At 45.9% G+C, this 70,420-nt stretch overlaps 4 protein-coding genes and 7 non-coding genes across 14 annotated transcripts in view; 5 read left to right on the top strand and 6 right to left on the bottom strand.

The window, feature by feature from the left end:
- The first annotated feature begins 20,338 nt into the window (after window positions 1-20,338).
- Window positions 20,339-34,240, top strand: dyrk1ab (dual-specificity tyrosine-(Y)-phosphorylation regulated kinase 1A, b). 4 transcript variants are annotated; one of them, XM_056283020.1, is made up of 12 exons: window positions 20,339-21,132; window positions 22,975-23,044; window positions 24,808-25,004; window positions 25,322-25,414; window positions 25,588-25,776; window positions 26,017-26,164; window positions 26,268-26,554; window positions 26,725-26,871; window positions 27,724-27,864; window positions 28,033-28,336; window positions 28,788-28,912; window positions 31,107-34,240. In XM_056283020.1, exons 2-12 carry the CDS (start codon window positions 23,035-23,037, stop codon window positions 31,692-31,694), a joined length of 2,229 nt encoding a protein of 742 aa, XP_056138995.1. In that variant the 5' UTR covers window positions 20,339-21,132; window positions 22,975-23,034; the 3' UTR covers window positions 31,695-34,240. The 4 variants fall into 4 exon arrangements, with proteins under 4 accessions (XP_056138995.1, XP_056138998.1, XP_056138997.1 ...); XM_056283023.1 differs by lacking the exon at window positions 31,107-34,240 and adding an exon at window positions 30,025-30,886; XM_056283021.1 differs by lacking the exon at window positions 20,339-21,132 and adding an exon at window positions 21,634-21,936.
- An 895-nt stretch (window positions 34,241-35,135) lies between these two features.
- Window positions 35,136-35,207, top strand: trnap-cgg (transfer RNA proline (anticodon CGG)). The gene has a single exon. It is a non-coding gene; the product is annotated as a tRNA-Pro (tRNA).
- Window positions 35,208-35,485: 278 nt separating this feature from the next.
- Window positions 35,486-35,557, bottom strand: trnap-agg (transfer RNA proline (anticodon AGG)). Its single transcript has one exon. It is a non-coding gene; the product is annotated as a tRNA-Pro (tRNA).
- A 143-nt stretch (window positions 35,558-35,700) lies between these two features.
- Window positions 35,701-35,772, bottom strand: trnap-agg (transfer RNA proline (anticodon AGG)). Its single transcript has one exon. It is a non-coding gene; the product is annotated as a tRNA-Pro (tRNA).
- A 144-nt stretch (window positions 35,773-35,916) lies between these two features.
- Window positions 35,917-35,988, bottom strand: trnap-agg (transfer RNA proline (anticodon AGG)). The gene has a single exon. It is a non-coding gene; the product is annotated as a tRNA-Pro (tRNA).
- Window positions 35,989-36,134: 146 nt separating this feature from the next.
- On the bottom strand, window positions 36,135-36,206 carry trnap-agg (transfer RNA proline (anticodon AGG)). The gene has a single exon. It is a non-coding gene; the product is annotated as a tRNA-Pro (tRNA).
- Window positions 36,207-36,345: 139 nt separating this feature from the next.
- Window positions 36,346-36,417, bottom strand: trnap-agg (transfer RNA proline (anticodon AGG)). Its single transcript has one exon. It is a non-coding gene; the product is annotated as a tRNA-Pro (tRNA).
- Window positions 36,418-36,861: 444 nt separating this feature from the next.
- On the bottom strand, window positions 36,862-36,933 carry trnap-ugg (transfer RNA proline (anticodon UGG)). Its single transcript has one exon. It is a non-coding gene; the product is annotated as a tRNA-Pro (tRNA).
- A 1,166-nt stretch (window positions 36,934-38,099) lies between these two features.
- LOC130115996 (52 kDa repressor of the inhibitor of the protein kinase-like) lies at window positions 38,100-42,794 on the top strand. The gene is made up of 5 exons (XM_056283897.1): window positions 38,100-38,452; window positions 39,674-39,794; window positions 39,921-40,028; window positions 40,164-40,200; window positions 40,299-42,794. The coding sequence occupies exons 1-5, from the start codon at window positions 38,364-38,366 to the stop codon at window positions 42,356-42,358; spliced, it is 2,415 nt and encodes an 804-aa protein (XP_056139872.1). The 5' UTR covers window positions 38,100-38,363; the 3' UTR covers window positions 42,359-42,794.
- A 632-nt stretch (window positions 42,795-43,426) lies between these two features.
- Window positions 43,427-46,263, top strand: LOC130115852 (52 kDa repressor of the inhibitor of the protein kinase-like). The gene is made up of 3 exons (XM_056283701.1): window positions 43,427-43,435; window positions 44,096-44,132; window positions 44,235-46,263. The coding sequence occupies exons 1-3, from the start codon at window positions 43,427-43,429 to the stop codon at window positions 46,232-46,234; spliced, it is 2,046 nt and encodes a 681-aa protein (XP_056139676.1). The 3' UTR covers window positions 46,235-46,263.
- A 10,717-nt stretch (window positions 46,264-56,980) lies between these two features.
- map6b (microtubule-associated protein 6b) overlaps window positions 56,981-70,420 on the top strand; it is a 14,318-nt gene continuing 878 nt past the window's right edge. The window contains exons 1-2 of the mRNA XM_056284076.1: window positions 56,981-57,831; window positions 65,873-66,083. Of these exons, the coding sequence (XP_056140051.1) occupies window positions 57,116-57,831; window positions 65,873-66,083 (927 nt within the window). The 5' untranslated portion in view covers window positions 56,981-57,115. The remainder of the gene's footprint in view (window positions 57,832-65,872; window positions 66,084-70,420) is intronic.

The raw sequence follows: 70,420 nt of genomic DNA, 5'->3' as shown, positions 1-70,420 counted from the left end.
TGTGAAGAAGTGGTTGAGTATGTGTTTTGGGCCTTTCTGGTAACTCGCTCCTTTCTGACCCTTCGCTTGTTTTCAGCAAGATGGTGGAGATCACAGTTTTAGCGTGCAGCACCCTCATGGACAGCCAGTCCTGCCCCAGAAAGTCCCCCCGCCCCCATGGGTGGCTCTGACAACAGCAAAAAAAAAAAAAAAAAAACAACTTTGTTGCCTCAGTTAGACTGTACACACAATTTCCCATTATCTATCACTTCTCAACTGTGCTGTTCAGGTATTAAAATTGGCCGTAGGCAGCGCTGTAGGCGTCAGGTATGGGGAAGCTACTCGAAACATTACAGTAAAAGTAAAAAAACAAAACATAGTTTTAAACCAAATAAGCTTACCTTGCTGAATGTAAAGACAAATTATTTATATCCCGTTTGAAATTCTCTGCGAACCAGTGGTGGCTGGCCAGTACAGGGCGCTGGGGCACCGCCCCCTTCAGATATCAAGAGATGAAAGTCTACTTAAACATGTTAAATATAATTTAGTTGTATCATGCAAATAATTATGAAATAAAAGTGTTTTTCAGTCTGTGAGCGCCTGTCAGCAGCATTAAGTATTGGTTCCAAATGGTATTTGGTTGATTTCTGTCTGAATACATATACTTCCTGGGTACTTCCTTCCTTTTGATCTAATGTGATTGGACAATTCTCGTGGCTGTCAATCATGTTCACACCCACCTCGGCGCCTCGCCTCGTCCACCATCTACGAACCCTGATAGAATCTATACAGTGGCACCGGCAGCCGTAATCCTGTACGCACCGTGCGCTATTAGCCAGTGACATTAACACCTGTCATCTGCCTTCAAATGTGTTTGCGTCAAACGGCATGAGAGCCAAAAAAAAAAAGAAAAGAAGAAAATCATAAAAAAGTGTGCGCACGGTCACAGGATTAGGGCTGCCGGCGCCACTGAATCTATAGGCTACATTGTCCTTCTTAATAACTCTGTGACTGTGTGGACATTAGAGCAGCTGTCAGGTGTGCAGCACCAAGGTAAATTGCGCACCCCCACCCCCAATTTTAGCACCATCCGCCACTGCTGCAAACCGACCTGTCACTGTTTGACTCTTTGGTGCTGAATCGAGACTCATTTAGGTGCCTCTTCACTGGGGACAGGGACTTCATTTATTTATTCTGCATTTATTCGGTAAAAACTGCTCTTATTGGGCAATGATAGAATGACGTGTCTTTGATAGACTTGTTATGGCATTGTGTTTGAGCACAAATCAAGTTGTTTTTGTTTGTTTGTTTTTGTCGTTGCATTGTTTTCCTCCTCAAAGTGCGTACCTCAAAGGACCAGTCCGATCACCAGTCTGTGCAGGTCCAAAAGTCTTGCATTATGGTCAATTTAAGTCAGTTTACAACCTCACCTCAATTGAAATTTTACTACTTTGACCCCAAATTAAATTTCTTTTTCTTTTTTGGTTGTGGCATCAATGTAAAAAAGTTAGTTAAGCTGAACTGGAATGCCAGGGAAGTTAAATAAATGTCCCGATTGCTAAAAAAAAGAAGTAAAAGTAGAGATAAAACATAAATAACTGACTGCATATACACCATCAGTGGCCCATTCACGTGTTGGATGATCCTTTTAATCACAAATAGATAGATCCCTTATCGCTTGACGTAAAAGCTGCGTTGTAAACAAGATGCGCGCGCAGAACGTGTGGCAAAACATGGCCAAGAAAGAACGTGCGTACCTATGAAACTCACACATGAATGTGTATAAAACTTAAAATCATACGGAGAATTTGAGTAAATGGAAATCTCAGAATATGCTGGAGGTCTAAGCAAGGAAGACAGAAACTATTAAAAGTCGAAACTTACGCTAAGCACTGGAGAAAAACTTCCCGATCCGTTTCTGCTTGCTGAAGCCCAGTGGACAAGTGATGTCCACTGGGCCACACCAGTCTCCAGCCCCTTTTCAAGGCCGATGCATGCTGGTTGGCCGCTTAGGTCGCACCAAAGGATTATATTTGGACTGCCAACTCAGCGGTCGATCCTGCAGGGCCCTGGTAGACAAGGGGTCTACCATTTCCTTGGTGTGGCCTGGCGCCCTCCCGGGCACCACCGCCTCCTTCTCCGTAGCATGGTCCCCAACCAACACCCGGTTGATGATAATAATAATAATAATAGACTTCTCCATAGCATGGTCCCCAACCAACACCCAGTTGATGATGATGATAATAATAATAGACTTTCTAGGGTTACAATGAGGTAGAAGTCCATCAAACAGACTTCTAACTCATACTAACCCTAGGCCCAAGGAATGGGCCCGGTTATTATGTTGTATTATGGCATGAAGTTGAAGGAAATTTGTTTTAATAATAAAAATACATTTTATTTGTGGGTGCCTTTCACAGCACTCAAGGACACCTTACAGAACACAGTAAAAAAACAAGCATCACTGTATCAGACAGCCTAAAATCAAAATAACGCAGGGTAGACAATAAAAAGTTAATACAACAGAACATCATCGGCACAAAACTCAATGAAGCGTGTATCAGACTGAATATGCCAGTTTGAAAAGGTACGTTTTGAGATGGGATTTGAAGGTTGAAAGAGAGTCAATGTTGAGAATTTCTTTTCTGATGAATTTCTGATGATGGTGACTGGGGAAAAGGCTGGGATGAGACTCACAGGAGGAAGTCACTGTGAGTCTGAGCCGGAGACCAGGAACTGACACATGAGTTCTGGCTCGCCAACATCCAGGACCCCATCAACCTGGACCCGCTGACCCACTGGGGAGCCCATGTTAACGTGTTGGAGGCAACCATCACTTTCGGCACGAAGACTGGCGCTCCGGTCTGGCCGGAATAGGAGAGGGCTCAGGAGCCAACGAGCAGCCGCCGCTCAGCAGGCTCAGAGCCCCAGTGTGGCATTGGAGTGCCGCTGCTGCCAGCGGCAGGAGGAGCGGGGCCAGATGACACCAACAGTGGCAGCTGTCCAGACTGCCAGCAATGAGGAGAGGTGGCTCTCATTGACCACGCAGCAACAGGAGGCAGACATGGCCCTTGTGCTGGTGAAGGACTGGCTGGAGACGGTGGCCCCCTGAGTGGATGGAGGTGTCAACGCTAGGACCTGTTATATGGACGAGGCTTGACAATGGTGTGTCATTGTGTAGCAAATCAGGGGGCAGCCAGGAAGCTTGGATCAAAGAGGGGCCCACAGCCAGTACTGCTTGTGCCAGTGCTTGTTTCTAACGAGCCAGGAGTAGCAGAGGCACTGATCATCGACAAGAATGTGATTGAGTATCTGGTGATGAATGGAATGGAGTAGCATCCAGAAGTTATAGCTGCTGTGGTAAGAGAAGCTTTCTCCATTGACTGTATAAAAAAGCAAATCTGTTGATCCGCATAGTGCAGAGTTGTAAACAGAATGACAAAGAGGGTGTGGGGACAGTTGGGAGACAAGACAGTGATTCCGGTAGGCCAAACCAGGGAGGTTAAGTGTAGTGTGAGGACATGTCCCCTTTCCACAAAACAGGAAGTCCTTTTTGAACTAGAGGAGATTCCAAAGTGGCCAGAGGGGGTGAACATTACTGAAACCATTGTCGTCACCCAGTGGATGTAAGACAAGCCAGTGCTAGTAAACACAGCCAAAACAGCCAGTGCTAGTGAAAACACAGCCAACACAGACAATGCTCCTGAAAAGCACAAAGGAAAATACAGACAGCTGGATACAGGCAAACATGATTCATGGGACCCTCCAGGTTCAGTTGATCACCTGATTCCAGATCAGCAGGAAAAGTTGAGACATGCTACGAGAAGAGTGTGGGATGCATTCCATCCCTGCAGTTAAAAATTAGGCTGAGTGACACAACCTCGGTAAAGTGCACCTACACCTCAGTACCCAAACCGCCCCACAAGGAGGTGAAGGAGTATTTGGAGGACCTATTGAATAGAGGATGGATTCAAAATCTCTGTCCCCATACTCATCACCAATAGTCTGCCTGCATACGAAGGATGGGCGTTTGCGTCTGTGCATGGATTACCATGAGCTCACTCAGAAATCCATTCCTGACCATTACCCCATCCCTTGGGTGCAGGACCTACTGAACAGTCTGAGTGGGAGTGCGTGGTTCTCGGTGCTGGACCAGGGCAAGGCGTATCACCAGGGTTTTTTTGAGGAGAGTAGGATACCACTTACAGCCTTTAGAACACCGTGGGGGTTATATGAATGGATAAAGACTCCCTTCGGCCTGTCCTCCGCTCCAGCAGAGTTCCAGCACAGTATGGAGGAATGCCTCGTGGGTTTGAGGGATAAAGTGATAAGCAGAGCAATACAAGTAGAAATAACTAAATAAAGACAACGGTGTGTCTGCTACAAGAAAATGCATTGGAACAGCTGTTTTTATAGCATGTGTGTGCAGGAGAGTGTACAGTACAATTCCGGACAGTCCGTCAGTCAGAGTTGAAGTACTCTATCAATGCAGCTCTCACATCAGCTCCTTCCTGCTGTTTACCTTCTTGCAACATGCAAACAGGAGGCTCCATGTTCACATGCCTCACTGGACCATGTTCAATGTACTGATCCCCATGCGCTTCACAAATATTTTGCAACACACAACAGGTCAGAACCATCTTCTTTGTAAGGTCCAGTTGGCAGTCATTCCTCTTTAGAAGACACCTCCATCTACCTTTGAGTTTCCCAAAGGTAGTCTCCACAATAGCCCTTGCACTGCTTAATCTGGCATTGTACCTCAGCTGCCGTGGGGTCAGTCTGCCTGTATCTGAAAAAAGGCTTCGTCAGACAAGTTTGTAATGGGTATGCAGGGTTTCCAATTAAGTAGTGTCCAACTTCATGACCACAGATATTGATAGTGTGTTGGCTAAAAAACTGTCCATCCATTGCCATTTCCCATAATGCATACTCCCGGGATAGCTGACACACACATCCCAGTACAGACCCTTTCTATCAACAACAGCCTGTAGTATGATGGAATGCCATCCTTTTCTATTGTGACGGTCACGTGGGTACAGTTCTGGTGCTATTATGGGTATGTGGCTGCCGTCTATTGCTCCAACACATTGAGGTGCTCTCCATCAACTTCCTAGCATCAGGGGTCTTGATGTGCTCAGGAAGCAGCATTTTTATTACAGCATCGCAGAAGTCCTGCACACAATTGCAAACAGTCGCAATACCAATGCCAAAAAGGTGACTCGCGCTCCGGTATTCACTGTTGGTGGCCAGTCTCCACAGGGCTATGGCAATCCGTTTATTCTGGTATGCACAGACGGTAGTTGGTGTTTTCCTTTTGCAGAATGGGGCCAAGACGTTGACGTAGGTAATTAAAGGACACTCGTGACACACGAAAGTTGCTCATGAACTGCTCGTTGTTGAAGCCAGGTACAGTGGTGTTCCGCCATAGCTGCGCAGGCTGATGTGTCCACACAACAGCCATCCATCTTCTCAGGACATTTACCAATGCCTGTACAGTTGAAATGTGCATTAACATCACATTTCACGTAACATGCTTTGTTATATATGGTACATATGACACATTAAAACCAATTTGCTGTCTGTAGTTTTCCTTATACTCGCGTGTAGACTGATGTTAACATTTCCTAGTTGGCCTGATACTGCAAATAAAAATAATTTACATACCATTCGTCTTGCACGTAAGACTTTTCTATGTCTTCTCATCATCAGTAGACGGTCCATGTTTTTTTTGTTTTTTTTGAAGGAAAATAAATATTTGAATCAACTGAACAAAAGTTCGCAAGTATTCAGTGCGCTCCATCTTGCTAGCTAGTGGGTTTCAGTGGGATGTAGCTAATGTTTACATCCGGTGTGCAATGCACAAAGTCCCCCGTTGATGACGTATAATGGTTCCACTAAAAACGGGTCGAAACGCGGGCCCGTTCGCCACACAACACCAAGGTTCTCAGAATCCTGAACGGAACCGGTGCCTGAACCAGAGTTGCTTTGGTGGAAAAGGGGCTAATGAGCCACCGTATCTTGGAATCAATCGATGTGCTCTGGGATCTACTGTGTTCTGGCATAAAAGCAGACTCGGTATGTAACGCTATTGGCCTCATGTCACCTGGTTATTTTTTTTTTTAATAAACCAGCAGTTTTGTGGTTACAAGCCTGTGCCTGTGTGATCATTGACTCACACACAAGTGAACAAATTTCCACATGGTGTCAGAAGTGGGATGTACTTGGCAAGGTAGTTAACTATTCCAAGGAAACGCTGTAGTGAAGCGACATCCGTGGGGACTGGCATGTTTGTAATTGCTGCAGTTTTAGAAGGGTCGGCTTTTAGGCCCTCGCTCATGAAGATGTGGCCTACATAGCCTCCTTGGTCCAGGCAAAACTTGCACTTGTCTGGATTTAGCCTGAGGTTGACCTCTCTCACCCATTCGAGCACTTTTTTTAGGTTGGTATGTTCGGCTTCTCCACGGCCTCTGATGACTGAGCAATGGATAGCCCGTGAACAGCTGTTCCATGGAGTGCTGAAACGCCTTGCTTGCGGACTTAATGCCGAAAGGCATCCGTAGAAATCTGTAGCGCCAGAATGGAGTGCTGAATGTCTTCAGCATTGAGGATTTCTTGTCAAGACATATCTGGTCGAAGGAGTTCTTGGCATCCAGGACAGAAAAACTGTTGCCCCTGACATCTGTGCTGCAACTTCCTCAGCGCTGCGCATGGGGTGATGAGGCCTTTTCAACGCTGTGTCGAGGTCTTTTGGATTGATGCACAGTCGGATTTCTTGCTTGTGCTTCTTGTGTGTTGCTACCAATGGAGGAGACCCAATCTCTGGGCTCAGTGACTGGTGTTATGACACCTATGCCATGCTTGTGTTCAAGTTCCTCTTTGTCTCTTGCTTCCATCGTGACAAGGATACGATGGGCTGGCTGGACCACAGGCTGTATGCTGGGATCTACCGTCATGGAGTATGTGACCGGGAGTTCTCCAAGCTCATCACTGAACAGGTCTTTGTATTGTGTGAGAATCTGTGTGCTCAAGTCTATGTTGCTGTCCATGGTGATTTGGTGGACGTTGGGACTCATTTTAACAATTCCCATGTCCACGCTTGCACAAAATCCTAGCAGTTGCAGTACCTCTCTGTCCACTATGACGAAAGGCAATAAGTGGCGCTGCTCCTTTAAACAGCATGACCGTATAACAATGCCACTGGTCTCGATTCTGGTGCCCCCATAAGCAACCAGGTTTACAGCTCTCTTCTGCTTTACAAGTTGCTTGCAATTTATGTGTACTCTGACAAATCCCTCGTTCTTCTCATTGGCGTCCAACTTCAGTGACATCGCAGCACCACTGAGATAACTGACCCACAAGGAGACTGTGTGGCGCTGGCTCCAGCAGCATCAGGATGCATTCGACCATCTCAAGTCATCCCTATCCAGTCCACCAGTGTCGGGGTACTACAACGTCAAGGAGCCAGTCACACTCACCTGTGACGCATCATGCTACGGACTTGGGGCTGCATGCATGGAAAACGACACACCAGTAGCATTTGCATCACATACCCTCACGGATACAGTGACACGGTCCGCTCAAATAGAAAAAGGTCTTCTAGCTGTCGTTTTTGCCTTCACAAAATTCAAGGAGTACATGTACGGAAAGCCCACAATTGTGGAAACTGAGCACTGGTTTTGCTCTTAGATGCTTGTTTAGATACACTTATGACCTCTGATGACTAGTAGTTCTCCTGATTTCCTACGTTAAATGCACTTATTGTAAGTCACTTTGGATAAAAGTGTCAGCTAAATGACTGTAATGTAAAGGAGACGAGTAAAGTGCCACGCTCTTACGTCATCCAGTCAAACAGGAAAACATACAGGAGGAATCGCCACCACATACTTCCTGTTGCAGAGCCGCTGCCACCACAACTCCACGCAGAGGACCTAGACGCCCAGAACGCCATCCCCTACATAATAAACAGTGCACTACCCACATTACATACACCTGATCCAAACATCATGCAGTCACAACATACATCCCCTCCCTGGCCGACACCCACAGCACCCTTCCCCACTGAGAACAGCAATGCACACTACACAATACGTTCAGGCCACATCTGCAGACCAAACCCAAATTATATGCAGTAAAGAAGGAAGGAAAAAAAAACCTTTCCTGTGCATAATACGGTTCAATTTATAGCCAGCAGTATATCAAAATGTAATTTGTACTTGATATGTGCATTAAGTTAATTGTAATGAATATTTGCACTAGGTTGTTTCACTTATGGTGATAGTTTTATGAATAGGCCTACCTCTTAAAGTGATATGTTTAGCCACCTTGATTTACTGTTTTTAGCCACCTTGATTTACTGTTTTATAGACGAGCTTAATCAAGAGTACCATCATTGGGTTGTTTACCTCATGGTTAGAAAGAAATGTTCTGTAATGTTGACATTTGTCCAGTGCTATTTTGTTTTATATAGGAGGTGTGAACTAAAGGAAAGGGATGTGGATCATTTGGCTATGATTGTGCTATTTGTTCGCTATGACCCACCGTATCTTGGGATCAATCGATGTGCTCTGGGATCTACTATGTTCTGGCATGCAAATAGACTCGGTAACGCTATCGGTCTCATGTCACCTGGTTATTTTTGCTTTTAATAAACCAGCAGTTTGTTGGTTACAAGCCTGTATGATCACTGACTCACACACAAGTGAACAAATTTCCACAAACAATACAGTACAATACAGTGCCTAACGACCAATTTCATATGCAAATATGAGTGTGACCATTAACTAGATTTTCAAAGGCCATGTGTACTATTCACAGAGGATTAGGGATTGTACACCCATCTACAAGCCAGTGGCCACTTCCATGGATGAGGATGTGGACATCCTTATAGGGAGCAGCGACGGTTTGAACGGGGAGTCAAAGAGGCCATCTATGTTAAGAGGGAACGATCGTCCCTGAACGGGAGGCGGGGGGGGGGGGGCTAAGAGTACATCTGTCCCCATCTTAACAATGCTGTGATTGCAACAATCCCTAATCCTCTGTGAATAGTACACATGGCCTTTGAAACTCTATATTTGCATATGAAACTGGTTTTTGGTTTCGATCATAAGGCACTGTATTGCACTGTATTGTGTTACGTATTGGCCATCTAGCTTTGTCCCTTCTGAGATACCGTCACGCTCCCCTGTGTCCCTTGTGTGTTATGGTTATACGGATTCCGGGGTTTCGACAAGAATACATCTGACCACATAAAATACTCATCCGTCTCCTGCCTCTGCATAAGAAGTTATACTCAAGTAGAAATAGGAATATACAGCAAAATTGGCGACGAGGTAATACGTTTCCACGTTGTGTTTTTTTATTTTCGGTAGAAAGTCCGACTTATACAAGTTTTTCTCGCGGAAGTACAGCGCGCGGTTGCAGCTAACTTAGCTACAAGCTAGCAAGCTAACTACCATATTGCAGAGAAGACGGCACTCGAACAGATGACAGCGCTACTGCGTGAGGAGGCGGTATCTGGTGGAAAGGAGACGGAAAGAAGAAGGAGAATAAGTCAAACGAAACAACAACAAGAGATAGACAAAGTGGACAGGCTAAAAACGAAAATTAGCATAAAGACGCATAAATTTAAGGCTAATTGCTGAAATCAGTAGAAAACAACCGATACTGTATGAAAATGGCGACACTAATAGGAATCATAGGACCATCTGAAGAAAACACAGAGCCGTGGAGCGCATACATTGAAAGGTTTGAGTGTTTTATACTTGCTAACAAGATTAATGGAGAGGTTGTAGTGCCAACCTTCTTGAGTGCTATGGGAAGAAAACCATTTAACCTACTGCGCCGTTTAGTGCAATGCCAGGGGACAAATCATATGATGAGATAGTCCAAATACTGGGGAATCACTACTCTCCTAAGCCACTGATCATCGCAGAGCGGTTCAGATTCCATAAAAGGAACCAGGAAGTGGGGGAATCTGTTTCACAGTTGGTAGCTGCACTGAAAAGGTTATCTGAACATTGTGAATTGGTGTGTGGCCTACGTTGTGAGTCCATCCAGAAACAACTACTTTATGAGGCTGATTTGACACTGAAAAAGCCCATAACGATAATCACGTCAATGGAGATGGCTGCTAGTGAAGCACAGCAACTAAGGGCATCAACACAAGTGCATCAGTTGTCTTATGAGTCCAAGAACAAGGCAACAGCTGTCAAGCCATGCTACCCCATTGTGGTAAAACGGCATCAGGAATCAGAGTGCTGGTATAGAGACTTACACTGCAGACACTGTGGTAAGAAAGGCCATATTGAACGCGCCTGTAAGACAAAAAAGACCCAAACAGCACATTGAAAAGAAGGGAAGTGGCTTCCACAGAAACAAAAAGAAATGCGTGAATAAGATGGAGCATGACCAGGATGAGCAGAGCAGCTGTGAGTCTGATGATGACACAGTGTGTGTTCTATCTGTGAGGGACAGTGATGATGGATACTGGGTCACACCACTGTTGGGAGAACCAAGCAGTGCGGATGCAAGTAGACACCGGTACACGTGTATCCATGGTATCAGAAGCTGTCTATAAGGAGAAGCTGCAGCACCTTGCTCAACGATGACATAGTTGAGATTAAGGACGTACATGGGTGAGGCTGTTCCGGTGTTAGGTGTTGTGGACGTGACAGGGGAACACAACAAACAGAAAAGGATTCTTCCACTCTACATCATTAAAGGAAACCGTCCAACTCTGCTAGTTTGCAGATGGCTGGAAAAGCTCAGACTGAACTGGCAGGATGTGTTCCTAGTTAATGACAGAGACTCAGGCCCCCTACAGGGGCTCTTGGAGAAACACTCCAATGTTTTTGATGGAGAATTCGGCAGCATGAAAGACATTACAGTTAAGCTGACAGTCAATCCAGGAAGTACACCAAAGTGGATAAAAGCTAGACCTGTCCTGTATGCCATCAGACCCAAGGTAGAGGCAGAATTAGACGAATTAGTGAAGAGTGGAGTATTGGAACCAGTGAGAACAAGTTAATGGGCTACACCAATTGTACCAGTCATGAAAAAGGACGGGTCTCAAAGATCTGCGGTGATTTTAAAGTCACTGTGAACTCTGTCTTGACTGCAGAACAGTATCATTTACGCCTCATCAATGACCTCTTTTCAGGTTTGTCTGGAGGACAGAAGTTTAGTAAGATAGACTTATGTCAGTCATATCTGAAGATGCATGTGGATCCAGAGTCACAGGAACTGTTGACCATAGTGACACACAAAGGGCTGTACAGGTACCATAGGCTCCCTTTTGTGATTACGTCTGCTCCTGCACTGTTCCAAAGAGCAATGGACCAAATTCTGAGTGGGCTACCAGGGGTCCAGCGCTATCTGGATGACCTCCTTATCACAGGTCCAGATGAGGATTCCCACTTAAGGAACCTGGATGCAACACTACAAAGACTGGGGGATTATGGTCTGAGAGTAAGGAAGAATAAATGTGAGTTTTTCAGATCTTCTGTTGAGTACCTGGGCCATGTAATTGACAGTAATGGACTCCACAAGACACAGTCAAAGGTGAAAACTATTGTGGATGCGCCGTTTCCGAAGAATGTGAGTCAACTGAGATCATTCCTTGGCCTGCTGACATACCATGCAAAGTTCGTGCTTAACCTAGCCAATAAGCTGAAGCCACTGCATGAGCTTTTAAACAAAAGCAAGATATGGAAGTGGACAGACAAATGTGAGGCAGCTTTCAGAGAAGTCAAGTTGGCCCTCTCTGAATCAGAGGCCCTCACTCATTTAGACCCCAAACTACCACTTCAGTTGGCATGTGACGCCTCGCCGTATGGTGCAGTAATGTCACACATCTTACCATCAGGGGAAGAGAGACCATTTGCTTTCGCATCGAGAACCTTGAGCCAGGCAGAAAGCAGGTATGCACAGATTGAGCGTGAAGCACTGTCTATAATATTTGGAGTCCAGAAATTCCATCAGTATCTTTTTGGCAGGACATTTACACTACTGACTGACCATCGACCACTCACCTCTATCTTTGGTCCCCACACTGGCATACCGACACTGGCAGGCAGTCGCATGCAGAGATGGGCTCTGTTATTGTCCGCTCACCAGTATGACAAAGTACAGGAAAGCAGACGGGCACGGGAACGCAGATGGACTCTCCAGGCTCCCTTTACCTGTCACACACGCTGCGCCAACACAAGCTGAGATCTCCTACTTCAAGGAAGTGCCTGCTGCTTCAGTGACCTCGACTCGTGTGAAGAAACACACGCGCTGATCCAGTCTTGTCTGAGGTTATGGACATCATCACCTGTGGAAGGAGAGAAGAGATGACACAGAGTTTGAAGCCTTACCTGGTGAGAAGGAACGAGCACTCTGGATACTTATTGTGGGACTATCGTGTCATCATTCCACTGCCACTAAGAGAGAAAGTGCTTGATGAGCTCCACTCTGGACACTGTGGCGTGGTGCGAATGAAGAGATCGCAAGCAGCTATTTCTGGTGGCCGGGCCTGGACGCAGCTATAGAGGAGAAAGCAAAGTCATGTTCTGCCTTCCAGAAATTGAGAAACCTCCCACAGCTGGCTCCATTACACCCATGGGACTGGCCTGAAGAACCGTGGCAAAGAGTCCATACAGACTTTGCTGGACCACTGGAGAACTACATGTTTTTAGTGGTGGTCGATGCTCATAGCAAATGGCCAGAGGTTGCTGTCATGAGTCATGAAGAGCACCTGCTCAGAGAGGACCATTGAAGAACTAAGGTCTATCTTCAGCCGTTTTGGTTTACCACAGCAGCTTGTTAGTGATAACAGCCCACAGCTAGTGTCTGAAGAGTTCAAGACATTCATAGAAGAGAATGAAATCCGACACATCAAGTGTGCGCTGTATCACCCAGCTACAAATGGGCTCGCAGAAAGATTCGTACAGACCATGAAGCAAGCGCTCAAGTCCTCTCAAGGTACGCAGTCCCTCAGCCGGCGTCTCAGTGCCTTCCTGTTGTCTTACCCAAACACACCTCATGCTACCACAAAGGTGTCTCCTGCCACAGCTCTGCTCAAGAGACAACTCTGCACTCGTCTGGACCTCCTGAGACCACAAAAGACAAGAGAGGTTGTGCACCGTCAACAGAGAGCTCAGGTAGAAAGACGAGGGAAAGCAAGGCTGCGGAGCTTCACAGCTGGTGACAGGGTTCTCGCCCAGAACTATGCCAAGGGGAAAAGTGGACACCAGCGATGGTTTTAGCAGAAACAGGTCTAGTGTCTTACACAGTAGAAACCAGTAGTCATCTAATCTGGAGAAGACACACTGATCAACTACTCCACGCTTCTTGTTCCTGTGTTGACTCACCTCAGCCATTATACTTGGATCCTGAGCTGGAGGCCTACCAGGAACGACTTCCATCACCAGAAGATCCCCAGACGCCAGTGTCTGGAATGGATACAGTTACAGACACCCCTACACCTGTTGAGGTGCCTACACCAGGCATCACTTTGCCCAGACCAGGACCCATACAGGCCCCTCCCAGAGATACAGTGACTGACTTAGCCACAGGTCGTACATACCCCAGAAGAGACAGATAACCTCCTGATAGACTGACACTGTAGTCTAGAGACTAACCCACAGCTTTGGGGCATAATAATCCCCAGGGTTCAGTCCGGGAAATGAGGTAGTCTACCCTCTTTCCCTAGTTCAGGCAAAAGTTCTATATTGTCAACACAAGTTTTGGTAATTAACACGTTAATTTGTTAAAAGTAATTATAAAGGGAAGAATACCAAACAATAGAGACTGTGACACAGTAATAGAGTGTATTTGAAACCGAGACTTTAAAGAAAGTATATATATATAGAGTGAAATGTTTTACTTTTGTTAAGGGAACATCAAAAGTAAAGTAAAGGGGGAGGGATATGTTATGTATTGGCCATCTAGGTTTGTCCCTTCTAAGATACCGTCACGCCTCCTTTGTGAACCTTGTGTGTTATGTTTATGCGGATTCCGGGGTTCCGACAAGAATACATCTGACCACATAAAATACTCCTCCGTCTCCTGCCTCTTTATTAGAAGTTATACTCAAGTAGAAATAGGAGTATACAACATATTGTTTATAAGGGGTGGGGATACCTGTAGTCAGTTTAGACTGAAGATGTCACTTAGTTGAGTGGTGAAATTTATCTGTCAACAAACGTTGCATCCAGATGAACTGATTCAACCTTCTTTGAATGGAATGTGAAATTGAGGGCGGGACTCCTGGCAGGCTGACCTGGCCAATCCTAGCGCTTGAGGGCGGCAACTTCCCCAAATTGATCCTAGGAAAAGTATATTCGCGTCCAGTACGGTAACACAAGCGATCCCGAAGAAGCTGGCGGGAGGCCTGGGGAGAGTTCTCTTTTCTTTGTGAAGGGCAGGGCGCCCTGGAATGGGATCAACCCAAGAGAGGGACCCAGGCCCTGGAAAGCGTGGTCCCGGCGGTGTCCGGTGAGCTCTGACCGGTCCTTGAAAATCCAGGGGAGACTGTAAATCTCGCGCCAGACCGTACACTTATCCGCAGCAGGTCTCCAAGGTGAGCAACCTCTGGCATGTTAGATCAAGGCAGGTAAGGGAAGTCGGCAAGTCAGATCCGTAACTACAGGTACCTACAAGGCACAAAAGCCTATTACATTACAGGGCCCGAGGCGGGGGCCTTCGACTCGCAGTGGGGTAAGTTTGAGTTCCACAATGGGTTGGTGTACCTGAGGTGGCAGGCTCCTGGATGACGGAGTGGCCTCTTGCAACCTATTGGTGCCCCGTATGCTCCGTCCCTAGGTTCTCCAGATGGTCCATGGCTCGGTGGGGGCGGGGCACTATGGGAACGCCAAGACCCCCCACCATCTCCGGGGGCGGTTGTAGTGGCCTGGCTGTCTACGTGACATGGAGCTGCGCGCGTGCTGCTGCGACTCCTGCATCCACCGGGCTTAGGCCGGCGGCGGAAGAGGGCTTATGGCACATGGTGCTTTGGGCGGCCTGTTCGCCAGCGACAGGCCCTTGGACATTTTAGGGACTATGTCTTGGGTGATGGGGTTGTCGAGGACAACTGACCCCTCAGGTGGGGGCTATGTAGCGATCGGGGAAGACGGTCGCTGGACTGACGGCTACACGCTGGTGAAGTGCAAGGGATTATGTGACTGTTATGTTCATGTTTGAATCATTGTTTTATTAATGTTGTGTTCATGTTTGATTGTTGTTGTTCGGATGTTTGACTCGGACTGGGTGGACGACCATTTGACGGACTGACTTGCAAAGTTTTGAAATAAAAAATCAAATACCATGAAGCTGCGTTATGGAATCTTTAGTCAAACTTTTGCATAACGACAACGGTACATCTGATTGTGCATCCGCGAGCCATGGCTACGAACCCTGTTCTCTAGCGCCGCTACTTCCGGGCTTAACGTGAACCAAGAGCGTCTCGCATATACAACACGTAACCTCCTAGAGTGTCCCCTTGTGACCAGAATACACATTAAAACTAATACCAGAAACATTACTAAACATGTTACAAAACATGGGCTTTACAATCCTCCTTTCCTTACATGTTTTTTAACAATAACTAGTATTAACCAGTCCAACTCAAACTTTCTCTTGCATTATACCTTTTAGTCAGTTCACTTTAAAGTCAGTGAGGTATGACGGGGGTCTTCTGTTTACCCTGACTACGTATCTGAACAGGTGATTGTGGCCCAGGTGGTTTAGGGACTAAGGGCTCTGGGATTTGTTCAGGGTGGATTTCGGTCCATTCCATGCCTTTGAAACCACATGCTGAGAGTGGTGATTTTCAGCCACCGGGAGGATCTTGAAGTGGGATGAGTTTCTGGGGATGACATGGTCATTGTGTTTGGCTGTCACCATGGAGCCTTTGATGACGATCACCCTGTATGGGTGGGGATTGTATAAGCACGGCATGGCGTCCCTTCCTTCTTTTGACGACACAGGACCCTGATGCCTACTTTCACAGCCAAAGGAGCAGCATGGCGCATCCTGTCAGCATTGTGTTTCATCCTGTTCTTTGCCACTGCATCTGCTTGTCGAAGCTATGCATCAACCTGAGACTGGAAGGGAAGAGGAGATTCAGGCAGCTTGATTCTGAGGGGCCTACCGAACAGCACATCTGCAGGCGCCATTCCAGTTGAGCAGTGAGGCGTGGCACGGTAGTTGCGGAGGAATGTGTACAGAGTCTGTTTCCATGGGTGACCTTCAACATGGGCAGCACGTATGGTCTTTTCAAGGGTACACATGAAGCATTTCGCCTCAGCATTGGCCTGAGGCCACATCGGAGTTATCTTCCTATGCCTGAAACCCAAGTATGTAGCGAAGTCTGCATATTCCGAGCTTTGGAAAGGTGGGCCGTTGTCAGTTTTGACCTCCAGTGGAATTCCCAGTGTAGAGAATATTTTGTCGAGTTTAGGGATCGTGGCTCTGGTTGACACGGACTGCAGAATTTCTACCTCTGGATACCTGGAGTATTCATTTATGACCACCAAAAGGTAATTACCAGAAGGGAATGGACCACAGAAGTCCACACCAACTTTTTCCCATGGTGACGATGGTAGCTCAGACATGCAGAGAGGTTCTTGCGTGTGATTAGGCACAACAGCCTGGCATGGGGTGCAGCCAGCTATCATGGTTTCTACTTGTCTGTCAATGCCAGGGAACCAGACTTTCTCTCTAATCAACTTCTTAGTTTTGACCACCCCCTGATGGCTTTCGTGTGCCAGTGACAAGGCCCTGATTTGTAACGAATGAGGGACAACGATCCTCCTGCCTCATAGCACAGTGTCATCCGTAGCGGTCTCAGTTAGTTCAGCTTTGATTTTCTTGAATGACATTAGAGCAGCAAAATCCACTCCGTCAGCAACATCTAGCTTTTCGGACAGTGACTGCCATGAGCTGTTTTTGATGAGTCGAATGGCTTCGCACAGAGTGGGGTCAGTTTTGATCGCCTCTTGAATTTCACTCTGTCATTGCCTTAGGGACAGCATTTGCTGTAACAAAGTTGACATATTCTTCCACTTGTCTTTCATTGTCTGAAGTGTCATGAGAGATATGTGATACTCGTGCAGGGTGGCGTGACATATAGTCTGCCGGGTTGTCCTTACCAGACTTGTAGCGGACTGTGTAGTTGTAAAGCTGCAGACGTAGGCTCCAGCGTTCTATATGAGCAGGTGGCTTGGATTTGGGGTTGTTGAAAATCCATTCCAACGGTTTGTGATCACTGATAAGTGTAAAGGGTGCTCCATAAAGGTATATGTGAAAATGTTCACAGCCCCACACAATTGCAAGTGCTTCCCATTCTGTTTGTGAGTATTTTTGTTCAATGGGGGACAGCGCTCTACTCGCATAGCTTATCACTCTAGCTGGTTCATTTGGGCCATTCCTTTGTGCCAAGACAGCCCCAAGACCTACTGGACTTGCGTCGACTACCAGTTCAGTTAGTCTGTGTTGGTCAAAGTAGGTCATCACAGCATCACTTGTTAGACTTCGTTTCATCTCATCGAGAGACCTCTGGTGCTCTTCCACCCAGGTCCATCGAACAGTCTTTTTTGTAAGTTCTCTCAGAGGTTGGGTTATTGTGGCAAAATCCTTGATGAAACGTGCACTGTAATTTGCCATGCCCAGAAGACTGCGGACCTCACTGGCATTAGTCGGAGCAGCAGCGTCATGAAGCGCCTGAACCTTCTTGGGATCCGGAGAGAATCCTCCATCTGAGAATGTGTATCCAAAGAAGTCCAGAGTGGTTTGTGCGTATGAGCACTTGGCCTTGTTGAGTTAGGTTCTTCTCCCTCGGTCGCTGAAACGTTTCTCCAAGAGCTTGGTCATGGGCAGCTCTTGTTTTTCCAAACACTAATATGCCATCACGTAGGTTGATTACTCCTGGGATGCCATCCAGGGCTTGTTGAATGGCATTTTGTAACACCTCTGCAGCCGATGAAACACCAAAGCTCAGTCTTTTGTAACGTCGCGGGCCTACATGGGTGGAGAATGTTGTGCTATAACGAGAGGATGACTAGTTCTGGCCGATGATACCCACTTTTCAAATCTAGCTTTGTGAAGAACCTGGCTCCATTGGGTGATTGTATCACATCATCTACTGTAGGTGTGACTTTTATATTGCAGTCACTAACCTTTATTTTTGCATGTGGGAGATTTGCTTTTGGTTGGGAGACTGTGTAAAGATACTCCTCAGAAGAGTGTGCCTGCGTTGCTTGTTTCTTGAGATGTGATGCCACTGTTTCCGTTGGTGTGTACATAATGTACTTCATGGCGACCTCTCAAGTCCCCTTGTGGCCGCTTAGAGCGACAGCATTTTCCGAAATGTCCTTGTTTTCCACGCGCGCTGCATGTTTTCCCCCGTGCCGGGCCCGGCATTTCTTCATGGTGGGGAAAGATACCAGAGCAGTTGTAGCATCTTTTCTTTACAGCTCCCCTCCCCACATCTAGATTACTTTGAGCTGCACGTTGTTGTGTTTGTTCCATTCGCGATACTTGAATCTCCACAAGTGCCATGGTTCTACCGAGTGAGAGGAGTTCGGTCAACGTCACCTCTGATTTCTGTACCGCGTGACGCCGCAGTTTAGTAATGTGCACGTTTGAATGATCATAGTTTTGATCTCTCTTTCAACACCAGGAAAGTCGCAAGTTGCTGCTAATTGTCGCAGCCTGGTGTGATAGGAGTCGAGTGTTTCCTCTGCTAGTTGCTTGGCTTGTCTGAATTTGTAGGTCTCGTGGACTATGTTGATTTTAGGGGAGAAGTACTCACTCAGTTTGTCTTTTGCTCGTTTATAGTCCTTTGTCTGTGAATGTTCTCATTCAGTCCTTTGCTTCCCCGGTGTCAGCGAGGGTATCAAAGATGTCCTGTACGCCTTCCCCTGCATAATGTAGAAGCATCGCACGCTTTCTTGCGTCAGCCTTTACATCCAGAGCAACTACGAAGTTTTCAACAGTTGTAGCCACTTCCTCCAACGGACAGCTGAGTTCTGTTCGTCACTTATGTCAAAGGCCCGACGGCAATGCAGCAGCCATGTTAGTGGAAAAAAATTTGAATCCTCGTCGCCAGTGTAAAGTTTTGAAATAAAAACTCAAATACCATGAAGCTGCGTTTGGAAGCTTTAGTGAAACTTTTGCATAACGACAACAGTACATCTGCTAGTGCATCCGCTAACCGTGGCTACTAACCCTGCTCTCTAGCTCCGCTACTTCCGGGCTTAACGTGAACCAAGAGCGTCTCGCATATACAACCCTTAACCTAGAGCGCCCCCTCGTGAGCAGAATAAACATTAAAACTAGTACCAGAAACATTACTAAACGTGTTACAAAACATGGACATTACATGACTGACTGTAATAACATGACTAATACGTCATGACCTAGTTTCGGGAAGCCATTGTTGGGCAACTATTGGGGAGGAGCAGAATAAAGGTACCCTCCTGGGGGTCTTGCGTTGTATGGGACACAAGGAAGGAGCTGCCATTCTAAAATGTATCCTTGCCTCTCCTCGTCAGTTCCGTTCGGTTCTGATGGGGTGTTAAAATTAAACAGCACTCTTGATCGTGCGATGTACGGGACACGAGAGTTGCAAGTAAGAGATCTCTATCCCTCCATTCTTCCACGCTAGCCATAATAATTTAGAAAGGACAGAAAAGGTTGTTTTCATATAATGCATACGCAAACTGTTAAATGGGTAGCTCACAGATGCCAGTTACAATTTGTCTGTGAACTAATAGATCAAACTTGATTAAGAAATTTGGAAAAAAATGTGGCAAAGATTTTGGAAAATGCCTAGACTTAATCAGATTTTTTTGTGAGAATTCAATTAAGATTAAAAAACAGAACAAAATTACAACTGAATGATTAAAAATAGGCTACATAGATTAACAAGGATTCGTAGATTTAAAAATCAAAAGCGCAGCCAGTCAGAGCTGAGACTATGCTTTAGGGGGGGGGACCCCAAAGATGTTAGTTGTCCAATGTTCATCTTGCAAATAATGGTCTTCACTATCGCATTGCAGTCCAGTAACATGGTATGAGGCCTACTTTATGCCTCTCTTTGCGAAATACGGCAAGTAAGACCAGCAGACGCAATTAACTTCACCCTGCCCTAGTGCACATTTTAAAACTGCTTGCTGGCTGCCGCTACCAGTCCACATATGGAAGGAACACAGGGACAACGCCAGAGTAACGAGCGGCTGTGCTCTATAACTCCGGGCACAGTACGATTTTATTCGTCATCGGTGCATCCGGGTAGTTTGGTTTTTTTGATTGACAGTTGCCATGGTAACAAGCCGGAGCATCGCCATTTTGTCAGAAGGGTTTTTTTTTCCCAGCCTCGGTCTTTTCAAATGTTCCCCCTTCCCGCCGGAATAATGCTGTCACTGGATGTATCTTTGACATTTTCGGTTAAAGAAGCGAGTCGAGTGGATGGGATCAAGAAGATCAAGAGGCGAATGATTTAACGCAGCTGGAAAATAATTAGGCGGCGCCGCACCAACTCAGTTGTGTCCGCGTCTCTGGTCCACCGGGCCGGTTCACTGCGCAGGTTTGGACCGCGCGCCATTTTGTGAAAATTGACATAAAAATTCTTACCCAAAAAAAAAATTTGTCAGAGGACACGATTACTGTCTGGCGTTGTTGAGACAGCGGGATTAGTCCAAATTGTCGTCCGCGTCGAATTGAGCGACGCGGAATTCGTCGCCAGAAGCAAAATCGGGAAATTTTGCTCAACGTTTGTTTAGCGGCGGCTAGACTCTAGCTCAGGGCTCGCTAAAGAAGCTAGCGGGTAGCCAGGGTAGCTAGCTAACGTTAGCCGCGTACATTTTGTTAACTGGCCAGTTAGCTAGTGGCGCGCTAGGAAAACGTTGAAGAGCCGCTAGTCGTCAGCGGATACTAGTCCAAGGTTTGCCCCGTTTACCGGCGTAGATGTTGCCGCTGGCGTCGTAGAAAAAGGATTATAACAGTCGGCTGGCGGATTATTTTCAGTTTTCGCTGGCCGGAGGAAAGGGGGGGGAGATCGGGGTTTTACGTTCCTCGCTAACCGCGCAGGGAGGGGAGAGAATCTCAAGCTGGATAAATCGCCTCATCATACAGGTTATTGGACTTTAAATGAAGATCGTGCCATCAGAGGTAAGCATGAGCGAAACGATATCTTTGGAGGATTGGCCGCATTTTACTTGATGTTAAACGTTAGCTAGCGATGCGTAGCTCGTCCGCAAACGGTTCACGTTAACGGACGGGAAAGTTAATGTTAGCTGGCGATACGGCAGCTGGCTAACGTTTCCTCCGTAGCTCCGCGTTAACGTTTCCCTTCAGTCAGTAGGTCAACGTTAGACGTTGTTAGCTCTCATGCTATCGGCAGGCTAACGAGGCTAGTGGTCTGTGTGGGCTCGGACGGACGGACGGAGAATCACGCTGGCTCGGGGTTTTAACGTCTCGGCCAACCCTTCAAAATGTGTAACTGTCATCGTGTGATTGTAATGGACGCTACCCCCCCTGTTTATTGCAGTGTGCTATTGTGTCGTTGGCGTACATGTCATTTGTGTTTCTTAGTAAAAAGGTTACTCCTTACCCCCTTCGGCCAACCTATGTTAGCTCATTTGGCTAACCTAGATAATGGTTAACTCGGGTCTCGTATGACGAGCCAGTCGGAACGGGCCCCACAACCCGCTGGCTGGACGTATCGTCACCAGCCAACGTTAACGTTGCATTGGCGAGAGCTAGACTCGCTTGTCCCCCCAGTTCTGCTGGGTAACGTTAACGGCGGCGGCGCTAGCTAGCGTAGCTTGCTAGCGGTAAGATGAGCGTGAATACGCTTGTCGTTTATACGAAGAATGCCGAGGTATAAGACAACACCATGTAGCAAGGGATCACGCGAAATGCACTGAGTATGCTCTCTGAATTCCAGCCATGACGAGATCTGCCCCATCGACTGTAAGTATGGAGCTGCTCCGGTGGACAGAAAAATGTCGCTCTTTATTTGGATGGGTTATTTAAGCAACGTTACGTGTTGGGATGGTTTCGACAGTCAGCTGGGTGCGATAGGACATAACTAACGGTTTATAGAAAATGGTCTAGCTCTCAGGCAGCTCTTGGGAGACAGACACTAATAGCTAGCTAGCTATATTTACACCAATTTAGGCCATTGATGGCCGTGATGAATAGAAGCCACGGAAGGAACTGTTCATAAGTCAGTACTGAAAATGAAGAACGATTCCAAGAATGCAGAATTATCTCCTTCACAATGGCGATATGAGCTACAAGTGCGCTTGTTAAACGATTTCTTGTGCCTGCCACCGTTGAAATTCTTTTAGTTTGTAGGATTGGTTGTTTTCAATTAAGTTAAAGCTATTCTCCAGTTCTGTCGGTTAGCTTGATTTCATTTTTTTTTTTACGTTTGTGTGATGGGCTGAGAGCATACTTTTCACTTGTTTGCAGAAATGCATCATTGCATATTGTTAATTTTTGGAATAGCTGCGCTTTGACAAACATTTAATTACTGGGAACAGCAGATGTTAGATTCATGGGCCTGCCCAATTTCTCAACTTGATGGACTATGCACATGCTGAGAGGAGACCCAGTATCATTAATTCCACAACATCATTATCATTACTTTGTCTTTTAAGGTGGGATATATTCTGTGCCTCCCTAAGTGAACTATGATCCTTTTAACTGTCTCACAAGGTCCTTACACTTTGTATTTTGAAAATGTCATTGTCTGGGCATTGGGTGCCTTGGACTGCTATTCTTAATCTATCACTGGCTTGCCTTTTTGATTTTGAGCCATTTTTGAAATTTATTTAAAGTTTGAATTTCATCAAGCACAGTTTTATTTTATTTATTTTTTGGGGGGGCGGTGTCTTACTTTCTATTCTGAGTTTGCTCTTTCTTTTTCATCTAAAGTTCAACCACTATAAAGTTAAATCCCACTAAGAATGCACAATGATAATGATCTGTTTTTATTCTTTGTAGTGGGTTGTGGTTTGCTGCTGGACTCTCCTCCCAGGATGATATGAAATTTTACAGGAGACGATGCATCCAGGTTAGCTGTTATATATCAAGTCTTTACCCTTTGGTGGGGAGGGGCGGTCTAAGTTATTTTTTCCCCTTGCAACAATTTAACTGTTCTACGTGAACACAGCATCTATTCTTGTATATTAGAAGGTATCCCATAAGTAGAGAAAGTCAGCTTAATGTATGGTAGAAATTGGGCTCTAATGGGACCATGTCAGTTTACATTTTGGATATATGGATCATGGATTTATGTATTTTTTTACTTGTTTCTTTAATGTTGTGGGGTTTTTTTGTCAGAGCTCAGAATAATGGGTGCTAATTGAGGGTATGGTCTTGAGGTCACAGCTTAAGAAGCAGTTGTCCTGGTAAATCAGTCTTGCTTTAACAGTATTATTTTTAAAAAAAACAGTCCAAGACAATATAATAATTATCTTCAATTATTGTTCAAGATTTTGTTCTGTCAAATCAGGCGTAATTACAGTGTTTGTTTTAGATCCTGTGTTGTTAAATCTTTGATCTGGGGGTCATCCCCTTTTTAAATTCAGTAAAAAATAAATAAAATATATACACACATATACATTGCGTTTTTATGCTATATAGTGGCTTATAATATGTAAAAATATACAATATATATCTTAGTTTTTATCAATTTTAACTACTGCTCTGAGACGTTTAGGTCATCTTCAGATCTCTTATTTCCTTTACTAGATGTGTATTTTTCCCTTTTATACAGCTGGGTCAGCTTTCTAACGCTCTCAGATGGAGTGCAGGTTTTGGGCTGTGCTGCTATTTTGCTGTCAGGCTCTTGTGTTGAAAGCAGCGTCTAAGTGTGCCAAAGTTCAATTTTATTTCTTGTTTATTTCTTGTTTTCTCATTGGAAAATGGGAGCAGCTCTGCCCTGGCAACAAAAGTAGGCTATTTGCATACTGCGTTGTGATTGGTCTGTGCATTGATGGGCTTGCCAAATCACGCTGTATCTCTGTGGTGATAGGCTATGCTAATTAGGTGCTGTTGCTGGGATTCTGAATAGTGGTTACTGTGTAGCACTGGTGAATTGTGTTGTCTGGTGAGAGATGCTGATAGCTGAACATGCTATTTAATAATTTTTTGATTCCTTCTGGCTTAAAATGAAGGATGATTCAGTGTACAGTGTGAAGAGGCTTCATTTTCACCTCCTTTTTTTGTTATACCCACTATTTTTGCTCCTTTTTCCTCAGAAAGGTTGATCCATATGTACCTATATTTCTTTATTTTTTGGCATAATTCAATGTATATTTTTAATAAAGATTTTTATTTATAGATTTTATAAGATATAATGTATTTAATCTTGTCCATTTGCTTTAGCAATGAATTCATATTAGTAGCTATATGTTAATGTCAGTTATTGTTTATTAAATATCTGATCATTATAGTCTATTTAGAAAGATAATCTTTAGAATGTCAATATGCATATTTCAAATGGATCATTTTCTGTACTGCACACTTAAATTGGATCTTCATTAAAGATGAATTGAAGAGGGGTTTTTTTTAATTGTTCTGAGGTGAATTGCACTATTGCTTATACAGTGCCATCATTAATGCTTATTGATATTAAATCAGTAGATTGAAGGCTGGCTCAGAGTAGCCTATATTTTAGCTGCACTGTGTTCTATTCAGAGTTTTTTTTTATGTGCAAGAAGGAATATCTTTTCAACATCTAGAAAATTGGTCTTTTTACTACTTTGTATATTTTGTAGTGCATCGTGTTTGATGACGTTAATGTGCAACTCATGACTGGCAATTTTCTTTTAGGAGGAGAGACTTCAGCATGCAAACCTTCGTCTGTCCGGCTTGCGCCCTCTTTTTCTTTCCACACTGCTGGTCTTCAGATGGCTGCTCCAATGCCCCATACGCACCAGCAGTACAGTGACCGCCACCAGCCAAGCACTGACCAATCTGTTACGGTCTTACCGTACAGCGACCAGACCCCACAGCTCACTGCCAATCAGGTATACTGTTACTGACACTGTGGTTGATTAAAAAAAGCAGACAAAAGGGGATCCTGCCTCCCACAGGCCATACCACATACTTGTTATTTGATGTCATATCGTCATAATGTGTATTCTGTAACACTTAGATGATGTGTTAAAAGCCGTTTTAATATTTTCCACGTGATCAACCAATTGCATGTCAAATATTCTCTCAACTCCAATGTTTTGTCAGCTCCTCTAACTGCTAGCATAAGTATTGGTACATATAAAAAAGTACTTTTCCCTATTGATTTTGTATCCTAAATGTTAACCTGATTTCTTGTTTGACGCTTCAGAGGCACATGCCCCAGTGCTTTCGTGACCCAACTTCAGCTCCCCTGAGGAAGCTCTCCATTGACCTTATCAAAACATACAAACACATCAATGAGGTTTGTTCTTTTTTGTTATTTCACTTGTAAAAAAATTAATGAATCCATGTACTGTCCACCAGGGTAATGTGAAAATATGGAAAAGGTGACGTCAAGTAAACCTTTATGACTTTTATTTGGATCAAAATATTTTAATCCAATTCATTGTTTTTTTCCTTTCTGTAATTTTATAGGTGTATTATGCAAAAAAGAAGCGACGGCACCAACAAGGTCAGGGTGAAGACTCCAGTCACAAGAAAGAGAGGAAGGTCTTCAACGATGGCTATGACGATGATAACTATGACTACATCGTCAAAAATGGGGAGAAGTGGATGGACCGCTATGAGATTGATTCCTTGATAGGAAAAGGGTCTTTTGGACAGGTACTTACTCATAAATGGGACACACATGGGTAAATGTACGTATGTGTTTTTAGGTAAATGGTAATTAGAAAAGAGAGAATAACTCCACCACCTATGGATTCTCCTGTACAATGTTTATGTTTAAAGGCATTTCTACATTGACTTTGTGAGTTACTCTTCTATTAGTAAGAACTGTCTCTGGTTATTCACATATCAACACTTACAAGGGGAAAACATTTTGTTTTTTTATTACATCTGCAGGTTGTGAAAGCCTATGACCGTGCAGAGCAGGAATGGGTTGCCATTAAGATCATCAAGAACAAGAAAGCTTTTCTCAATCAAGCCCAGATTGAAGTGCGCCTCCTAGAGCTCATGAACAAACATGACACTGAAATGAAATACTACATAGGTAATTTGCTTTAATTTGATACACTGCTAGCCTTCCTTGGAACTAGATTTAAAAGGCTGACCTCCTACTTGACTGACTTTATTGCATTTTGGCTCCTTTCCAGTTCACCTCAAGCGTCACTTCATGTTCCGGAACCACCTCTGCCTCGTGTTTGAGATGCTTTCATACAACCTGTATGACCTACTGCGGAACACCAACTTCCGCGGTGTCTCTCTCAACCTCACCCGGAAGTTTGCCCAGCAGCTATGCACAGCGCTGCTCTTCCTGGCCACGCCTGAGCTCAGCATCATCCACTGTGACCTGAAGCCTGAGAACATCCTCCTGTGTAACCCCAAGAGGAGTGCCATCAAAATAGTGGACTTTGGCAGCTCATGCCAACTGGGACAGAGGGTACTTATCTAAATATTGCGCTTTGTGTGATAATAATTAATGCTTGTTCTGGGGGGGGGGGGGGTTACAAAATTTGTTTTAGAAATGTTAGTGCTATACTTAAAACAAGAGGATAGAAACTGGTAATGTAAGAGTTGATGTAGAAGCTGATGGTCTTGCTTTTTTTTTAGATATACCAGTACATCCAGAGTCGCTTCTACCGTTCTCCAGAGGTGCTGCTGGGAATGCCCTATGACCTGGCCATCGACATGTGGTCACTGGGCTGCATCTTGGTGGAGATGCACACTGGAGAGCCCCTTTTCAGTGGAGCCAATGAGGTAGCTGTCCAGCAATATATTAAATCTAAATTATTGTCCTATTGTCCTGCTACAATGTTCGTGGACCAAGACTGCACGTTTTAAGTGGTTTTTGCCAACATTAACAGAAATATGTCATGAAGAAGCAAAATCTAAAAGCACTCTTGTCAAATTGGAATCATACAGTATTTTTCTATGTGCAAGACTTTATCAGAATAGTAGGGCATGGACAAGAGAATCTGAAAAGTTTTAACAAAACTTCAACAAAATTTTAATTTGCCAGAAATTGAGATCATTCCTGCAAAATTTGGGAAATGCTGGGGGATATTGCAGCTAAATATTAAGTTTTATATCACCTTCAGCTGTCAACTTTGATTCTGACTGCATTTGCCTCCATGGAAATGCAAGAATAGCATTTGCTGTCAGTTCCCCACAAGTATGGAAATTATTTACGGGTAACATTTGATTGCATATTTTTTACATAGACTTTATGCAAAACTTGTCACTTGTTTTCATCGACACACTTGTAATATAATCCTTAACTCCTGAAGAAAGGCCTAAATGCTACCGTTTGCATCTTAATGGAATTTCAGTTGTAAATTAACTTTATTGGGTGGCTTTATTAAAGACCCTAATACTACGGTACCATTTGAAAACCACAATTTTGTCACAAATGCTTAATCTTTGCAGCTATTAAGGCGGCAAACATCTTGAGCCTTAAATTGATGTCAGGCTAGGAAGAGCACCATTTCTGTAACACTCCTATTAACACAAAAGCAAATATTTCCCTTTTTTTTTTTTTTTTGAAAACCATTTATCACCGCTGCCCTATAGTTTTGATGATGACTGAAGGTGAAACTAAATTTTCCCCAGGTTGATCAGATGAACAAAATAGTTGAAGTTCTTGGTATCCCACCCAATCACATAATGGACCTAGCCCCAAAAGCCAGGAAGTTCTTTGAGAAGCTATCGGATGGCACATGGAGTGTTAAGAAGACCAAAGATGGCAAAAGGGTAAGCCGTATTCCTTGCACCTATTCTTAATCTGTTGGAAAGCAAGTGATCTATGGGTGCTGAATACACTATGATTTCAGTTGCTGTCAAAGATGGTTAAAATTTGGCTTAATGATGTGATATTGCATACATCTAGCTGGGAAAGTAACAATCTGTCTCTTTGAGCAGTATAAACCTCCAGCCTCGCGTAAGCTCCACTCCATCCTGGGTGTGGAGGCGGGCGGTCCAGGTGGCCGGCGGGCGGGGGAATCTGGCCATGCTGTTGCTGACTACTTGAAGTTCAAGGACCTGATCCTCCGGATGCTGGACTATGACCCCAAGAGCCGCATCCAGCCCTACTATGCCCTGCAGCACAGCTTCTTTAAGAAGACTGCGGACGAGGGGACCAATACGAGCAGCAGCGTGTCCACAAGTCCTGCACTGGAGCAGTCCCAGTCTTCTGGAACCACCTCCAGCACCTCCTCTAGTTCAGGTAATTACAAGTTGGATTTGCACAAACTTCACAAATGAGCCTTTGTTGTAAATGATGTAGGGCATTGAACTTTTTTTCAGGGGGGATTCTTTTGTTAAGAGATATTTTAGGCCTGGTCTTAAACTGAAGGCTGCATTTCCTGTCACTCTCACAATATTTTTTATTAAACAAGGAAAATTAAATTGTTTTGCAGGAAATATTAGGAAAATGCATATCTGAGCTATGATTAGCTGGCTATTAATCATCCTGTGGTGTGAAAGCCATTATGTATCCACTTGAATTTGTAACTCGCTGTAAAACCTCAAATGATTGCTCAACTTATAGTTGTGTTTGGTTTTTGTATTTAATGTTGTTAGCACTTAATCAATGCTATTGTTGCATCAGACATGGATGTTTTGTTTATGTAACATTGTTAAGTTCATGCTTGTGACTCATCTGTTTACCCCTCAAGGAGGGTCATCTGGGACGAGTACCAGTGGCAGAGCGAGGTCAGACCCTACCCATCACCACTTGCACAGTGGAGGGCACTTTGGCACGGCCATGCCTGCCATGGATGGTGACAGCCTCTGCCCACAGGTCAGTCAGCCAGCGTGGATAAATCTAAAAGCAGATTGGTTGTGAAATGAATCTAGCTGCATTTTTTTTTTAAGTGATGCTTGATGTAAATTAAAAAACTTGAATATTAATTTTGCCCCTTTTTGCAAGTTTTTGGCTTATTTGATATTGGCTTAAATGCCGAAGTGCTATATGTGTGATACACGGTAGCTATGGAAAAGAAAGCAGTGTGTCATACACTCAAACTACGTATACATTTCTTTAACTGACGATGTCTCGGCGAAAAAGGCTTCTTCAAGATCAAAAGTGAGAATGACACACTAAATTCTGAAGATTTGTAACCATACATGCTCAGTGGTGATATCACAATAATTTTCAACCATTCAGAACCAACGGAAAACAAGAGAACATAAGCCAATCAGATAGATCCAGTGACACTCCATACTTACTGATAGTAAACATGTTTAACTGTATAAAGACAATACAAGGATTTGTCAATACCCATGAATATGTAGACACGTTTTATTATAATGGCACATGATAACTGTTTTAGTCAGGCGCTATGCTAGAAGAGGTGTTCTTACATAGTTCGAAGTATCAAATCTTCTTTTGTTGATCTGATTTAGTGCTGACCGATAAATTATATTTTCATCATCATCGCAATATGAATATGCACGATAAACACATCACAAAAGACTGTCTGAAATGTGATGAATAAGAAAAATCATTTTATTTACACGCGCCATGCATTAACACTCAGCATGCAAACATTTGACCTGTCAGATGGAGCCCTGTAGCTGGCTGCACCAGCAGAGCTTAAGTAAGTTCGATCTTTACCTAGTTTGAATGTAAATTGGCACTACGTTTGAGTTTATGAACAAGTAAAAGTTATACCATAGCACCAAATCGCATACGTTCAATGTAGACTTGTTATATCTTAAAACTTGCATGTGCAACATACGCCGTTTAAAAAAAAAACAACGTTAATATGTCTTTTCAGTTTGAGCAAGTAGTAAGCCTGCAAAATAAAGAAAATGAAGGAGGATGCGGTTTGCGTAGGCAGTGAGTTCTTCGCGACAGATTAAATCCGCTTGACCTGTATGACAACATTGATTTATATTCGCGTTTCACAGATTTCGGCGCACAGAAATTCAGCGAATAACGGACCTCCTTTCCGTTGACTCAAAGCACGACACGGACAGGAACGGAAATAATAAATAAATACAAACAAGAAATGAATTTGTTAATGATCTTGGGTCCAGTCGAACGACAGAGCCCTACATCAGCCTCACTGTACATTTCTTGGATCAAGACTTTTCAGCTGAAACGCGATGTCTACAGACAGCCTACTCCCCAGAAGAACACACTGAAGAAAACATCACGTGTGGACTGTATGACACACACAACTGAAGCTCTTTCAAATATTCTCTAGACCGTCCCAAAGCACAAAAGTAATTTCTGTTGGACTGAGGCGTGATTGTTAGTTGTTTTTTTTCTTTTTCAAATCTGCCTTGTATTATAAATCTTTTCGTTGTTATGCTGTTCTCCATGATGTTCCTTCCTGTCTCTCAAGATTTTGTTATTGAATACAGTTGAATGTTAATGTCCCATCTCGATTTTTCATCTTCATGATTTTGTTTTGTTTTGGGGTGAAGTGTTTCCAGTTCATCTTCACTAAAATACAGTCAACCTTTCGTGACTTTTATTGTGACTCCACTTTCATGTTTTATTGCCTTAAAAATCCAGATTTTGAGTTTAAATGGCGGCAGTCATTGTCAAATTGTAAAATAAGGCTTTGTGATGCTAACAGCAATCAAGAAAAACTGACATCCTATGGACTACGTAATATGCACGCTTCAGTATTTGTTTCATCACAAGCAATATTGAACAATTTTACTGCACGTCGCAGATTTCCTCATTGTGCAGCCCTCGTCTGACTGCTATCGGTGTATAAACCCAGTTAAAAATTGATTAATGAAATACAGAGATGAAAACTACCAGTTCCTGGTTGTCCAGACATGAATTATTTCATTTGAGTGTTGTCGAATCTTTATCATGTTAACATTGTGTCATTTCATCTTATCTGTAAATCAGAGGGAAAAATTATTTAAGATTCCTTGACTTGTCAAATATACTTGAGAAGATGACAAAGAGGCAGTCCTACATATCAACAACTGCCCAAAACTGACTCTTTTAATGTGCTTTACATTAACAGGCAAGACAGCCTTACCCTCCTCCACTCGTGTGGGGAGGTGGAGTTGGACCAGAGTCAGTCACTGGAGAGACCCACCCAGTTCAGGAGACCACCTTCCATGTTCCCCCTCAGCACCCTAAGGCCCTGCATCCCCACTCACACCCTCATCACCACCATGGGCAGATGATGGCCACACGGCCACGCCCGCGCCACTACACCTCCCCAACACACAGCTCCTCGACACAGGACTCCATGGAGGTTGTACATGGCCATCTGTCCATGACCTCCCTGTCTTCCTCTGCCTCCTCTTCCTCCACATCGTCCTCGTCCACTGGGAACCATGGCAACCAGGCCTACCAGCTCCGCCACTTGCCCACCGGTGCCCTTGACTTTGGTCAGAACGGTGGACTGAGCATGGGGCTGGGTGCCTTCTCAAATCCGCGGCAGGAGACTGGCATGGCAGCACACCCTGCGTTTCCCATGGGCACGAACACAGGGCCTGCCCACTACCTAGCGGAAGGTCACCTGGGCATGAGGCAAGGCATGGACCGGGAAGAGTCTCCAATGACTGGAGTGTGCGTGCAGCAGAGTTCTATGGCCAGCTCGTGACTGCACTGACCTTTGGCTGTGTGTTCCCCCTGTGCGTCATTTTTAAGGTGGTGTTTTTTACTACAAGGTGTGTTGAGAACAAAAGCTGCTCACGTCAGAAGGGAGATATCACTGAACCGCTACTACAGAAAAAACCTTTTGTTAAAAAGTATATATGTAATTTTCATCAGATTTTCTTTTGCAATCATTAGGCACAAAGTAATATTGCAGAATAACCATAGTAAGATTGAGACATCCATCTTACCATTTCACCGATTTTCATGTAACCACCAAGTAATCACCATATGGTATTATGTGGCAGATCTTCTGAGGAGCATTTCAGAATGAAGTTTGAAGCTGTTTTACAGGTAGCTGTCAGTGATGAAATGCTTAGCGTCCTCTTTCGGTTCAAACCGTGGAATGTCTGACATTACTGTTCCACCAGTTGTTAATTGTTTTGCCCTTTTTTAAGTGAAAATTCACATAAGAGCTGCTTGTAAATCCTGTAGCTTGACAATGAGGGGAACTGTTTGCGGTGATATTTCTTGTTGTTGGTCGGTATTGTGTAACTCTGTAGAAGGGGAACACAAAAGCAGTGGAGTCCCTATAGCCTGTGCTGGCCGGGTGGAGAGGGGACCCTGCGGGTGGATACAGACACCAGTTGGGTTGGAGCAGAGGGACGCGCCACCCCTCAGGCCCAGAGGCCCCCGTAGTCCTGCAAGCTGCAACCGGGCCTGGCACAGACGAGAGCAGCAGTGGGCTCGGGAGACGAAAGGATCCAGCCCAGTGAGAGGAAGACAGTCAGTGGCTGGTTCTTAGATAACCCTTTGGCCTTATGACTCATGGACTTGGAATGGGATGGAGCTGGACATTATCATTTGAATTAAGATGGCTTTTCTCTATTTTTCTCTCTAAACAGCCCTTAATTCTTTAAGGAAATTAAAACAACATAGAAAAAAGGTAAATAAGAATGGTAATTTGAGGCCTTTCTCTACAAAGATTTCTTCTTCAGCAGGGCCCCACATAACAGGGTCTTATTGTACACAACAACCTCCTAAACATTACTTCCTTGAAAATCGTATTCACTGATTAAGGATTTTGCAGTGGAAAGAACTATCTATTCCAGAGTCTACCCTTTTACTTTTTTCCCCTTTTGCATGTAGTTCCTCATCAGAACCACCTGCACAAAAGTCTCTCCATCCAAAACATGGAAACTGAAGAAAAAAATGAGTTGCGTGACTGCCTTTTTTCTCCTCAAATTATGCTGTGAATTTTACAAGAATTTATTTTCCCTTTGGATATGTTTTTATACCAAAGCAGTTGTTTTATAGCATATAGGTGTCTGTAACCAATAATGTAGCAGTTCACCACTTTTGACGCAAAGTTTATCAAGATCTTATTTTAACGTCAATACAAAACAGCTGCAATATATTACTTTAGCAAAACTGGAGACCGTTGTTGAGACCGTTGGCTATTGTGTAATCTGACCAGATTTGTTTGCAACGTTTTACCAAAACTGTTTCCATATTAATTGGTAGATTATTTTGGGAGTCTTTTAAAACTTTGGTATTAGAGAATTTGGTAGTTACTCTGCAGGCTCCGGAGTAGCAGGATAGAAGCTGATGGTTTAAACAAAAGAAAAACAAACAAAAAAAAAATATATAAAAAAAAACAAAACAAAAAAATGAAACAAAAAAAAAAAGATACTAATGCGTTCTATTTCTGTGTCGTCCTTTTTCTTTTGCCCCCCATCATACTATTTCAAAGGGTTTTGCTGCCTTTCATACATCATTTGGTCACCTTGCTAGTTTCTGCCATGAAACAACACTTTTATGTCATTGTCCTGGCAGGGTATGGAGAATCGTGGCAAATGGGAATTTGTGTGAAATGGTTTTGTTCTGATTTGGTTGGGCAGATCCCCATGATTGTTGTCCTACTCAAAGGGAAACCGTGCCTGTCGGCCCGTAACCACATGCTCGGCCTAGGCAAACATGCATGTGCTCAGAACGTTAGTCAATAACCAGGATTTAATTTTTTTTTTTTTTTTTATATCAGGGATTTTGAAGTGCTTTCTTTTTCTGTTGCTCATTTAATCAACTTTGAAATTCGAAAGAAAACCTGCCCGCAACAGCCTTTTAAGTTCAGGGCAAGGCAGAGGTCATTATATTGTCAGTTCTGAGGAGAGACCATTATAAAGGACAAGTCATGCTTGGTATTTCCACAAACACAAATGTAAAGCTACCTATTATGAGATTGGGGGTTTGTCTGGATGTCAAGGTTAATTGCAAATTTGCAATCTTTTTCTTTCATACCCCTTAGAATTTGAGACATTCAGAATTTGCCAGTGGTTTGATTACTGGTACTCGTACTGGTACGAAACATTCCAAAATAAAGACTGAACAAAAAAAAAAAAAATTGACTGCAGTGACTCGTAAGTGTGCGCCTATTTCAGATCATGCTGATTGACCTCTTAGAGCAGTTGTCATGAAATGCAGCCCCTTTTTAATAGTTGAAATAGAATTTATGTATATATTTATATTTTTTTAATAAAGGAAGTATAGAACTCACTACCTTGCTCCTGCTGGTATGTTGATTATGTTTGTCAATTTGGTGACCATTCAGTGGGCAGGAACTCCTGTTTTCTTAGTGGCAAAACCTTGCCTTTTGGCAGAGGTACTTGACTACATCAGGACAACACTATGAGGTAGGGTTTGAATCAAACAGGGAAAGCTAGATCTTCAAACCTTAATAATTTTCACAGGGTATATTGTAAGTGCATGTACATCACAAACCTTACTTTTTGGTTATACGAGAAGCACATGGTTGGAAAAAAAAAAAGGTTCCATTTTCCATAAGCCTGTTCAGTTTGTGGGTTTTACACAAGCGCATATAACTTGTTGACATTATATCTCGCACCCAACAGAAATCAAAGTCCTCTGATTTAATTTGAATAATTTTTTGTTTTTTCTCTCCTTCATTTCTGGTTTCACATCACTTTTTTTGTACATGCAACATGCACTATAGAATTGAACAGCATGGGGGAAAGGATAAGTCCATGTATCCACAGATTGTAAGATCTAGTCAAGACTTTGCTGTGTTTATGACAATGCCCTTTGTATTATATTAAGACAGTCTTATGTATGACATATAAAAAGAAGTTAATTGAATCGTCCTGTGTGTCTTCATTCTTCTCTTGCCAGCCCCTGTGTGTTATTTGGCAAGCAAGGAGCTTGCCACTCCAGACGTGATGGTCAACATTTGTACACTAAAGCAGCCTCGTTCGTCTGTTGTCTGGCAACGCTGGCGGTCGCCAGGCTCCTGGAAATGCTGTTCGGGTTCATTTTAGAGAGTTGTGTTAGTTTTGTGTTACGCCTTCAGCACGATTCACACGGTACAGCCAGCGACACGTGACCGTGTGCGGGGCCTGTATATACCCGCTGACGACGCAATTCAACGCGTTATGGCTCGTTGGTCTAGGGGTATGATTCTCGCTTCGGGTGCGAGAGGTCCCGGGTTCAAATCCCGGACGAGCCCTCTGAGTGTACATTTTGTCTCTAAAACGTGAATGACAGAATGCGATTGGCGCGCGCCACCCGCAACGGAAAGGTAATCGATATTTGCAGCCGAATATATGCGACGCGCGTGGCCCGCGAAGCAACACGTTGTTGTGCGTTGTTGCGGTCAGATTATACAGTTTGCAAGGCAGCACACTTTGTGGGGTGTCTTAATAACATCATCCTCCAACTGAAGCAGAAGCGACATGTTCCTTAAAGGGGTGGGGGGGGGGGGGGGGAGAAAAAAACCGAACCCCAGGGCTCGTCCGGGATTTGAACCCGGGACCTCTCGCACCCTAAGCGAGAATCATACCCCTAGACCAACGAGCCACGTGCACGCCGCCATGTCCTCTAAAATTCGCTGTGCAAATCGTATCTCTCCAAATATTTACGTTTTGTTGGAAAAAGTTTTCTGTCTTAATCTTGACGGTCTCAGGGAGAGTTCGAGAAGGAGCCAAAAAAACTAATCCCGAGGGCTCGTCCGGGATTTGAACCCGGGACCTCTCGCACCCTAAGCGAGAATCATACCCCTAGACCAACGAGCCATGCATATGTCAAAATGTCCTCTGAAACTCGCTGTGCAAATCGTATCGCTCCAAATATTTACGTTTTGTCGGAAAACAAAGTTTTCTGTCTTAATCTTGACAGTCTCAGGGAGAGTTCGAGAAGGAGGCAAAAGCTAATTCCCAGGGCTCGTCCGGGATTTGAACCCGGGACCTCTCGCACCCTAAGCGAGAATCATACCCCTAGACCAACGAGCCACGTGTACGTCACCATGTCCTCTAAAATTCGGCGTGTGAATCTTACGTAGCCGAATATTTGCGTATCGTCGGAAAACATAACGCTTTCTAGCTTAGTCGTGACAATCTCAGGGAGAGTTTGAGAAGGATGCAAAATTCAATTCCCAGGGCTCGTCCGGGATTTGAACCCGGGACCTCTCGCACCCTAAGCGAGAATCATACCCCTAGACCAACGAGCCATAGCAACAATAGCTCCAACCTCACTAGTATAGTACACTGGCCTCGTATACGTATTATAAGAGGAGATTGAAGGATGACGTTTTCCAGAGCCCACTGTCAGGCTTGGCTGTACCAGGTGGGCACAAAACCGGAACCTTAGGGCTCGTCCGGGATTTGAACCCGGGACCTCTCGCACCCTAAGCGAGAATCATACCCCTAGACCAACGAGCCATATATGTACATGTATATATGTTTTGATTTGTAAAAAAAACAATTGACATTTAACTGTATGAAGACTATTCAATATGATGGCGTCCATTGTTTTTTGTCAGTTCGGGCACTAATTTGGTTGATTTTGTTGCGTAGAGAAATCACCTGATCCGGGAATTGAACCTGGGACCCCTTACCCTCCGAATCCTTTATTCATGCCCCGAGGGGAAACTGGGTCTAAGCACCTCTGAGCAAGAACACACCCAGACTAACGACGCACGCACGTAGAGGCTTTCTTTTAAGAAGAAGTCCCATATATCTACATCTAGATCCAGATATATAAGGACAATGAATTATTACTACGGTATGAATGAAAACGTGACAGCTTCCGATGTTTATTTATTTATCCAGTCCCGGAAGTGCTTTGATTTCTCTGTTGTTCAGGAAAGACAAGAAAAACGAACAGGGCTCGTCCGGGATTTGAACCCGGGACCTCTCGCACCCAAAGCGAGAATCATACCCCTAGACCAACGAGCCACGCCACGTCCTACTTATAAGTCTAGATAAGAGTATGCAAGATAGGCATGACTCAGGAAACACGTGATTAGCTTGAGTCGACCGCTATCTAACCTCAGCTCAACACTTAGTCGCAGTATAACCGCGGGTCCAACCCCTCTGCACCCGCACCTCGCGGGAACTAGCGCTAGGTAGGGAGGTAGGTAGGTAGGGAGGTAACGACACAGGTAAGGGTGATCCTCTACCACACAGCAGCCATCTTTAAGCCGTCTCACGGGCCGCAGGACAGAGCCAGACTGAACCGCATCATCCGCAAACAAGGCCATCAGCTGCAAGCTGCGCACCGTGCAGCCAAGCTCGTGCTGATGTGCTCATCAGATATTCCAAGCTTTGGCTTCTGGGGGGGGGGGGGTACTTTGACTAGTCCAAACCAAAACAACCAGGTATAAAAAGCTTCTTTCCCTGAGCACTGGCCCTCATTAACTATTGAACTACTATACACACACACACACACACACACACACACACACACACACACACACACACACACACACACACACACACACACACACACACACACACACACACACACACACACACACACTGTGCAGTTAGTAGTCCATTTAAGGCGACTATAGGAGTGTAATTCATTAGACTCTAATTCACGCCAAATCAGTTCACAGCAAGAAGGTCCTGGGTTCGAGCCCCGGGGTAGTCCAACCTTGGGTTTCCTCCCACAGTCCAGAGACGTGTAGGTCAGGTGAATAGGCCGTACTACATTAATAGGTGTGTGTGCCTGAATAATGGATGGATGGATGGCTATATTGCAGTTTTATTGTTCCCTAAATCTTTTAAATTACTTCATTATTCCATCATATGTATTGCCAAGAACGTTCAAGGAAGTTGTCTTAGCGTGTTGGTGCAAGAGGGAGAATTGACGGTGAATAGAAAAGATTAAAGTTGCACATTAATAAATAAAACTTACGTACAAAATAAATTAAAAGCAGGGCGCAACAAGGCGCACTCGACACCAACGTATTCCCCCCCCCCCCCTTTGCGTTTTCGCCACCCGGACTTCCGACACAGCGTCCAGCGTCTTTGGTGCGCATCGCGAACCAACCACTGGGTGGCAGCAAAAGCGGACGTGTGGGAACGTCTACGCGCAATTCGGAGGGCGAAGAAGAACCGGCGACGCGCTATCTATTTTGAACGCGCGAAGTTGCGCACGGCTGGCGGAGTGTTTTGGCAGTATTTGTTGTCCCCCGCGGCGTGTGGCGCGGCGCGTGTGTGGCGCGTGTGGTACCGGGCAGCTGGCGCTCCGCAGATAGAGCCGTGTGATGACGCAGCCCGCCCGGATTTCCTGAACAGAACTCGGGTCAACGGGCGGCTTTCAAGTTCGCGGATACCGTACCTTAGCTAACGTTAGCTAGCGTTAGCCCGCGCGTTGAAGAATGCCCAATTTTTGCGCGGCGCCAAACTGCACCAGGAAGAGCACCCAGTCGGACTTGGCGTTTTTCCGCTTTCCGAGGGATCCGGAACGGTAAGAGCCGGGGAGCCACCCGACACCCCACCTCTCACTGCCGGCACCGACACCACCCGCTGCCCCCGTGACCCGCACACCTCTGGCTAGCGCGACTGAATAACCGATGAGTGGTGATGAAAAGCCCCTCAGCCAAACCGGTCCCCCCCCGCCCCGCAAAACTAGGGGGCTCCTGAGAGGGTCCCAGTCATCTAGGCGGATAGTGGCGTAATCCGCGACCGACTTGGACTCGTCCGCGACGGACTTGGACTTGTAGTAACGGTCGCACATGTTCAGCTTTTCTGGGGGGGGAGGACGGAGCGAAGAAGAAGAAGAATGCATCGCGCACCCTGGGCACCGTGACCCCCTCCACAACGAGCGACCCCGGGTTGGGAGGCTGCTTGAGAACGTCCCCGGACGACCTCGCGTTGTTTTGGGGGTTTTTTGCGATATTAAAGCCAAACAGGAGCCGCATATTTCCCCACAGATGCGCCGCTTTGGGTTTCAGTGGCGCTTTAACCGCGTCGGCTCCGCTAGCAGTCCGGTATTCTGCGCGACTCGACGTGACGCCGTTGTTTACAGTCTATAGTACACCGGTCAATTCGCGCGGACTGGTGATGAGCACTGTGATGCGCGTTGCTTCTCCGCAACGAAGGGGACTGCGAATGGGTGAAAGCAGGCTGGTGTCTAGAAATGATTCAGATTGCATGAGGGGGTCAATATCGCTGCCCTCCAGTTTAAAATGTTACTTTACACTGCGGTGTCACGATATTAACACAAGAAAATAATTTTACTGCAAAAACCACAACCTCTTAATTACAGAAATTGGAGAGCAAACGGCAATGCATAAAATAAGCAGAACTACAAACCTCTTGAAAATGACCTTGCCACGTTTCATTTTTCCTCAGCAAGTGAAACAGTTTTGGCACAGCGCGACTGGTGGGTCCAGTCTAACTTACACTGCATCCTTTGCAGCGCGACTGGTGGGTCCAGTCTAACTTACGCTGCATCCTTTGCAGCGTCACTGTTGCACAGTTGTACATTGCAGCGTCTATGCTTAAGTGATGTCTTTTTCAGCCTTACAGTATACCACTGCCACGTTGCTATGAGCTGCCAATGATTTGCCATCTTGAGCTTTCTGGAATTCTCTCTCTTGATTTTTGTTGTGCAAATTTATATTTCTTGCTCATTGAAGCTGCTGCTCATTGTCTGAAGTAATGCTGCTGTGTTTTGTGTCGATAGATGCCGAATCTGGGTAGAGAACTGCCGGCGGGCAGATCTTGAGGCAAAAACATCAGACCAACTCAACAAGCACTACAGATTGTGTGCTAAACACTTTGACCCTGCGATGGTGTGCAGAACTGTAAGTAGTTGACATAATTTGTTTGCTAACAGATGGACAACATGCTGAGTGTACGAAGAAACACTGTTATACAAAAGCAACTTGGGTGATTTTTTGTTTTGTTTTTTTGTATGTTTGTTTTTTCAGAGCCCCTATAGAACAGTATTGAAGGATACAGCTATCCCAACCATATTTGACTTGACAAGTCACCTAAGAAATCCCCACACGCGACATCGCAAGCGAATTAAAGAACTGGTAAGGATATATATCAATTTTGTAGTCTTTCTTTCAGAGTTGCTCCTCATGCAGTGTAGTTAACTCATTATTAGCTCACCAGTAACTCGCCATTTTTTCCACCGAAATTAACTTTGTTTTTTGTTTTTTTTCCAGACTGAAGAAGATGTACGGAAAATTAAGGAAAGGAGATGTAAGTCAGTGATTTTTTTTTTTCCTAAATTGTTTTGTTTTGTATTAATTGGTTTCAAATGACAACATATCCACCAACAATCTCTCTCTCCACCTTAGTGGCATCTTCAATTGAACAGTTGATTTCAAAAAAAGACACAACTGCTGAAGATGGAAACAATGAGGATGAACCACAGCTTTCTACCGAGGAAAGAGAATTCCGTGATTACCTGAGGTCCCTGTTTGAGGTTGTTGTCATGATGGGTAAGCAGAACATCCCACTGGTGACAAACAAGTCACCTGAGACTCCACATGACAATGGTAATTTCCAGGCCCTTCTGCATTACCGCATGAATGCCGGAGATGCTGCCTTGAGGAAGCGGTTTGAGGCTACAGCTGTAAACGCAGAGTACCTCTCGGTGGTTCAACAGAGCCAGCTGCTGGACATCTGTGAGAACACAGTGAGAGAGGAGATACTCATGGAGGTGAGGGAGAGTCGCTTTTTCTCTCTGGTCACGGGTGACCCGGTTGAATTTGCAGATGAGAAACTCCTACCTCTGTTCTTGCGCTTTGTGAACCAGCGCAATGTCCTTAGGGAGGAACTTTTGGACTTCGTGTCGTTCGAAAGCGATGAGGCCTCCCTGGTTGAGCGGCTGGAGGCCCAGCTGACGGAACGTTGGGGGCTGAGTATGGAGGACTGTCGCGGACAGGCCCACAAGGCCACCGGGACCTCTGCCACCAAAATGAAAGCTGTGGCAGTGATACTGATGGAGAAGTACCCCCTCGCGCTCCACTTGCCTTGCTCTACTACTGCGCTGAACATCCATCTTGCCAACAGTCTGCCTTTCCCCAGCATCCAGATAGTCATGGAAACCGTCAGGAAGATAAGCATTTTCTTTGGGAAGTTTGCCACTCAGGCCGAGCTACAGAAATCTATCTCCGCGTACTTCGAAGAAGATGATGTAAAAGGAACTGCGCTGAAACGAGCATGCAGCTCAAACTGGACAGAACAACACAACGTCTTTGATCTGATGGTAGACATGCTGCAGTCCCTGTTGCTTTGCATGGACAGCGTCTGGCACAATGAAAATGCAACATTTACTGCCGAAGCTGCAGCAGATGCTTATTCAATAACAGAAACCCTGGCTGACTTTGAGATGATAGTTACCATTGTTATCTTAAAGAATGCCCTCTCATACACCAGAGCCTTTGGCAGGAACCTCCAGGGAGAGACACTTGATGTGTTTTTTTCTGCCAACAGCCTAATGGCTGTTCTGCATTCACTGAATGAGGTCATTGATAACATTGATGTCTATCATGAATTCTGGTTTGAGGAGGCTGTGAATTTGGCAGCTGCATTGGACATTCCAGTAAGTGTACCCAGGCTATTTGTTAGGAAACAGCGTGCAGCCGATATGAGTGAAATCCAAGCAGAGGCATACTTTAAAGAATATGTGACCATCCCTGTGGTTCGTGGTATCATCCAAGAGGTTGAGGACATCTTCTCTGACACCAACCTTAAAGCCCTCAAATGCCTGTCGTTGGTCCCTGCCGTCATGGGTCAAATGAAGTTCAACACGTCTGAAGAGAACTGTGCAGACTTTTATCAGAGTGACCTACCCAACCCAGACACTCTTCCTGCCGAACTGCACTGCTGGAGGATCAAGTGGAAGCACAGGGGCAAAGAGGTGCGATTGCCTGCAACTATCCACGAGACCCTTCAGCTTCCAGATGTGAAGTTCTTTCCAAACGTGAACTCCTTCCTCAAGGTTCTCTCCACCTTACCAGTACTGAAGCTGGAGGACGGCAACTCTGAGATGGCAAACAACCGGCTGCAGGCTTACCTTGACGGCACGCCTGTCAGGTACCGCAGCAAGAGCCTGGCCGTGCTCAGTGTAAATGCCAATATCAAGCATGACCTTGATGTCATGGTGGACAAATACTGCAGAATGTACCTAGAGGATGAGCCTGAGCCTGAGCCTGAGCCTGAGCCTGAGCCTGAGCCTGAGCCTGAGCCTGAGCCTGAGCCCGAGCCCGAGCCCGAGCCCGAGCCTGAACCTGAGCCTGAACCCGAACCCGAGCCTGAGTCCGAGTCCGAGCCCGGACCTGATGTTGAGGTGAAACCTGAAATTAAAACTGAATCTATGTCTGTGGTTGAGGAAGATGTTGCGATGACATGATATGACACACATCAAGCCTGATAATTGTCAGTCGGCAGGACAATTTCAGTCTCTTGAGTCCCGGGCAACTTTGTCAGTATCTTGATTTTAGATGGAAGTTAATTGAATCAACTTCACATGATTTCCAAAAAAGAAAAAAAAATTACTATTGGCTAATTATGTGTAAATACTGGTACTATAGAGTAATTCACTTTGATTCAAAGTAATTTTGTTACTTAACAAAATGTGCAGAATAGGAATGTGCCCTTTTATAATCGACACCTGAGAAGGATTGTACACATGGTCTATTAATTTGTCCTCATTCTTGGTTACACTGTTTAATGCGTAGAAAGTAAAGCCACTGATGTCCATGTTTATAACAAATGCATTTTCTAGCCTCATTTTGTATGACTGGTAAGGTTTCTTCCTTTTTCTTGATATTAAATGTTTTTCCCCAAATCACTCGACCTCAATGTCTCACTGGACAACAAACTCAATATTCTGCTCTTATTTATGACTTGCACATCCTTCATTAAGTACTTTGTAGTTTGAACCACGTGATAGCCGAGGAAGGCGCTCCAATGAGATCTATGCTTTGTGTCAGTGCACTGTCTCCAAGGCTGGGAAAGCACCGGAGGAAGTAGTTGCTTCTGAAATCAATATCTATATCTTAGACAGTGATGGAGAAACCAAATTTTGGAATTTAATGAAATCAGTTCAAAAACTGCCCAAGCCCCTCTTCAGACTTATGATCTGGATTGCGTGATGCCATTTGCATTGAACTTGGGGGAAAAAAATCCATTTGAACTGAATTTACAGCATCAGAGATGTAAAGTAAGTCGTGATGGTGAATGGTGTCATAAGTGGCTGTATACTGAAATACTGAAGTAGGATACTGTCTGTCATGGCCGAACAGTGAGGTTATGTACCGTAGGTCAACCCCGTGAAGTTTTGCTATGATTATTTAGTATTTTGAAAAGTAGCCGTAAATGGCATCCTACAAAACATGATGCAACTAATAAAAATGTAAAAACCTTGACAACTGTTGGTTGGGCCAAAATATATATATATATATTTATTTTTTTTACTATGTCGAATGTAAAGGTTAAGCCTACCGAAAACAGCAGGAACATGACAAAGGGAAGTGAAGCTCTTTAATAAAGATTTGCAGAGAGCATAACAGGGTGTGGTGTAGCTTGATATGTTTTAATAGACTGAGCGACTGTCCTTTGTATTTTCCCCCTCGTTTTTCCGGAGTGGGCTTGTGCCGGTAAACGGCATTGGCTAGTTTGATAACCTCGCCCCAGAAATACACGTCTCAAGGCCAGACTGATGGGCCTAGGTCGTAGTTGTGCAGAGCCCAGGCATCTGGCAGCATCATAAATGTGGGTGGTGCCTTGATGCGCAACCAGCCAACAATGTACTCCGCACAGCAACCATGAAAATCCATTTATACTGGTGCAATAACATTTCAGACGCAAGCTCGATTATCTGGTGTTATGGGTAATACAGATTGAGAATAACAGGCGTTCTTATGAGGTACATTTGATCTGAAACAGTTCATACAAAGGTTCAAAGTCCAAAGAGTCCTTCCATCATTGGTTATCACTGAGCAGCTCCAGGTGACAAATCAGTGTGACCCAAATGGGTGTTCAGTTCTTTAGTTCAAGTCCTTTTCGGGTAGCGCCACATGCTGTATCATCGAGTTTAGTTATCCCCAAATTGCTCACTTTTATTCCTCTATTTTTTTATTTTCAGACCCAAGAAGATGTAAGGAAAATTAAGGAAAGGAAATGTAAGTCGATAGAAAATGTTTTTCCTGACTTGTTTTGTTGTTGTGTTAATTGGTTTCAAATGACAACAACATATCCACCAACAATCTTTCTCCCCACCTTAGTGGCACCTTCGATTGAACAGTTGATTTCAAAAAAAGACACAGCTGCTGAAGATGGAAACAATGAGGATGAACCACAGCTTTCTACCAAGGAAAGAGAATTCCGTGATTACCTGAGGTCCCTGTTTGAGGTTGTTGTCATGATGGGTAAGCAGAACATCCCACTGGCGACAAACAAGTCACCTGAGGCTCCACGTGACAGCGGTAATTTCCAGGCCCTCCTGCATTACCGCATGAATGCCGGAGATGCTGCCTTGAGGAAGCGGTTTGAGGCTACAGCTGTAAACGCAGAGTACCTCTCGGTGGTTCAACAGAGCCAGCTGCTGGACATCTGTGAGAACACAGTGAGAGAGGAGATACTCATGGAGGTGAGGGAGAGTCACTTTTTCTCTCTGGTCACGGGTGACCCGGTTGAATTTGCAGATGAGAAACTCCTACCTCTGTTCTTGCGCTTTGTGAACCAGCGCAATGTCCTTCGGGAGGAACTTTTGGACTTCGTGTCATTCGAAAGCGATGAGGCTTCCCTGGTTGAGCGGCTGGAGGCCCAGCTGACGGAACATTACGGACTGAGCATGGAGGACTGTCGCGGACAGGCCCACAAGGCCACCGGGACCTCTGTCACCAAAATGAAAGCTGTGGCAGTGATACTGATGGAGAAGTACCCCCTCGCACTCCACTTGCCTTGCTCTACTACTGCGCTGAACATCCATCTTGCCAACAGTCTGCCTTTCCCCAGCATCCAGGCAGTCATGGAAACCGTCAGGAAGATAAGCATTTTCTTTGGGAAGTTTGCCACTCAGGCCGAGCTACAGAAATCTATCTCCGCTTACTTCGAAGAAGATGATGTAAAAGGAACTGCACTGAAACGAGCATGCAGCTCAAACTGGACAGAACAACACAACGTCTTTGATCTGATGGTAGACATGCTGCAGTCCCTGTTGCTTTGCATGGACAGCGTCTGGCACAATGAAAATGCAATGTTTACTGCCGAAGCTGCAGCAGATGCTTATTCAATAACAGAAACCCTGGCTGACTTTGAGATGATAGTTACCATTGTTATCTTAAAGAATGCCCTCTCGTACACCAGAGCCTTTAGCAGGAACCTCCAGGGAGAGACACTTGATGTGTTTATTGCTGCAAACAGCCTAACAGCGGTTCTGCATTCACTGAATGAGGTCATTGATAACATTGATGTCTATCATGATTTCTGGTTTGAGGAGGCTGTGAATTTGGCAGCTGCATTGGACATTCCAGTAAGTGTACCCAGGCTATTTGATCAGAGACAGCGTGCAGCCGACATGGGGGAAATCCAAGCAGAGGCATACTTTAAAGAATATGTGACCATCCCTGTGGTTCATGGTATCATCCAAGAGGTCGAGGCCATCTTCCCTGACAACAGCCTCAAAGCCCTCAAATGTCTGTCTCTGGTCCCAGCCGTCATGGCTCATATGAATTTTAACACGTCTGAGGAGAACCATGCAGACTTTTATCACAATGACCTACCCAATCCAGACACTCTCACAGCCGAACTGCACTGCTGGAGGATCAAGTGGAAGCACAGGGGCAAAGAAGAGCGATTGCCCTCGACCATCTACGAGACCCTTCAGCTTCCAGATGAAAAGTTTTTTCCCAACATGAAGTCCTTCCTCAAGGTACTCTCCACCTTGCCAGTACTGAAGTTGGAGGACGGCAGCTCTGAGATGGCAGTCAACCGGCTGCAGGTTTACCTTGACAGCACGCCTGTCAGGTACCGCAGCAAGAGCCTGGCTGTGCTCAGTGTAAATGCCAATATCAAGCATGACTTTGATGTCATGGTGGACAAATACTGCACACTGTACCCCGAGGATGAGCCTGAGCCCAAACCTGAGCCTGAACCCGAACCCGAACCTGAACCCGAACCTGACTGTGACCCTGACATGTGGTTCAGGAGGATGTTTCAAGGCGGTGAAGTTAGACTCCCGTCACGCCTGTTTAGTGTCAGTCAACAGGACAAAACAGAATGAAAGTGAAAAGCAATCACATTAAAGGACCCACCACTCAGATAGTGTGTATTTTAGACTTGAGTCTCTAAATCCCGGGCACATTGAAGTGTCTGGACCTTAAATGGCTTTTGATCGAAATAACTTCCCAAGGTTTCTAAAGGACAAAAAATGATTTTAAAAAAGTCACCTGTGTGTTATTATGTGTAAATACAGATATTTTAGAAAGATTAATTTAGATGAAAAATAATTTTGCTACATAAAAAATGTGCTGAGGGGTGTGTGTGCTTTTATGATCAATGCCTTTGAGGAGGACTTTAAACAGGGTTTATAAGTTGTTCTTGCTCTTGGTTACACTGTTTTAATACTTAAATAAAATAAGAAAGAAAAAGCCTCTGATGTTGCTGACCTTCATTTAACAAATGCAATTCCTTGAAAGTTTTTTTCTCCAATCCACTTGACCTCAGAGTCTCACTAGACAACAAGGTTGATGTGCTGGTCTCATTTGTGACTTACGACACTTCCTCCTTTAAGTGCTTTTTTTAGTTTGAGCCATGCGATGGCCAAGGAAGGTGGCCCAATTAGGTTTATGATGCGTTTTATTACACCGACTTCAAGGCAGGGGAACCACTCGAGGGAGTAGTTGCTTTGGGAAACAATTGTATATCTGTATCATAAGATTATATTGTATATTATTATGAAATGATATAATCTTATACATAATATGATAAGTATGATATGATTTGATGGTCGATTATGTCATATATCAGGACCATAAACTCTTTATTGTCAGGTATGAGGCTGTATATGGATATTGCCTTGGCACAAGGTGCCCAACTGACTAAATATTAAAACATGACACAGAACTACAATACATAATGTCCGAGCAGCTCATAAAAGACAGACAGTAGCAAGATGACATGATCATATGTCCATCATATCAATGTTATATCTATTTCAAGGGCGTGCTCAACATGTTCTTTCAGATTTATCATTTGGATTAGATGAAGACATTTTCGTTGAAATTGTAAATGAGATAAATGTGAACACGTTCATAAGGATAGTCACGATGGTGAAAGGTGTCATGAGGAACTATGTACTGAAATACCGAAACGTGATGCTGCGTATTGAATAGCACTTGAGGAATTGGCTGCTTCTGGAATCAATATTATAGCTTTTCTGTATTCTCCAGCAATGATAGAGAAGCCAAGTTTTGGTGTAAACGTGTTCAAAAACATGCTCAAAGCCCTCTTTCAAAGTTATCATTCGGATTTGATGAAGTTTTGCATTGACATTGGGGAGAAAAATGTGTAAAAAAAAACATTTTGAATTGAACTTGCAGCTACTACTACTACTACTACTACTACTACTACTACTTTCGGCTGCTCCCGTTAGGAGTCGCCACAGCAGATCATCCATTTCCGTTTCTTCCTGTCCTCTGCATCTTCCTCTGTCACACCAGCCACCTGCATGTCCTCCCTCACCACATCCATAAACCTCCTCTTAGGCCTTCCTCTTCTCCTCTTCCCTGGCAGCTCCATATTCAGCATCCTTCTCCCAATATACCCAGCATCTCTCCTCCACACATGTCCAAGCCATCTCAACCTTGTCTCTCTTGCTTTGTCTCCAAACCGTCCAACCTGAGCTGTCCCTCTAATATAATCATTCTTAATCCCGTCCTTCTTCGTCACTCCCAGTGAAAATGTTAGCATCTTCAACTCTGCCACCTCCAGCTCCACCTCCGTCTTTTTGTCTGTGCCACTGTCTCCAAACCATACAACATAGCTGGTCTCACAACCATCTTGTAAACCTTCCCTTTAACTCTTGCTGGTACCCTTCTGTCGCAAATCACTCCTGACACTCTTCTCCACCCAATCCACCCTGCCTGCACTCTCTTATTCACCTCTCTCCTGCACTCCCCGTTGCTTTGGACAGTTCACCCCAAGTATTTAAACTCATATGCCTTCGTCACCCCCACTCCTTGCATCCTGACCATTCCACTGTCCTCTCTCTCATTCACGCATAGGTATTCTGTCTTGCTCCTACTGACTTTCATTCCTCTTCTCGCCAGTGCATACCTCCACCTCTCCAGACTCTCCTCAACCTGCACCCTACTCTCGCTACAGATCACAATGTCATCCGCGAACATCATCATCCATGGAGACTCCTGCCTGATCTTGTCCGTCAACTTGTCCATCACCATTGCAAACCAGAAAGGGCTCAGAGCCAATCCTTGATGTAATCCCACCTCCCCCTTGAACCCATCTGTCACTCCAACCTCACACCTCACCATTGTCACACTTCCCTCATACATATCCTGCACCACTCCTACATACTTCTCTGCAACTCCCGACTTCCTCATACAATACCACACCATCTCTCTCGGCACCCTGTCATATGCTTTCTCTAAATCTACAAAGACACAATATAACTCCTTCTGGCCTTCTCTATACTTCTCCATCAACATTCTCAAAGCAAACATCACATCTGTAGTGATCTTTCCTGGCATGAAACCATACTGCTGCTTGCTGATCATCACCTCTCCTCTTAACCTAGCTTCTATTACTCTTTCCCATATCTTCATGCTGTGGCTGATCCACTTTATACCTCTGTAGTTGCAACAGTTCTGCACATCGCCCTTGTTCTTGAAGATCGGTACCAGTATGATTCTTCTCCACGCCTCAGGCATCCTCTCACTTTCCAAGATTGTGGTAAACAATCTAGTTAAAAACTCCACTGCCATCTCTCCTAAACATCCCCACGCCTCCACAGGTATGTCATCAGGACCAACTGCCTTTCCACTCTTCATCCTCTTCATAGCTGCCCTCACTTCCTCCTTGCTAATCCACTGCACTTCCTGATTCACTATCCCTACATCATCCAACCTTCTCTCTCTCATTTTCTTCATTCATCAGCCCCTCAAAGTACTCCTTCCACCTTCTCAGCGCACTCTCCTCGCTTGTCAGCACATTTCCATCTCTATCCTTGATCGCCCTAACTTGCTGCACATCCTTTGCAGCTTGGTCCCTCTGTCTAGTCAATCAGTACAAGTCCTTTTCTCCTTCCTTAGTGTCTAACCTGTCATACAACCCACCATACGCCTTTTCCTTTGCCACTTCTCTCTTGGCTTTACGCTGCATCACCTTGTACTCCTGTCTACTTTCTTCATCTCTCTGATGATCCCACTTCTTCTTTGCCAACCTCTTCCTCTGTATACTTTGCTGTACTTCCTCATTCCACCACCAAGTCTCCTTGTCTTCCTTCCTCTGTCCTGATGACACACCAAGTACCTTCCTAGCTGTCTCCCTCACTATTTCTGCAGTGGTTGCTCAGCTATCCAGCAACTCTTCACTACCACCCAATGCCTTTCTTAACTTCTGCCTGAACTCCACACAACAGTCTTCCTTCTTCAACTTCAACCATTTGATCTTCGGCTCTGCCAAATTCACCATTTACCATACGGGCCACTTCAGGCCCACATTTGATTTGGCAAATTTGGGCCATATTTGCTATTATACATGTGGACCACTTCAGGCTTACATCCATTTTGTCATGGCCAGAAGAAGGCCATCAGTTCCGCATCATTGCCTGAAGTGGCCCACATCCAGGTGCTATCTGGGATTGGCAGTAACGCACCTGTCATGTGAAATAAAGTGCATAACGTGAAATAAAGTGTGTGCTGCTCTACTTTATTTTGACCTTGCCCCACACTGTACACTTGACCTATGCCCTAGAGCAAGGGTGTCAAACTCCAGGCCTCGAGGGCCGCAGTGTCTGCAGGTATTTGTTGCAACCATGCACTACACCACCTGATTAAACTAGATCCTTTCCCTCCTTGATCCAGGAGGTGAGCTAATTAGTTAAATCAGGTGGTGGAGTGCACAGTTGCAACAAATACCTGCAAACACTGTGGCCCTCGAGGCCTGGAGTTTGACACCCCTGCCCTAGAGCGCACCTACACGTAAGACGTACTCTGCTCTCTTTACGGTCCTTGACTAGACAGAGCCACTCACCAGCTAACCCAGCTGGGTGGGGACGTCCGCGGGACGTTTACAGGACATTTATAATGTCCCCCACTGGGCCCCACCACAACGTTCTCTGAGGGACGGTACCGGGGTGTTATTGACGTCCGCAACAAGTTCTGGTTTGGTTGTGGTGCGATGTTCTGCGTGTGACGTAAATGTAACGTTCGGGGAACATTCTCATTGGTTGATGCTGTCCAACGGGGTGTAGGCACGGAAGTAGCCGTGATTGGCTCTTGCGTCGGCCAATAGACAGCACGGAACCTCGAAGTGCACTGACTCGAAACAAATGATGCGCACTGAAACATTTAGCTAGCTAGCTTACAACTGACCTTAACATTGCCAGATCGTACTGTAACGATAGCTAACATTAATGCTTGCTAACAATGGAAATTCAAAAAGAGTTTAACCTCTAACCCTAACCAACAACCAATCACTTCTGTGCCTACACCCCGTTCGATCTAGCATCAACCATTCTCATTTGGGCCTTCAAAAACGTGTTGAGAACATCCTATTTTGGTCTCTCATAACGTTATAAAGGGGACGTTAATGGGACTTTCCTAGGACGTTTATTTACTTTGTGTGTGTGTTAATACATTATATATTAACAATATAATGCTAAAACAATAATGTGTGTATATATATTACATTTATGGGACATGCTGGGGACGGTTTTTTTTTTTTTTGCTGGGAAGTCACAGATAATCAATAAATGTCCTAAGACTGGAACAGCCTGGGCGAAAAAGTGGAAAGTCAACCAGGAAAACCGTCAGTCCAAATCTGACTGGACTGATCAGTTTTGTTTTATATTACTGGACCACGCCAATGCCAACCCGACATGCTTGATAAGCGTGCAGACCGTAGCTGTCTGCAGAGCACATAATCTCAAGCGGCACTTCAACGCTATGCATGCTGCCAGTTTTAATGAAAACAAACTGTAAAATCAGATCACCGTAAGCCCCCCCCCAAAAAAAGCAAACATGATAACATTGTTGTGTCCCGTAAGTTTATTCTTGTAACGCCGCTAGGAGTCGCTGCTGGATAATGAAATGTGTGTTCTACGTTAATACAGTAAGAAGAAGAAAACATAAACTGGCTTATCGAGCTCAGTAAACCTTTTTTTAATGTAACCGGTTATTTTCTTGCCCGGTGCGGGATTCGATACGGGTGTATTGCACCACAAGGCGACGTCACTAACCGCTCGGCTAAAAGGTCAGACCCATTAGCTAGGGACTAACGTGTGTTATTAGTAGTTTACAGTCGTCACCCTCCCCGGAAGCGCGCCCTTGCGCTTTGTTATTCCCGCGCTCCGAAGAGACTTCTGACGACCTGCACACTTCCGGATCCCACCGCTGCCACCGGTTATTTTCTTGCCTGGTGCGGGATTCGATACGGGGTGTACTGCACCACAAGGCGACATCACTAACCGCTCGGCTAAAGGGTCAGACCCATTAGCTAGGGGCTAACGTGTCTTATTAGTAGTTTACACATCTTTTGCTAAAGCTTGAGTTGACTACAACACGGCTGTTCCCCCGTCTCCACTACACTCCACTGAATGCGCGACCCTGTATCGCAAGCACACCGAGAAGCTCACCAGCGTACAGCGTCGTCATCTGCGAAAGCTGCTGCGAATCAGACGGGAAGACGAAGGTGCCCAACCTGGAAGTATTGCGACGCGCTGGTACTGTCAGTGTTGAAGCCCTAATAGACGAGTTTTCCCGCCCTCACCTAGGGCGCCGGGGTGGGTGCATTGTTCTTCCGGTCTAAACATCCGTAGCCGGATGTAAACATGTGTAAAGTACCAATAAGACACGTTAGTCCCTAGCTAACGGGTCTGACCCTTTAGCCGAGCGGTTAGTGATGTCGCCTTGTGGTGCAGTACACCTCATATCGAATCCCGCACCGGGCAAGAAAATAACCCGGTTATACATACAAGCCTAGCTCTGCGATACCTTCAACAACATTAAACATTGAAAATAGACATTAGAAAATGGTTCAGGGACACATTGTGCGGTGCGTGGCTGTACTGATACCCGGAAACGCCTGTAACTTCCGTTACACCGGAAAAGAAAAGCATAGGGTGGCCCGAATGCGGAACTGGGCCGGAAGTGCCGCGTAAACTTGTCTATAACAGGCTCCCAGCTCAGATGGGCCGACCGCGTGAGAAAGAACGCCAGACAACCGCCCACCAAAAGAGGTTTTCTACGGGGAGCTGTGCCAGGGGAAAAGGAAGCAGGGGTGCCAGGGGAAAAAGGAAGCAGGGAGGCCAGAAGCTACGCTTCAAAGATGTGCTCAAGTGCCACATGAAGAAGAACGAAATGTGGATGGATCCAGCGATGAAGGATTTCGTGGCGAGCCTGGCAGAAAGCTTCAAAGAACGATTTGAAAGCTCCCCTAAGCTCTCGGGTGACATCCTCTTCTTCCTGAGACAGCCGTCCTCTGTTGTGGCTGACGGCCAGTGGACTGCAGACGCCAAAAGGCTGGTACCTTCCATAGATGAGGCAACTCTTCAGATGGAGGTCTTGGAGATGGGAACACCTGATTTGCTCAAAACACAACACAAGGACGTTGGGGTGAGTGAGGTTTGGATCAACGTGGATGTGTGTTACATGAAATGTCTTCCCCAAGTTACCTAGCTCTATCGCAGAATTCCTCTTAAAGGTACAGTACACCATTCAGTACATGACAACCCCCTTTTACTTGGATATAAACTCTTATCTTATAACCAAATTTTCTCAAGTGAGCAAAATTTCCAGTTACAAATACAACCAAAATAATAATCTCTGGAATCTTCTTCTACTTCAAATTTTCTACTGTCAAAACATTTGACTTAAGTAAGGACATAGTCCTTCAATCTTAGAGTACCAGGATTTAAAAAGAAAGCGCTTAGGTGACATGTCACAGTGTACAGAGGAATTACACACAACGCAATAGGCAAAAGCCCAGCAGAACTCCTGTTCAAAAGGAAAATGAGAGGCAACTTTCCAATTTCCCCTCGGGGATGAATAAAGTATTCTGAAGTTACCGGAAATCACGTCTGCACACATGGATTTGAATGTACTATGTGATAAAGATGCAGAACAGAAAGGGAAATACAAGCTGTATGCTGATGAGCAGTGGAAAGCAGAATATTCAGATGTGGATGTTGGAGATCACGTCCTGGTGAGACAAGAGAAGGTGGATAAGTTCAGTACAACTTTTGGCAAGATACCACATAAAGTAGTCAGTAAAAAGTGGAAACAACGTAACCATTGAATCACCTACCGGAGCTCAGTACAGCAGAAACACAACCTGTGTGAAGAGGTACATCACAGAGGGAACAGGAGACCAACATGGGACAGAAAAATTGGAATGCTGGTTTGAACCCAGGGCAACAATCAGCTATAGACTCTTCCAGGCGCCCTGCCATGCAAGCTGAACACAATACATGGCATCCCCCTTTTACTTGGATATAAACTCTTATAACCAAATTTCTCAACTGAGTAAAATTTCCAATTACAAATACAACCAAAATAATAATCTCCGGAATCTTCTGCTTCAAATTTTCTACAATCAAAACATTTGACTTAAGTAAGGACATAGTCCTTCAGTCTTTCAGGTGGGTTCCTCTGCCACAGAGACCTTAGAGGAGGTGTTAAAGGTCTGCTGTGTTCAGGAGAAAGTCCTTTCCATTCAGATGGGAGAGATCTGTTCCTACTTTTTGCCTTGGCTTGGCTGGCATGTCTTGAATCAGCATTGGCTCGTTGGTTTGTCTGTAGTGGTGTCTTTGACATGTGTCACATTTACTAATCAGAGTCTAAATGTCTCTATTGATACCTGGCCAATAAACAGCTTCCCTAGCCCTTCTTTTGCACGGTTCAATGCCAAGGTGACCCTCGTGGATCCGGCTGAGCATCTCTTGGCGCATAGACTCTGGAATGATAATCCTGTTTCGCCTCAGCAGTAGGCCGTTGACCATGCTCAGCTCTGCCCTGATAGCATAGAATTGTGACAGTTTACCTTTTTGTCCACCCATGTTGGAGGTTGGCCATCACTGTCTGCAATGTCACATCTTTTTCCGCTTCTAGTGCAATCTTCTTGTACATCGCGTCTGACACTGGGAGGGAGGAAGCAGTCAAGTTAACGTGCATTTCCACATCCACCGAGATGGTGCTGACCTGTGTCTTTGTGACTGGTGTTTCAGTCGTTGGGGTAGGTAGAGGAAACTCAGTCGGGTGCATGTCAGGAGGATGCATGATAGGAGGTGTCACTTCAGCACCTGCCTGATCCTGAAATGTCTCCTGAGTCTTAAGCAGACTTCTGCGGTTTCTCCGCAGTACCTGTCCATCTTCAGTCCTAATGGTATGTGACCTTGGACTTACTTCTTTCAGGACCATTGCCTTTCTGTTCTATGCAGGGGGCTCTTCGATTCTGACCATATCATGTTCTGTTAGAGGTTTCAGACTCCTGGCAGCCTTCTCATGCTTTTTCTGTTCCCACTTGAGCTGCATGTGTTTCTGTGTCAGTTCCCTGCTTTTCTTTTTCACAGGCATGCATAGCAGTGTGTTGTGCAGTTTACAGTTCATGAGGAGCTCTGCAGGCAGTGCTCCACGTGGCAGAGGTGAGGATCGACAGGTCAGCAATACCAGGTAAGGGTCCGAGTTGGTTTCAGTGGCCTTTTTCAGGAGTCTTGACAATTTTCACTCCTTTCTCTGCCTTCTCATTTGCTTGTGGATGGAGAGGGCTTGGTGTGGTGTGTTGGAACCAATACCGTTCTGCAAACATCTGAAACTCCCAGCAGCTATACTGGGGACCACTGTCACTCTGCACTGTTTGAGGAATTCTGTGTCCGCATGGGTTCGGGCCCCATGTTCGGTTATGTAATAAATCAAGCTGAAAGGTAAATCTTGTCTCTGTGTATTTAGTCACGTCTGGTCTGCTCCGTGGCTGTCACATGTTCTGTCTCCTAGCAGTGAGCCATGATCATCAGGAACAACCACGACCATCAGGGTTTTGTTGCTTCCCTTTCACATTCACTTTCAGCCTGCACATCCCTTTGGTTTCTATTCGCTCTCTGTTACATGCCTTCAGTGGGACTGTCCGTTTATGTATTTGTGGTGCTTTAATGTATTTTACGCTAATCAGGTTGGCTTTTGCCCCTGTGACTAATTTGAAGATGAACCCTTGTCCCAGTAACCAACAGAGGTGCGGTCCATTTGTCTGTTTCCACTGCACTGACTTGGTGTCCAGTGTCCATACTCTTAGCAGGCCGCACACTTGAAAGTAAGCTCGCTTACTTGCGCTTTCCCAGTTCTCATGGCCAATGTTATATTTTGTAGGTAACTTCTTCCTTTACCTTAACTCTTTTTATTAGGCTGTTCGAATCAAATCACGGACACCTGTTTTGAACACCAACTCTTTCACTGATGTCTCGACTGTGGATGTGTGTTACATGAAATGTCTTCCCCTGCTTGCCCATCTCTATCACAGAACACCATTCAGTACACGACATCCTTCGCTAGAATACTTTTTCTTCGGGCGCCTACCAACACGGGGATCGCCGGTTCGAATCCCCGCGTTACCTCCGGCTTGCTCGGGCGTCCCTACAGTACACGATTGGCCGTGTCTGCGGGCGGGAAGCCGGGTGTGGGTATGTGTCCTGGTCGCTGCACTAGCCCCTCTTCTGGTCGGTCGGGGCGCCTTTCCCAGCCGCTTCTTCTCACCCGACAGTGAGGAGTTTCGCCAGGGGGATGTAGCGCGCGGGAGGATCACGCTATTCCCCGCCCCCGAACAGGCGCCCCAACCGACCAGAAGAGGCGCTAGTGCAGCGACCAGGACACGTACCCCACACCCGGCTTCCCGCCCGCAGACACGGTGAGTCGTGATCGGAGGGCGGATGCGGTAGTCTGCAGCCCTCCCCGGATCGGCAGAGGGGGTGGAGCAGCGACCGGGGTAATTGGCCGAGTGCAATCGGGGAGAAAAGGGGAGGGGGGGTATTTCTTCTTCAAGAGCAGTCATGAAAAACACACTTTACTACATTTTATTTACAGTCAACCAATAACAGTTACACCCTAACACGACCAACGGGCCCAGTTGTGACTATTGCACACGTGGACGTTGCGACGTCGCTTCTGAAATGACAATACTGTTGAGCCCTGACGGTGGGTCGGGATATATCCCCGGTGTTACCACGGCAGATGCAGCAGGGCCAAGCCCGGGTGAGGTGAACACACAAGAACAGGATGTGGTTGTAGTTTGATACGTTCTGATTAAAGCTGGGAGGGGGAAAGGCGGGGGGAGGGGGAGGGGGAGGGGGGATCCTTTGTTTGCCTTCCATTTCTCCAGTGCTTCGCTAATCTGATCACCCCTCCTCGGATACGGGCCCGGTGCGTATCAAGGCAAAGGCAAGGGAGGGGTTAACGCGTGTCTCCTCCTCCCCCTACCCCCCTCCCCCTCCGCTGGCCAGACTGTGACGGGCTCAGGTGATGATGGTTCGCCGTGCGCACTCATCGTGCAGACCCCGGGCATCTGGCGGTACCACAAATGTGGGTGGGGTCCTTTGATGCGCAACCGGCCAGCAATGTGCTCCTCGCAGCAAAGCCCCAAGTCCATTTGAAGTTCCGCACGAGCCGACTGAGGGAGGTCGCAGATCTGCTGTGCGCGACACCGGGCTGGGAGATGGCGCTGCTGTAAAAGACCGGCACACCCCCACCACCCCCCACCACCACCACCACCCGACTGCACACGAACCTGAGGGGGATTCCGGCGAGGGACGGGAGCGTTTCGCAAGCCTTCAGATCGTGAGTAGGCGGCTCGTCGGTGGCCCTAGCGCGAGCGAGCCGCGTCTCCGCGCTCCGCTGCAACCCGTGCATCCCCGCGCCGAGCTCGCGTCGCCTCCTCCAACATGGCGTGGCCGTGCATCACGCGTGCCTGCTGCATCAACCGCTTCTGGAGCGAGCTGGACAAAGCGGACATCGCCGTGCCTCTGGTTTTCACCAAGTACTCGGACGTGGCCGACGCGCAGCACCCGCCCCGCCAGCCGTCGCCGCGGCAGAAGGGAGCCGACGCCATCGCCATAGAAACCCAGCCTCCCCAGCTCGCCGAGCAGGAGGCGAAGGCGCCGCCCGCCACGGGTGGCGCAGCGGACAAAGATGGCTCTGGCGCGTCCGTCATGCGCCAAGACTTCAAGGCGTGGAAAGTGCGCCCCGAGCGCAGCTGCAAGCCCAAGAACGACTACCACCCCTCCGCGGCGCCGTTCAACAACGAGACGCAGTACCAGAAGGACTACAAACCCTGGCCCATCCCCAAGAAGGGCGACCATCCCTGGATCCCCAAAGCCAGCCCCACCGCCTCCGCGACGCGGGAGGGGCCCCCGGTGAGCAAGGAGCAGGCGGCCGCTGAGGCCGAGAGCGGCGTGGAGAAGAGCGAGATCGAGGAGAAAGCGCAAGAGAAGGAGACGAAGGAGGCGGCGAAGGAGGCGGTGAAAGCCGAGAGGAAAGCCGGCGGTAAGAGAGACGGGCAGCCGCCGGCGGATGCGAGCGCCGAGAGGAAAGGCAGGGCGGCGGCAGACGCGCTGAACAGGCAGATCAAGGAGGTGGTCTCCACCGGGAGCAGCTACCGGTAAGCACTCCGGCGGTCACCTGACTCCCATGCGGGAGGCCGCACTGTTATGACGCTCAGCGTAGAGGTGAGCTTCATTCCCCCACCCCCACCCCACCCCCCTTTCATTCCATAGAAGAAGAAAACATGCAAAATACAACACACATATACCAAAACCAAGAGGGACACACAACCCACAAGCCCACCGAACTGAGCATCACAACACAGGGGAGACCCAACAGCAACCTGCAGGCCTTGGCACAGCTCCCAGCCCTGCAGACCCCCCCCCTCTCACCAAACCACACAAAACATACACATACACCACACACAGTATACTGTTTAAAACCCAACATCACCCACCCCTCCTCCTCCTCCTCCCCCAACCCAGAGGGGGAGGGAAGCGAGCCGCGCTGCAACACGGCTAACGCGGGCACAGAGAACCTGCTCCAGGTACGGCTCTCATCCTACGGCTGTGTTAGTCTCAACCATTTCCAGAAAGGTCTAGAAGCGCTGTCATCTGGCGCAGTGGTAACGAGCCGGTCACGTGCACGGAAGACTTCCCCTCCCCCGGGGGGGTTCTGTCCGATACCGCAAATCCTCCCAAACCGTCTTCGCTGGGTCTGGAACTCAATTACTGCCACGTGCGTCACAGATGTGTTTTTCTCCCTGGCTCTTTTTCACCAGATCGATGGGACGGCCCACACAGGAGCAAAGCCGGTACCCCCAACCCCCCCAACCCCAACCCCCCCCCCCCACAACCAATACCCGCCTCTGTTTTCTGTACACAATCTCTCCGTGTAACACTATTTACTCTTCAGTTTGACGGACAGCTGTGAGCATTGCAGCTTTTGAATGGACCCCCCTTGGCCCAGGTCCGTAGAGGAAGAGCTCGCGCTACCCGTTTCCTGCTGCACGCACCGAACCCGCTTCTGCACACACCACGGCCGCCGTCACTTGCGTCACACGAACAAAACGATTAACAAATGCAGTTAAATAAACAATCACAGGCCAGGCGGAAGTGAAACGCAGGGCTGCAAAAAGAAAACACCCATCCATCCGTTATCCTACACCGCTCGTCCTGCTCTCAGGGCCGCAGGGATGCTGGGGCCTAACCCGGCAGTCACCGGGCGGCTGCAAAAAACATAAAGCGGAAAAATACCCCAAGAATGAAATAGATCTAATAAATAAATAACATAAAATAAAAAAAATACATGCAAAAAAACCCCGTATCGTGGGTGGCGAATAAAGAGCAGACAGTTTGCAGGCCCGTTCTGCAGGGCGGGCTGAGTGAAGGTGATCAGATGAGACAGCGAAGGCCTGACCACCATCTTTACACGAGACCTCATGATGAGCTGACACGCCCCTGCTGAACATCAGCTAGCCTTCTCTTTATATAAGAGCTGTGGAGCCGGCTAATCAAGTTACCCAAGATCTTACCCATTTCTTCAAGTCATACACGTATACCCTCCCCACCTCCCACCCCACCTCCCACCCCCCACCGACAAATTCCAGAAAGGACAGTGTAATAAACAACATGCACGATACCGATCCCATGTAACAAAAAGGAATATGATTTGACAACATTGTCCCATATTTTGACAAAATATATATATTTTATTTTATTTTGCATTTTTTTATTTCTTTGTCAGAAGACAGGATCACGTTGTCAAAGAAATGGGCAGCACAGTGGTGCAGCGGTTAGTGCGGCCGCCTCACAGCACGAAGGTCCTGTCCTGGGTTCAAGCCCCGGGGTCGTCCAACCTTGGGGGTGGTCCCAGGTCGTCCTCTGTGTGGAGTTTGCATGTTCTCCCCGTGTCTGTGTGGGTTTCCTCCGGGGGCTCCGGTTTCCTCCCACAGTCCAAAGACATGAAGGTCAGGTGACTCGGCCATACTACATTGTCCCTAGGTATGAGTGTGTGTGTGTGTGTGTGTGTGTGTGTGGGCCCTGTGTGATGGCCTGGCGGCCTGTCCAGGGTGTCTCCCCGCCTGTCGCCCAATGACTGATGGGATAGGCTCCAGCATCCCCGCGACCCTGAGAGCAGGATGAGCGGTCCGGATAATGGATGGATGGATGGAAAAAGGAATATGTCCAACGCTGAGGAGAATCAGTCATCATCAGTCATCATATAATCTAACTGCGGCTGCAGAATATGATATTCGTAAAGGGGAGCATCTATGGTCCTTAATTCGAGGCGAAAACCACATTATCAGAATTAAAATGCGCTTCATTGGCCAAGCGTGCCTATCTATGCACATGAGGAATTAGACTGCGGCTCGCAGCAGCTTCTAGCACGTGCAGACTCCCACACACACACACACAGAGAAGAAAAAGAAACCAGAAAAAAGAAATAGAACAACAAACAGGACATTGGAGGCGAGCAGGTACGCACAACAGGTATGTCACTACTACACAGAGTTTTGTTATGGTTGAATAATCAACAACCTGTGCCCATACATTATATTACACCATATTGCTTATATACCATATTGCCCATACACTATACCCTATATCATACCACAACTCCACAGCCCATTATGCCCATACACAATACTATATACTCCAATATATTGCACTATATTATCTTATATACCAGAAGTATACACTATATATTCACCTACCATCCACCTCACAGCTACATACTATATTATATACCAACGTTACAACCGCAACAATAACAGCAATATTGTAACCAGCACAGTACACAGCAGCTGTATCTACAACTGTACATTTGTATTGCACCAACTATTTAATTCAAAATGTCTGTTCCAACTTATCAGAACGGTAACACAACATATTTACTGTGGGCTGATTATCAACGTATTTGACTTTCAACATAAACGTTGCCATAAACTAACGTACCTGGCTACTGGCGTAACCTACCCCCTTAGCAATGGGTTGGTGCTAGATCCAACGGGGTGTAGGCACGGAAGTGGACGTGATTGGTTGCTGGTTAGGTTTAGGGTTTAAACTCTTTTTGAATGTCCATTGTTAGCAAGCGTTACCGTTAGCTATCGTTACAGTCCGATCCGGCCATGTTAAGGGCAGCTGTAAGCTAGCTAGCTAAATGTTTCAGTGCGCTTCGAGGTTCCGCGCTGTCTATTGGCCGACGCAACAGCCAATCGCGGCTACTTCCGTGCCTACACCCCGTTGGATGAAGCATCAATCGTTTGAAGTCAGTGCGCTTCGAGGTTCCGCGCTGTCTATTTGCCGACGCAAGAGCCAATCGCGGCTACTTCCGTGCCTACACCCCGTTGGCTCTAGCGTCAACCTTAGCGACGTCGTCTTGAAGGTTACAGTAGTCATCCTCACCCGGAAGCGCGCCCTCGCGCTTAGTTAGACCCGCGCTCCGAAGACACTTATGAGGATCCGCACACTTCCGGATCCCACCAACGTGACCAGGCATTTGTTCCACCGGCTGCGGGATTCGATCCAGCGTGTACTGCACTACAAGGGGCCGACCCCCCCCCCCGGCGATCGTCCAGTGAGTCTTTTTGTAGGTTACACTAGACTAGTAGCCACGTGAATTAGTTTATAGTTCGCCATATGTCAGCAGCAACTGTTGCTTCTTCCTGATTTCTGCTAACCTAATGCGCTAGACTAGTTAAGCTAGCTGCCCTGACTGACCTCATACATGCTGGTAGCCATGTAAATTAGCTTAAGGTTCGCCACATGTCAGCAGCAACTGTTGCTTCCGAGCAGAACTGGCTAATATTCACCTGCGAATTGCTAAAGAATATCTGCATTAATTCCTTCATCCGCAACGAATGGACTCCATTACACACACCCGAATCCTGATTTCTGCCAACCAAATGCGCTAGACTAGTTAAGCTAGCTGCCCTGACTGACCTCATACATGCTGGTAGCCACGGAAGTTAGCTTAAGGTTCGCCACATGTCAGCAGCAACTGTTGCTTCCGAGCAGAACTGGCTAATATTCACCTGCGAATTGCTAAAGAATATCTGCATTAATTCCTTCATCCGCAGTGAATGGACTCCATTACACACACCCGAATCCTGATTTCTGCTAACCAAATGCACTAGACTAGTTAAGCTAGCTGCCCTGACTGACCTCATACATGCTGGTAGCCACGGAAGTTAGCTTAAGGTTCGCCACATGTCAGCAGCAACTGTTGCTTCCGAGCAGAACTGGCTAATATTCACCTGCGAATTGCTAAAGAATATCTGTATTAATTCCTTCATCCGCAATGAATGGACTCCATTACACACACCCGAATCCGGATTTCTGCTAACCAAATGCGCTAGACTAGTTAAGCTAGCTGCCCTGACTGACCTCATACATGCTGGTAGCCATGTAAATTAGCTTAAGGTTCGCCACATGTCAGCAGCAACTGTTGCTTCCGAGCAGAACTGGCTAATATTCACCTGCGAATTGCTAAAGAGTATCTGCATTAATTCCTTCATCCGCAACGAATGGACTCCATTACACACACCCGAATCCTGATTTCTGCTAACCAAATGCGCTAGACTAGTTAAGCTAGCTGCCCTGACTGACCTCATACATGCTGGTAGCCATGTAAATTAGCTTAAGGTTCGCCACATGTCAGCAGCAACCGTTGCTTCCGAGCAGAACTGGCTAATATTCATCAGTGAATTGCACATATCTGAATCCCGACCTCTGCTCTCTGTCTTTGTTTTCTTCCTCTTTGTTTTGGCAACGCCAGAGGAATACCTGCGCTTTGGAGGCGCCACCGTGTACTTGTTTTTAACCATTATATCGTACTTTAGCAGCATAATGACTGATTGGACAGTGGCTGCAGCACTTGCGCCAAGCCAATCCATCCACTGACATGATCTATCCATTGAGGAGGGGGCCCCCTGTACTGGGTCAGAGCCATCAGCTGGCTATATGTCTCCCAGCAACTGTCTTTATTATAAAAAGAAGGATTCGCGGGGCCCCACGCAGTTGAGTATTCAGCATGCAGGGCAGACCGCCTATGGATACTGCTGTCCCCTTATCAAGGAGCCGCATCGACCTGGGCTTCAAAAACTAATTAGGCACTCAGATCTCAAAATCAATCCCAAACCTAACATGCAGCCAGTGTAAAGATAACATGGGATTAAACAGGATCTAATTTCTTGAATTGAGCGGCGGTCAAGTGGCCTGCTAGTCGAGCTCTGCACAATCTGGCACTTTGCCACAGCTCGTGCATTGAAACGAGAATGGGGCACAAGGTGAAATAACCTGTGTTCAAGTCATCTGGTGCAGCTAAAGGCCAGAAACCATCAAGTATTTGTTAAATTCCTTGAATTGTACAGGAACAGCTTGCAAGGGGGAAAAATGCTTGCAGTGATTTGATAATACGCCAGTAGCAAGTTTGATTCGGTTGATTAAGATTGTATTTTCAATTCAGAATTCATTACTATGAAGTATAGTATACAGCTGATTTGAGAGTATTACGGTTCACACAAAGATCAGGAAATCTCTCCGTCAGTGGTTATCGTCGAGCTCTTCCAGGTTTTAAATCCGTGTGATGCAGTGTGGAGTTCGTTTCGTTAGCTTCTACCGTTTAGACATACTCTAAATCTTCTTTAATGGTATCACTGTGTTAGACCATATGAATTACACTTGTAATACCATATAACTCAAATCAGAATCAGAAATACTTCCCCGAGGGGAAATTGGGTAATGAATACTTCAGACAAACATTTCAAAAATTTAATACTAAGATGATTTTCAATAATGTAAACGTTTTTGATATGTAGTGCAAGAAGCCATATTTTTAAATTGCTTGTCTTCGGCTCCTACAATTTAACATGCAGAGGCTTCCTAACCAGTAATTCACAGACAAAACTGATCTCTCGACATTAAACCAGAAGTGGATAGGGACCCATAAGTAGAGCAACACTTCTCACCTAACTACCCTTCATCACACGTTTAAGTGCTACTGAAAATAGTGTTTGCAATGTTGTGCCATTGCGAGAGACTTAGTATGGGTTCGGTGTCAGCCCTTCTAATTTCCCCTGCTTTCATATAGACCTCCTCTGGATGGTCTAGTTTCCTTCAACGATATGCACTTCAGGTGAAGCAGAGATGCTATAAGTTACCAATAGGTATCAATGGGAGAGTGAGTAATGGTGTTTGGCCACCCGTTAAGAGGGCCTCCCATGGACGTCCGGGTGGCGTGGCAGTCTATTCCGTTGCCTACCAACACAGAGATCTCCGGTTCAAATCCCCGTGTTACCTCCGGCTTGGTTGGGCATCCCTACAGACACAATTGGGCGTGTCTGCGGGTGGGAAGCTGGATGTGGGTATGTGTCCTAGTCGCTGCACTAGAGCCTCCTCTGGTCGGTCGAGGCACCTGTTTGGGGGGGGGGGTCATGCTATCCCCCCCCCGGTGAAACTCCTCACTGTCAGGTGAAAAGAAGCGGCTGGCGACTCCACATGTATCGGGGGAGACATGGTAGTCTGCAGCCCTCCCTGGATCGGCGGAGATCGGCACGGCTCGGAAGAGTGGGATAATTGGCCGGATACAATTGGGGAGAAAAAGTGGGGGGGAAGAGGGTCTCCCATGTTTCTCCAAGTACCTATGTTATAGTATAGAATCCAGCTCGCCCGAGCCAAAAAAGGAGTAACCCTGACCCTAACCCTGGGAGGTGCAAGCAGTTTAATTATAGCATCATACCTGACCTTGTTCGGGACTTCCAAATGCATTAACATTGCATGAATGTCTTAAGTGGGTAACCTGAGACTTTGGGGACAGGTTTCCAACCATTAAATGTGGTGGCTATCAGATACCCGAGTATGAAAGAGTAGCTAGTAAGATGTTTAGTTAGCAGTGATTGTGCTTGTAGGCCAAACTGTAGCACTTTAAGGGCTTATAGCTGTTGCGTGTCCATCGCAACAGTCGGTTAGCTGAAATGCTTCCACTTAAATCATCACCGAAATCATCCTGACTTTTCTACTTGTTTTGTTAAAGGATAATTCAATTTTTGGTTTTTTTTTTTTTACCATCTTGGTTCTATTCGTAGTTTTTTGCTATCGTGCATATAGGTTATGATACTTTACTCACTGGCTTAATTTTGGAGACTTTGGACATGGGGCCACCGCTGGACACAGCTTTACAATGGCGTCCGAGCCAAATGATACCATAAAAACTGATTCCATAAGCCGATAAGCTCAAGAGTGAGGTCGTAAAGAAACAGAATTAACCTTTTACTCCTGCAGGCCTCTCAACACTGCTGACCATCCATGTCACTACTAAAGTGGTACTAACCATTAAATATGTCATCTGTGTAAAACCAGCTCAATGGTGCATCTGTACGACCTTTATAATACAAGGATATAATGAAAGGAGATGAGAAACTTTCAGGAATGATGAATCGGGAGCATTTATTTGTCGTTTCATTTCATGCAGTCGAAATGAAACAAAATATTGTTTCCCCCAGCCTTCAGCAATGCAACACAAAGACAAAAGCACATATCCAAGCTGCAAGCACATGTATCCAAACTACAAAAAAACAAAAACTACAAAAATACATATATCCAACATATATAGTATATTTAAAAAAAACAAAAATCACTGGCCAAGAGAATGAACGCCAGGATGACTGTCGGAACTGCCGGTCTGCATGTGCTAGCAGTTAGCTTAGCCTGCCTCCCTTCTGCATCCTGTCAGACTGCCCTTGGTGTTTACTCCTCTGGCACAGCTCCAGGCAGGGCCATGGCCCCTGGGCCCACAGGACGCAACAGACCCGGCTCCCCCCAGCCAATCAAACGCCAGCTCTCCTAGCCAGACACCTTCAACATATCTCAAAAGAGCTGAAATTCTTGAAATTTAGACAATGGCAATTCACTTTAGTCTACATACAGCTTTTATTATTCCTGACGAAATGCTTTTTTTTGGGGGGGGGTCGGGTTGGACAAAAGCCAAAGTGACATCAGGTGTACATTAAAATGATAATTTGCCCTGGCCTTAATTGATACTGAACGTTTATAAAACTGCAGCCTGCACAGCTTATCTTCACGAAACCAAGAGTTCAGCTATCGTCGATGACAGTGAACTGTTCTGTATGGCTCCCCCCCCCCCCCATTTTCTTTTAGGAATGAGTTCAAGGCATATAAGGACGTGAAGCCTGTGAAGCCCATCAAGGCCCCATCCCAGTACAAACCCCCAGTAGAGGAGACCAGTTTGGAAACCAGCTACAGTGCCACATATAAGGGGGAGCAGGGGGGGAGCCCCAACGACAACAAGCTGCTGGAGCGCAGGAGGATACGCAGCCTGTACAGCGAGCCGGGCAAGGAGCCCACCAAGGTGAGCCCCCCTCACCACACAAATAACACCGCTACTGATATGTGGCATATCGACACGTATGTAAAACATTAGTACCGCTGTCACGCTGACTTGTGTTTCCTTTGAAATGCCACTGTATGTTGTAACTCGACACTTCCTTAAGTTAAGGAACGGGCCAAGCCAGGTTCTTAATTACACAATATCATACTAACATAAGGCGGCATGGTGGCGCAGTGGTTAGCGCGGTCGCCTCTCAGCAAGAAGGTCTTGGTTTGAGCCCCGGGGTAGTCCAACCTTGGGGGTCGTCCCGGGTCATCTTGTGTGTGGGGTTTGCATGTTCTCCCCGTGTCTGCGTGGGTTTCCTCTGGGTGCTCCGGTTTCCACCCACAGTCCAAAGACACGTAGGTCAGGTGAATCGGCATTACTAAATTGCCCCTATGTGAATGTGTGTGTGTGTGTGTGTGTGTGTGTGTGTGTGTGTGTGGGCCCTGTGTGATGGCCTGGCGGCCTGTCCAGGGTGTCTCCCCGCCTGCCGCCCAATGACAGCTGGGATAGGCTCCAGCATCCCCGCCACCCTGAGAGCAGGATAAGTTCGGATGATGGATGGGATTCTAACATGACATCTGTATTACACTCTCATCCGTTTCCATTTATCAGGTCTTTGTTGCTGATAGATTTCTTTACCAGTGAAATTGATTTTAGGTGGGGAAAAAAATATAGGTGTAGTACTTCCCTTTAGTGAGACATTAGTTGGAGTTTCTCGTCTGTATTGTGTTTTAATAGCTTCAACCGTTGTGACAGCAGCATGTGCGGGCCTGGCAAACCTACGTGCTGCTTCCTTTACTGTATTTTGAGACTTTCTCAATGAGAGGGGGAAAAACGGTCCTTTGACAGCGGTGCACAGCATCATTACACAGATAGGTGGGGGTTTGTTGCTGTGTGTATTGTGTGTAGCGCCTTACGAGACTGTCCTCCACCAAAAAACGACCCCATAGTTCGTTTGTGCAAGCAGCTTCCCTTACAAAAAAAGTAGTTTATTCAAGTGTACTATTAGTATACTTATTTTAAACTAAAACAGTCAGTGAGTATACTTTTTAAGTACTTATCAGAGATGCACTAAACAAAATTATACTTAAGTATACTTACAAGTATACTACTAGTGCATATACTTGAACTTTACTTGAAGTTTGCTTAATAAAATAAACTTCAAGTATGCTATTTTTTGTAAGGGTTATTACGACCTATTGTTAGTTACATGTTAAGCTGCTTCCTCGTGGTCCTCCGTAATTATAATACCTTACTTTCCCTGTAAAAAATAAGCGTCTCCGTCCATAAGCTGTGGTGAGAAGGAATATTAATAAAAGCAAAGTGTAATGTCACACAGCGGTTGTAATGTCCACGCTAGCTGACTTTCCAACTTCTGGCTAACGGTAAGTTAGCTCTATAACGTTATTCATAAGTAAACATACTGCCAATAGCGAGCTTAGTTACGACACTAGACGGAGAAACCACACAACCGACTACATAGTCTATTGTTCTCACACTGTTTTAAAAACCCACAATGCACAGAGGCGGAAAGTATCTGTGGCATACCTCCTGCCGCCGGTAGGGGCGCTAGTTTAGGAGACGCTCCTGTGGGTCGTATAGTGTATGTTCGTCACACATGTTTTCAACACAAGGCCGCGGCCATGTTGGAGGACTGACGACGTATTAGAAAATGGCGAGTGACGATGTAAACGCGAAGCTAACGCCACCGGCAACGCAGATTAACTCGAAGGAGATGTGAAAAGAATGAAGACCGGTGTCGAATTGAACCTGAGCGTCATCCTTAGAAAATTCTTCTTCATCGAGAATCCTCACTGGTGGGTCCGCGGTGGTGTAGCGGTCTAAGCATCGGCTTTGTGTCGATGCAGTGGCCCACTGGGGACCGGGGTTCGCGCCCCGGTCTCGTCATATCCGACCATGGCCGGACTCGATGAAGCAGCAATAATTGGCAACGCCGTCTCCGGGAGGGGGGCGGAGTCGGCTTGTGTTCGTCACACGAATGCGTCTCTGGGTGTGTGTGGGAAAAACAGTGGTTCGACCCCGGACTCACCTTGTCACGGAAGTGGGGAGGCGTCTCCTTCGAGACTGCCGGCCGGAGAGACGCAGTTGGCGAACGCACGCAGTACGAGGGTGGGTGTTTGAACTAGAATAGGGATCAATTGGCCACTAAATTGGGAGAAAAAAGGGAAAAATCAGAAATAAATGTAAAACAAATTTTAAAAAAAAGAATCCTCACTGGTGCTCCCTGATTTTGAAACAAGAAGCTAAATTCATCTGTCGTATTTCATCAGATGGTTCGGAAATATCACCCTGCTTAAAGATGTCTCTAATTGGAAAGCTTATTTCACTTAGTTTTGAAGCCTTTGCCTTCCTCGCTTTCCTCATTTTCTTTCTCGGCGGCCCGCTTTCGCCGTTCAGTTGCTCTGTCACTTGGAGCCTGCATGTCACCTCTTTTTTTTTTTTCATTCTGGGTGTCAAATTGGCCATGGGTCCAGGTTTTTAGCTCGGTACCCAGTCAGGATTCTGTGCAGCTGCTCCACTCAAAAAATCTTTTCGGTCAGGCCACCCCGCCTGACAGCAGCAGGCCACCCCGCCTGACGGCAGCAGGCCACCCCGCCTGACGACAGCAGGCCACCCCCGCCAGACGGCAGCAGGCCATAGCCTCCGTCGCCCAGTTGACAGGTCTTCGGCTCCTTCTCCTTGGTGCCCAACGGTTTTTGGAACAAAACGATAAGTGTTTGGAACGATAAGTGTTTCCATGTATCGCTACTATTACCACATCTGTAAATCAAACAAAGTGGAGGCATGTCTGATTTTGCAGCTAAAGCGCAATTCGCCCGCGGCGTTCTCATCCTCCAACATGGCCGACAAGACAGTTTTGGTGACCTCTTGGTCACGCGTACAAACACACACTATAAGAAGACAAACGACCTATGTGGTCGTATGGGTTGGAGGACTTGTTGTACTGAGAGGTAAACTAAGTGAAACCAAGCATGTTAGCAGGATGTGGACAACACAGTACACAATCTTGTCGGTTTCAATGGCAATCAAGAAATCTGCTAAACTGTCCCATTAGTCAGAATTCCTGTTGCAAGGTCCCTCCTTGAATGCAGAAATTTCAACATTTAGTGATAGTTAATGTAGGCGCTAATTTGAAGCTGTGAGCATAGACTGATACCTCTTAATCTTTGCATGCATGCCAACAGTAGGTTATCTACCTGTTTGCAAGCTCTATGCTTATATGGCCACTCCCTCTCTCACTCTTGTAGGACTTCTCAGAGACTGAGAATCTGCTGTAGTCAGGTGTGTTCTCTATTTTTCCTAGAAGGCATGGAAGGTAACCTCAGATTGCTAAACAGACAACCCCCCCCCTTTCACACACACACACACACACACACACACACACACACAATGAATCCTGACCAAGACCAAACCCAGAGTCAGATATGTCACCTGGTGCAAGACTCGAATCTTCTGCTAAATTAAAAGTCACAGCTTCATCAGCACGTTTGCCCACCTCTCTGCCCACACCACCACCTTCAATTGGGTTCAGCAATTTTAATCAATCAACCAGTTAACTGATTGACTGACCACGCAATTGCGATGCATTTGTGTTGGCGAGTGGGTTAACGAGTGACTGGAAGAACGGATGGATTGGTGGTGTTGTGGTTTTGGATGGATGGATGGATGCCATGGATGTGTAGCGCAAGAATCAAATTGAACCGTGAAGGATTCATCGCATTAGTAGCGGAAAAATAATCATGGATAATTTCCTTTCAACTTTGATTAGCATATCTCTTTTTCTCAGGCCCAACAATATTTCATACTAAAACTATCAGAAGCAGCCTTTTAAATAAAGAAGGTGTTGTCGGTATATGCATCTTAAGAATTACCGGTCGTCTGTTACAGTTATATACATTTCTATAACATCTCTGACTAAAGGCATTTACTAACAGACCATGGTACTTGTATGGATGCTTTCTTTAGAGAATGCATTCCAAGTGGAATACTCTGCACGAACCACCAACACACATATATGTATATATATATATATATGTGTGTGTGTGTGTGTATATATGTATATGTATGTATATATATATATAACAAGACCAAGGCACAAAAGCACATGATGTGTTGCGTTTTACTTTTTTTTCCATTGCACTAACCACATAATGCAAACACCACCATCACGATACGGTGACCTTATTTCGTAGTAAAAGGGTAAACGGGGTATGTATTCGCATGCTTAAAATAATGCTTTGACATAATATGTATGACTTTAAATTACCATGTGGATGAAACAAAGATAACAC

Source organism: Lampris incognitus, chromosome 7 (genome assembly GCF_029633865.1).
Source record: "Lampris incognitus isolate fLamInc1 chromosome 7, fLamInc1.hap2, whole genome shotgun sequence".
NCBI classification, from domain to species: domain Eukaryota; kingdom Metazoa; phylum Chordata; class Actinopteri; order Lampriformes; family Lampridae; genus Lampris; species Lampris incognitus.
Note: the sequence above shows the minus strand (reverse complement) of the source record. Positions and strands in the feature narration are given on the sequence as shown.

Excerpts from the sequence above, each read along its gene's own strand:
- LOC130115852 (XM_056283701.1), top strand. Across the intron at positions 44,133-44,234 it reads GAAAATTAAGGAAAGGAAAT|TGGCACCTTCGATTGAACAG; the intron begins GTAAGTCGATAG and ends TCCCCACCTTAG.
- dyrk1ab (XM_056283020.1), top strand. Across the intron at positions 27,865-28,032 it reads AGACCAAAGATGGCAAAAGG|TATAAACCTCCAGCCTCGCG; the intron begins GTAAGCCGTATT and ends CTCTTTGAGCAG. Across the intron at positions 28,913-31,106 it reads GTGACAGCCTCTGCCCACAG|GCAAGACAGCCTTACCCTCC; the intron begins GTCAGTCAGCCA and ends TTACATTAACAG.
- LOC130115996 (XM_056283897.1), top strand. The coding sequence starts at position 38,364 with ATGCCCAATTTTTGCGCGGCGCCAAACTGCACCAGGAAGAGCACCCAG. Across the intron at positions 38,453-39,673 it reads TTTCCGAGGGATCCGGAACG|ATGCCGAATCTGGGTAGAGA; the intron begins GTAAGAGCCGGG and ends TTGTGTCGATAG. Across the intron at positions 39,795-39,920 it reads CTGCGATGGTGTGCAGAACT|AGCCCCTATAGAACAGTATT; the intron begins GTAAGTAGTTGA and ends TTGTTTTTTCAG.